Raw genomic sequence first — 57,213 nt, forward strand, 5'->3', positions numbered from 1 at the left:
ATTCACCTGTCGATGGACATTTAAGTTGTTTCCATGCCTTGGCTGTTGTGAACAGTGCTGCTGTGAACATAGGGGTGCATGTATCTTTTCGAATTATAGTTTTGTCTCGGTATATGCCCAGGAGTGGGATTGCTGGGTCAAATGGCAACTCTATTTTTAGTTTTTTGAGAAAAGGCCATACTGTTTTCCATAGTGGCTGCACCAATTAACATTCCCACCAACAGTGTAGAGGGTTCCCTTTTCCCCACACCCTCTCAGCATTCATTATTTGTAGACTTTTTAATGATGGTGTGAGGTGGTACCTCATTGCAGTGTTGATTTGCATTTCTCTAATAATTGGCAAGGATGAGCATCTTTCTGTGTGCCTATTGGCCATCTGTATATTTTCTTTGGAGAAATGTCTATTTAGGTCTTCTGCTTATTTTTCGATTGGACTGGGTTTTTTTTAAAAAAATTGAATTGTATGAGCTGTTTGTATATTTTGGGAATTAAGCCCTTGTTGGTTGCATCACTTGCAAATATTTTCTCCCAGTCTATATGTTGTCTTGTACCATGCATTTCTGATGTGAAAGAAAGGAAGTTCTTGGGGGAACTTCCAGGCAAGGAAGAATCCAAATGCACACGGTCCCCTGGGCTCTCTTTAACCTGCAGAGAGGTGGGCTTGAACCAGGCAGAGCTGGGTGCACCATGGAACTTGCATCCGTAGACTTTTCTCCTGCACTGCTTTACCTTGTTACAGGGGAGGTGAGAGGACCTCCCATTGACTGTAACAATGGGAGGTTCCTGGTGTAGGAAATGGCCTTGTTAGAGGAGCCTTTTTAAAATGAGTAACTAGGATTTACTGAGCTCGTGCTTGAAAAGTTGTTGATGGGGAAAGGGCATGAGTCTCAGAATCATCTGGATTTGTGTCTTCTCTGAGGTATAAACAAGCTAGAAATGTCTATCTTTCTTTTGAAAAAGAGTATGTGGAGGTGAGCAGACCAGGGCTGGCATGGTCACTCCAGAGTGTCTTTAGGGACACAGGCTCTTTTTATCTCTCTGATCAGCCTTCCCTTAAATGTGGGTCCCATTCTCAAGGTTGACTCATGGTCCAAGTTGGCAGCTGGCACTCCAGCTATCACATCTATGCTCCAAGTAGGAAGCATGAATTAGGCCAAAAAGGGGACATGTCATGTTTGTCCTTCTTTTAAGTTTTCCCAGAACTTTTGTCTGATGACTGCTTCTTATCACTCATTTACCTCCCCTAGCCAACGAGAAGTCAGGAAATGTGGTCTTTTAGTTGGGAACATAAATGCTCAGTATAAAATCAGAGTTCTATTACTAAGCAAGAGGGAAGAATGTACTTTGGGTAGTTAACTAGTGAGCTCTGCCCCCTACACACACACACACACACACACACACACATATATTTATACACATATGTGTGTGGAGCACAGTTTATGCTTACTTTTGTAAAGGAGATAAAATATGGACAATATCTAGGGTCTGTATGTTACATAATTCCAGGGACAATGTGATTGGTGGAGTTGTGTAATATACAACCTCTGTGACTGTACTTGGCTGCCCTGGCAATAACCATCATCTTCCCAACCTTCCATCTATAAAGACCTATCATATGAATGCCTGCTGTTTTTCAGAGCTAGTACAATATTTTGCTCAGTTGATGAATTGGTGTGTTTTCACTTCTGTTTGATTACCAGGAAACTCAGAGATAAGTTTTGTATTCAGCAGCAGTAGCTTCTCCTAACCTGGGCTCTCGGGAATAATAAATTTACATCCTCTCTCAAATGTTCAGTTCTTGCCTTATTTTTTCCCTTGAATTTTTAAAATTGTGGTGAAATACACATAGCATAAAATTTATCATCTGGGATTCCCTGGTGGCACAGTGGTTGAGAGTCCGCCTGCGATGCAGGGGACACGGGTTCGTGCCCCCGCCTGAGAAGATCCCACATGCCGCGGAGCGGCTGGGCCCGTGAGCCATGGCCGCTGAGCCTGCGCGTCCGGAGCCTGTGCTCCGCAACGGGAGAGGCCACAACGGTGAGAGGCCCGCGTACCGCAAAAAAAAACAAAAATCAAAAAAAAACACAACAACTTATCATCTTACCCATGTTTAAGTATACGGTTCAGTGGTATTAAGCACATTCATAATGTTGTACAACGGTCACCACTATCCATCTCCAGAACTTTTTCATTTGCCAAACTGAAACTCTGTCCCCACTAATCAATAACTCCCCATTCCCCCCTCCACCAGCCCCTGGTACCCACCAGCCTTCTTTCTGTCTCTATGATTTTGACTACCTCATGTAAGTCAGCCCTTGCCTTTTTTAAAAAAAAAATAAATTTATTTTATTTTTATTTATTTTTGGCTGCGTTGGGTCTTTGTTGCTGCATGCAGGCTCTCTCCAGTTGCAGCGAGCGGGCTCTAGGCGCATGGGCTTCAGTAGTTATGGCTCACAGGCTCTAGAGTGCAGGCTCAGTAGTTGTGGCGCACAGGCTTAGTTGCTCCACAGGCATGTGGGATTTTCCCGGACTGGGGCTCGAACCCATGTCCCCTGCTTTGGCAGGCAGATTCTGAACCTCTGTGCTACAAGGGAAGCCCCGCCCTTACCTTTTAATACTTGCTCTATTGGTGGACTTTTATTGCATCTTTTACTGCAAGGTGCCTCAGATCCTATTTTTTGAAGCTAGCTTGGTATAAACAAATAAAATCAGGATGGTAATAATTAGGCACAAGGGAAACACAGAGAAAGCTTAGGGCAGACTTCCTCTGCCCCTCCAGGAAATGAGTATGGCTGAGGAGGTGAAAATGTAGCTCATGAGAAATGTCACAGGAGGAATACTGAAGTCTTTCCCCCTTATTGGAAATTTAGATTCCATGAGGCTGGGCCTCCACAGAAGAAGGAGGTATCACTTCCACTGGAGTGAAAAACAATCATGACAGAGAGGGCACCTGGATTTGAACCAGGGGCCTCTTGATCTGCAGTCAAATGCTCTACCCCTGAGCTATACCCCCAGCTGCCTACATCTTTTTCACAAGACACTTGCATAGTTGCAGTCTTTCCTAAGCTGTGCTCTCACCATCCTGTGTCTCCCTGGGGAGCTTCCTGAGCAGCTTCTCTGGGCACCCACCTGCACACCTGTCAGAACTGCTCCCTTCCTCAGAGCCTGCGTACCTGTGCCCACCCAAACATCCCTCTTCCCAGAGCACGTCTCACCCCCCTCCCTCATTATTATTATTATTATTATTATTATTATTATTATTATTATTGCTGGATACAGGAGGAACTCTACCCAGCCCCTTAATATCTAAGATGCTTCATTTCTTTTTTCTTTTTCTTCATCTCCCACTCTCTGTTTTGGTTTCCTTTCCCGGGAACCAAGGCCTGGGACCTATGGGAGGCTGTCAGCGTCTTGGCTTGCCCCAGGAGAGGCACCTGGCCAAGAAAGCTGCAGCCCCAGCTTTCCAGGGGAAGAGTGGGGAGGGGTGAGCCCAGAAGTTGGCATAGCCACAGGGTCTGGCATGGGGCTTGGGCTTACTTCTTCTGGAACTCAAACAGCCCCTGCTGTACAGTCATACATTTTGTAGTATTGAGCCATCATTGCATTTCTGTCTGAGTCTTTCTTGGCTATGTTGTACCATACAATTGGATACGATTTTCTACTATTTCATTCAGATTATTCTGAAGTGAGATTGCCCTTCCCCGATAGAGGAGGGTGGTTCTTTGGTCAAGGGTATGGGAGTAGCTGTGCCCCTGCTAGATGCTCCAAACAAGCTCTCCACTTGTAGGAGAACGTAGGCCCATCAAGCTTCCAAGACTCCAGGCACATCCAGTGAGGCACTGAATGTGACAGTCTGCCTTTCTTGGGAAAAGAAGAGTTAAGAGTGTTGGCAAGTGGATGATTTTTCCCAGGATTATAGAACAACACTGGATGAACACGAACATACTTCTTGGCCCACTTCTCTAGGATTGATTCCCAAGAGTGAAGACGTAAGGCTCCGAGGGCCTGGCTGGGTGCTGCGGCTCACAGCCGCCATCAGCAGTCATCAGTCCCCTGGGGTCCTGCGCTCTGTCCTTCACTTCCCAACCCCCATGGTCCTGCCCTAGAGCCCTTACCTGGCAGCACCTCAGTGAGGCCATCAGGTATGGAGCCTGGCTCCCAGCCCTGCAGCACCAGACCCCTGACTTTGTGATGCAACCCGGTTAGACCAGGCTCTCAGGACCTCCCTAATCAGGCTCTGAGAGATGGATGCATAATAAGCCAGAATGCCCTCGAGGTTACCTGGGAAACCAAATTAGCTATCAGAAGGTTGCTTCCCGAGGCTGCAATCAGAGCAAAGGGGAACTGAATGCTCTTGAGGGTTTCTCAGGCCTCAGAAGATTATTATGCATTATTCCTGTTCCAAAGTCCCGTTCCTTCTTTAGAGGCCAGAATACTCACAGTCACACCGAACTGGGAAGCGCAGTGTGTCCTCAGGCATCCTTCCTAGATCACTGCCCCCCCTGCCATCCCGCTTCCTGAACATGCCCGTCCCCCTCCTCCATCTAGCCTCTCAGCCCTGCGACCTGCTCAGTGTGGATGGATCTTAATCCACAGATTGAGGGATAGAAGATAACTCTACAAAAGAACTGGATCTCTATTTTGTGTCCCATCCTACTGAGTGACAGAAATGTAATGAGTCAACCTCAGGACTCCCCCGACGCCCCCGCACCCTTGTCACACCTGAGTCCTGAAAGGGCTTTCCGAGTACCACAGTGCTGGGGGGTGCGGTGGACATCTGGTCCTCCATGTCGTCTTGACAACATTGTGACCTTCTGATCCCACACTGGTCCCCGCTGTGTCTCCTCCTGGGTTCCCTGGCTCTCCCGGCCACACCCATGCCGCGCCCCCCTGCTGGCACAGAGTGGGTGCTGATCTTTATTCCCCGAATCCCCCAGCACCCACACTGTTGGAATTGGAAAGCTGAGTACTGACAACATGCGTTCTACAGGGTCATCCCTTCCCTGTGTTGTTAAAGGCACAAAACCTCCCCGGCTGGATGGGGGAGGGGGGAGAGCATCCTTCAAGGGTAGGAAACCCTGGTTACCAGCTGTGTGTTAAGGCCCAGCTTCCTAACTGGTCTCTCCGTCTCCCCTCAATGACCCCATTACTCTCCATCCTTCCAAGACGGCTCTTGCAGGGGTCTTCCTAAGACAAGGTACTAAACGCTTTCTGTGAATCATCGTGTTTCATCTTCACATCAACCCTATGAGATAGATATAATTATTATCCCCGATTTACAAATAAAGAAACGAAAGCTTAGAGAAATTCAGTAACCCAGATAGTCTAACTCCAGAACTAAAACCGGTGACCATATTGCAAGAGTTCTTTCTAAAACACAGATTGAATTGGGTCTCTGCCTGGCCGCGCTAGATAAGACATCAGTCGTCCCTTACTGTTTGATTTCCTTCTAGACTATTCAGGAGGTAGGAGCTCATCACCCACTGCTTTGGGCTGATTAGGTCAGAGCTCACTTTTAGTGATACCCCAGTCTGAAGAAGTCACTCTGGAGCCCTTTCTCATGGACACGCCTCTCATGGGCAGTCCTGCTGATGGCTGGTCCCACGCACTGCCTGCTGACTCTAGTTTCCCCTTCCTGGGGTGATATTATCTTCAAGTTTCAGGGGTATCACCATCCTGAATATAAATAAAAGTGGGGCGTTCTAGAAGCTGGAGGTAAGCATTTCCCCCACTAATCTCTGGGCAAGATGAGCCATGAAGCCCGCCCCTGAGGCAGGGGCCCACCTGTCCTAACAGCAGAGGAGCTGGATGCTCTCCCAGGTGTCATACATCTGTCACCTCATCTGTGCTGCTGGCGATGCCACTGAGGCCGCTAAGGAGCCAGAAACCATAGCGACTGGTTCTGGGAGCGCGCTTCTTCATTTCACCTTGCTTGTGAGCCAAGTTCCCTTTAAAAGCGTCAGCCTGTCTCCATGGTGCTAAGAGGAAAGAGGAAAGGAAGTTCTCCCCTGCACACACCAATACACCGTTTATTAATGTAAGATACACAACCAAGTCAGAACCAGAAAATGAGAACTGTGTTTTTTATTTGGGGGGCATCGTTTCCTTCTGTTGTAGATTTTAAAATGTGTCTATGAAAAAGGAATTTTTAAAAACTTTCATTATGGTAAATCTTAAATATATACAATAGTAGTGGTATTTATCAATTTATCATCCAGTGTATTGGTCAGGGTTCTCCAGAGAAACAGAACCAAATATATATATATATACATATATATTATATATAATATATATAATTATATCTATAATATATCTATATCTGGCAGAAAGAGAGAAAGAGGGAGAGAGATTTAATTTAAGTCATTGGTTTCCATAATTACGGAGGCTGAGAAGTCCCGTGATCTGCCACCTGCAAGCTGCAGACCCAGGAAAGCTGGTGCTGTAGGTCCAGTCCTGCAAGTGGAGAGCTGATGGTACAAGTTCTAGTCTGAGGCAGGAGAAGACCGATGTTCCAGCTCAGCGGCGGGCAGAGCCAATCCTCCCTCCCGCTGCTTTTTGCTGTCTTCAGCCCTCCGTGGGTTGTATGATGCCCACCTGCACTGGGGAGGGGGATCTGCTTTACTTAGATTTTTACTGACTCAGATGCTAATCTCATCTGGAAGTACCCTCACAAACACACCCCAAAATCATGTTTAACCAAGTATCTGTACGTCCTATGACCCAGTAAGTTGACATGTGAAATTAACCATCACATTTAACACTTCAACATGCCCGATCTTGTTAGATCTAGAGGCTTGATCAGATTCACATTCCGTTTTTTTGGCAAGAAGACATCACCAGAAGTACTGTGTTCCTCCTTTGTATAGAAGGATGCTTGCTCATCATGTCTGCTTGGCTCTCTTTTTGTGAAATTAAGGTTAACTGGTGTGTTGAGGTGTTATTAACCTCATTATAAATGCCCCTGTCAAACACTCATCTCATCGTCTTGGCAGGCATTGGTGATACTGGCTTATGCCCATTTCCTCGTTAGGAGTTGCAAATGGTTTTATTCAAATTCTCCACCTTTATTAGCTTGAGCTTCTTTTACAAGGAAGACTTTTCTTTATCCACTATTTGGTTCTGTTTGGAATATAGTTCATATAGAAGATGTAGAACAAATGCTTGATTTTTTCCTTTTATTTACAAGTTTTCAGAATAATGAATTGATGCCTTAGCAACCTCTAAATTTGACAGTGAGGGCTCCGGTAGTCTTTGAGGATTTCCTCGTTTTCTTTATGGTGTGAGTGTGAACCTGTGTGTGTGTGTGTGTGTGTGTGCACGCGCGCACACAGGCAAAATGAAATTGCCAGGCTGAATGGGCTGCCCAGGAGGCGCCTTTAAATAGACGTCAAGTCCAGTTGTGGAGAGTGACTTGTAATTGTGTGCAGGGTGGATGGGGTCAAAGGCTTGATACATAGTGCAGGGAGGTGGGCCTTCCCGGAGGATGGTTGGTTGGAGCCTCCCAGGATGGGGAGGGACAGTCGGAGGAGGCTGACTCGCAACAGCACACAGAGTCTTTGGGGAGGACTCCTGCAGAAACAGGAAGGGCCCTGGCGAAGGTTCTGGGCTCGGCCCTGAGAGAGTGGGGCCCTGGGGGAGCTGCTTGCTCAAAATGGCCTGAGCAGACCTGGGCTAGGAGTGGGCCTCCGTGCCCAGCAGCAGACTGCCGAGACGCTGGATGCTGGCAAAGCACAGCAGAAGGGGGAGGACATTCAAACTACCCATGCTGGATTCCCCACCAGTCTTGGTGGGTGAGACCTCATTTAATCTGATTATTTTTAAATTTTAAATTGCATTTTAAAAAGATAGATACGGAACCCACAGAAGTCAGATGATACAATGTTCAAAAGGTACAAAAAAGTATGCAGTTGGAAGCAACCAAGAAGTCCTTCAGAAGGTGAATGGATAAATGAATCATGGTACATCAGACAATAGAATATTATTCAACACTAAAAAGAAATGAACTATCAAGCCAAGAAAAGACATGGAGGAACCTTAAATGCATATGACTAAGTAAAAGACGCCAGTGTGAAAGGCCACATACTGTATGACATTCTGGAAAAGGCCAAACTATGGAGAGAGTAAAAAGATCAGCGGTTGCCAGAGGTTTGGGGGACGGAGGGAGATATATAGGCAGAGCACAGAGGATTTTTAGGGCAGTGAAAATACTCTGTATGATGCTGTAATGATGGATACATTTGTCCAAACCCATAGAATGTAGAACACCAAGAGTGAACCCTAATGTAACAGCGGACTTTGGTGATTATGATGTGTCACTGTATGTTCATCCATTGTAGCCCATGTACCACTCTGGTGGGGGAGGTTATGCCTAGGTGGGGCAGGGGGTGTGTGGGAAATCTCTGTACCTTCCTCTCAATTTTGCTGAGAACCTGAAACTCTAAAAAAATAAAATCTTAAGAATAAATACATACATTTAAAGAATAAAATGAAGAAAAAAATATGCAGTGAAAATTCTCCCTCTCTCATCTAACAAGACTCTCTGTTAGCATCCCTGGGGAACCCGTGTTACCAGTTTCTCATGTTCTCTTCCACAGATAGTTTGCACGTGTCAGTAAGGAATACACAATCTCTCCCTGACTTTATTTATAAACACAAATGGTAACATAACATACCTATGCTACTGCATGTTGCTTTTTTCATCTAATTTAATTTTGTATAAATAATGGCATTGCTTACCTGGAAGCATTTCTCTTTATAGGATTTAAACCAGCCCCCAGTCCTATGAGGAATGCAGCCCCCAAAATAAGGGGGTTAGATCATTCCCTGGCAATAATGAGGGAAAGTTTCCACATCCTCATCCTTGCTGGTTACACAGAAGGGGGTGCAATACCAGGAGGCCCAGCAAAGAGAAATTTGAGATAATTCCCAGTAAAGGGAAGCTTGGGATAGTTACAAGGGGCACCCAGATTTGAACCAGCAACCTCTTGATTTGTAGTCAAATGCTCTAGCCCTGAGCTACACCCACTACTGGAATATCATGTCTCCTCAGAACTTCTCACTTTGGTAGTCACACCAAAGACACCTGTGATAATTTTAAGACCTGATGTTTATTGAGCACTTATGATGTGCTAGATAAACTGTTCTAAGACTTTCATATACTGTATATAATTTTAAAAATTATTGTGGTAGTGCTATGTCCACCATCACCCTCATCATGGGTGACAGTGACACAGGGGATTGAAGCAAATTGCCCTAAATCACAGAGCCAAAGTGACAGAATCAAGAGTTAAAGGACCACCACTTTATCTTGCCTCGACCCAGCTTCCCTTGAGGGTGGGTCTCAGGGCTTTGCTGCCTCAGGGCCAAGCCTTCACCCCGCCCTGTGACCCCAGCAGTCCTTCTCCCCCACCTCCCTGCAAACTCTCCCCCTTTTCTAATGGGTTTGTTAGGGAGGGGACCTAACCCAGCGCCTTGAGAGGACCCGCCAGAGGCTTCTGGGAGTCAGATTGCTTGAACTGAAATTTCCTAAATTTCTGAATGAATTAGGTATTTTGCGAGTAATGCTTTCATATGGCACAGAATTGAAAATGTACGAAACAGCAACCAGAGAAAAATCAAGACTCCATTCCATCTCTGTCTCTCAGACACCACATAACGACTTTACTGGTTTCTTGTGTGTACGCCTTTGAAAGGGAACATTTTTTTCTTAGTGCCCCAGGGCTAACTTAATTTTAGTTTATTGTACTGCTTATATCTGTATACAAATGTGTACACAAAATTAGATGTAAATGCTTCACACTCACAGTTTTATACACTATTAAGACAAAACAATTTTAGAAATCAATGCAAACAAAATCACATACCCAATAACATTCAACTTAATAGCAATTCAGATGAAATCATTTTGCTGGAAGAGGCTCTTTGCAATGTGCTTGTGAAGCTGCTCATGCCTGGAGACCCAGCTGTCCCCCAACTCCCCTGCTAACTGTCTCTGCTAACACACCCAGTGACGGCCTCTCTCGGCCCAGATCCATCTCTCATAGGCTGAAGTTGTCACCAAACTCAGGGTTGGCTACTCGCTGCTCAAAAGCCAATAATCAAGAGGCAAGTGTCTGTAGAAACGAAAAACGCTTTAATCAGAAAACCCGGCAATCTGGGGAGAAGGTGAACTCATGTCCCAAGACCAACTCCAAAGATTCTGCTCAGCCATGACAGTTTTTAAAGGGAAAAATGGGGAAGAATTTCATCGAAACATCGAGGCAGGAGGTTGGGTTCTGCATCCTTCTCCATTGCTTGCAGGCTGGCTGCCTCTCTCTCCAGACGTTATCTTGCTCGTGTGATCTGCCTGCAGGATTGCTAAGGGGGCTGTTGCGGGTAGAGAGCTGGTCATTCCTTTACTACTTAATTCTTCCTTCTTACTTCTTTTAATCTAGGAAAAGACTCAACAGGTTACACAAGGTGTGGTGTGCACTCAGGAGAGCTCAAGTCAGGAGTTAGGTTAAATTGCCTTGTCATCTCGTTCCTATAATTAGGTTCTTTCAAGGTTGGAGGGGCACAGAAATGGACAAACAGGAAAGGGGCAAAAGAGCTGCTTGCAAAGTCTGCCTCTGTTCTTCTGTCATCACAGTGTTACAGCACGGTGTGGTGACAATGTGTCATAAACCCGGGCACACGCCAGCACTGGGCTCTAGGTTATAAGATGGCCCTGCAAACCAGCCACAGTGTCCCTATATCGAAACGGTTAAGATTGTTATTAAAGTATGAATAGATTCCTAGGCAAACTCAAGAACCACTGAGAAGCACTGATCTGCTGTCCCTTTCATGCCTGGGCACATTCGGGCTGCCCACAAGGGTCAGGAGCAGGCCTCAAAGGTTTTGATTTCTGCTCCAGAATCTAAATCTCAGGCCTCCCCAGGAGCACAGCCGCCCTCCCTTCATTTTCTCCTCCCCTCTGCCCAACCTCTCCACCAGCCAGCGAGAGGAGCCTTTCTGAGGAAGCACCCCCATCCCGGGGAACACACGTTATTGGTAAGCTGAGTAACTACAAAGTCTTGTTAGGTAGGGTCACCTAAGTCTGTCCCTGGGGATGGTCCTGGGGATGGTCCTGCTTTCAGGTCTGTAGTCCCAGCATCCAGTTCATGGAATCAAAGTGAAGCTTTGGAAGTTCATTTTTTTTTTTTTTAGAAGATGTTGGGGGTAGGAGTTTATTAATTAACTTATTTATTTTTGCTGCGTTGGGTCTTCGTTTCTGCGCAAGGGCTTTCTCCAGTTGCGGCAAGCGGGTGCCGCTCTTCATCGCGGTGCGCGGGCCTCTCACTATCGCGGCCTCTCTTGTTGCGGAGCACAGGCTCCAGACGCGCAGGCTCAGCAGTTGTGGCTCACGGGCCCAGTTGCTCTGCAGCACGTGGGATCCTCCCAGACCAGGGCTCGAACCCGTGTCCCCTGCATTAGCAGGCAGACTCTCAACCACTGCGCCACCAGGGAGGCCCTGGAAGTTCATTTTGTCCAAGATGAAACACCTGACTTATTGCAAAGGCTGTTATAAACTCCATTTAAGACTTCAATAGAAGATAGAACTCTTTGTTTTTGCAGTAATAATACAAGAATGAAATTTTTGGAGCACAGCATTGTAATATAACAGTGTTCTTAGCAAGGAAGCCATCAGTAAGTTCTAAGCAAATTAAGCAGAAATGTCACTGGCACTGTGGTGCACACATAATTCACAAGTGCATCCAAACAGGCTGTGGTATTCTACCAATTCCTATAAAAGCTGAATTGGTATTTTTTTTTAAGTTTTTAAAAAACTAAATTACTTCTGTGACACAGCTGATTTAATACAAGAAAATATTTCATGATGGCAGTATGTATATAAGAAAGTACAAATAGCTACTGAATAGAATTATTTTATAGGTCCACCAATGTAATCAGTCTCTTAAACACATCTGTCCCCAATACCACTAAGATTTTAGAAATGTTTAAACCTTTGAAGAACTACTTTGTGAATTAACCTAAGTGTCCTGCAATGGCATTGGTATTAAACTTTTCTTTTTGTAAAAATGTGCACCAAAAATTGTTGTTGTGTTTTGCATAAACCTGTTGGAAGTCTTTTTTTTTTTTTTTTTTTTTTTTTGCGGTACGCTAACCTGTCACTGTTGTGGTCTCTCCCGTTACGGAGCACAGGCTCCGGACATGCACAGGCTCAGTAGCCATGGCTCACGGGCCCAGCCGCTCTGCGGTATGTGGGATCTTTCCAGACCGGGGCACGAACCCACGTCCCCTACATCTGCCGGCAGACTCTCAACCACTGCGCCACCAGGGAAACCCCTGTTGGAAATCTTTAATCAAAGTTTTCAACAAATGGTGTGCCCCAAAACTTCAGCTTTTGAAAACTTTAGAGTTGCAATAAATGAAAACAAAATTTGCAAACAGGAAGATATTGAAATGTATTCTTGCAAAAGCAAGAGAGAAACTGAACAAATTAAACAATGAAATTTCACATGGTATACAAGATTTAATTCTGAATTTCTAAAATTGAATTTGCGAAATCTCTAAGGAGTCTTTGGCTGAAGCTCCTCATTTAAATTGGATAATTTACATTCTGTACCTGAAGGGAATGAAATTTTCAAAGGTTATGATTTTGCAGCATCTAAATTTGGTGAAATATTCAAAAGAATCATACTCATTTCAAGAGCTTTGTCTTATAAATATTTTTGTGGAAGAAACGTACTTTGAACGGAAGCAAAAAGAGAATGTGAAAATTTTGTGCCTAAAATGTTTACATATTGCAATACAAAAAAATTACAACTGAGAATACTTTTTTTAAATGCTTTTTGGTTGTTTAAAACTTTTTCTTTTGTTTCATGGCCACACCACACAATATGCAGCATCTTAGTCCCTTAATCAGGGATCAAACCCATGCCCCCTGCAGGGTAACTACAGTGTCCCAACCACTAGGCCACCAGGGAAATCCCACAAGGTGCCCTTCAATTAGCACACTTTAAGCTTACCAGTTACTTTAGCACCTGGATCAGAGGTATTTTCATTAAACATATTTTGGTCTACAGAAAAAAGTCACTTGAAAGTGGTTGCCCAGGGACTGGAAATCTGTGGGTCTCCTACGCCTCCCCAGAGCCGTCCGCAGACCCCAGTCTTGCTTCTTTCCTATGCAGAGCAGCCCTCATTGCTCCTGGCTGACACCCCTTGTGCTGATGAGAAAGGTGGGGTGATGGCGGTGCTGGGACCAGAACCCCGACTTCTTACTCCCTGGGGCTCCTTCCATCTACCACACCCTGACGAGCAGCAGGACCCTCCTGGGGCCCTGACAGCATCCCGCTCCCCCCATTTCCTTGAAAACTGCAAGAAGCCAGTGAGACTTCCCACACTGTGGACCTCTCCACAATCCATAGGTGGCTGTTCCGGGTGGGCAGGTGCCTTAAGAGGAAACTGCAACCCGATTCAAAGGCTTAGCCCCCAAACCCCACAAAATGTAAATATCTCATTTATAAATTTTTATATCGATCACATGTTGAAATGAAAATGTTTTGGATACACTGGGTTTAAAAATATGGAAATTGGTTTCACTGATATCTTTTTACTTTATTTTTATTAAAACATTTTTCCAGTTTTAATGAGATATAATTGACATAATACTGCATTAAATGTGTACAACATAATGATTTGATATATGTGTGTTTGGAGAAATGATCACTGCAGGAAGTCTAGTTAACATCCATCACCTCACATAGTTACATTTTCCCCCTTTTAAGATCTACTCTCTCAGCAACTTTCAAATATACAATAAAATATTGTTAACTAGAGTCACCGTGGTGTACATCACATCCCAGGACTTATTTATCTTATAACTGGAAGTTTGTACCTTTTGACCCCCTTCACCCATCTCCCCCTTTTTACTTTAAATATTTAATGTGGCTACTAGCAAGTGTAAATTCAGACTTGTAGCTTGCATTCTGTTTCTGGGGGGAGTGCTGGTGTAGGCCTTGACCTTAGCAAGGCCAACCTGGCTGGTGGGGCAGAGAGGTTGCCTGTGTCCCCAGAGTGGGGACAATCAACGAAAATCCTGATCTTGCAGGCCTCCTTTGAGGATGAAATAACAATGCCAAGACAGGAAGGAATCTCTCTCCAGATGGGAGAGAGTCAGTGGGTGTTGTTCTCAGTGTAGAGGGGTGCTGGAGCTACAGGGACCCAAGAAAGGAAGACCTTGGGCCTCAGGCTTGCTGAAGCCTGGAAATTCCAAAACACTATGTGAGCAGGGGGCACCCGGATTCGAACCGGGGACCTCTTGATCTGCAGTCAAATGCTCTACCCCTGAGCTATACCCCCTGACACGTGTGAGTGCTCTCAACTCACACCTTTATAGCCGTGCAGCCACACCCAGGCCCTGCCGACTGTCTGTCGTAGCCTCTGCTTTGGGTTTCGCTGCCTAAGGCCGCTCCAGACGGGCTTTCCTGCTCAGAACTCCAACCGGTTTTCCTCCCCAGGTTCGGTGGGACGATTGATTTGGTCACAGTCTCCTGCCCACAGCCGGAGGTGGCAGAGGTTCAGGACCCCTCTTGTTGCCTGGAGAAAACCCAGGCCGCCGGACGGAGGCCTCTCAGCGCGCCAAGCTCCGGTCTGAGCCCGGGCCAACTCGTTGCTTCTGCTCTATCTGCCCTTTTCCGGCCTTTGGTCGCGTCCTCCTCCTCCTCGTCTTCGCCGCCTCTCCCTCCCCTTCCACCGCTCTGATGCCTCTCGGGGCTCTCCTCCCCTAACCGCGCAGACCTCGGCTAGTCCGCCAGCTGCATCAAGCAGTGTCCTTTTCAAGCTCCTTCCTTGAGAGGTAAACGGAAGACCAGGCCTAGTAAATAAAAGGTGAACCATTTATTTCCAAAAATGAAATAGGTGACGGTAGCTAAGAAAACTGCGAAAGTAACAGAAGCGACACTGGAGGACTTTTCCATTGTAAATATTAGAACATGTACTAAAACAGCGCAAGGCAGCCAGACCCGGGAAAACACCATAGTATATGTACCCACGTAATAAGAGATCATCACGAGTGCCTCCCGAGCGGTGAGGACGTCCACAACCCTCCGAGAGGGGCTGTGATTGCTACCCCAGGGGCACAGCGGAGGAACCCGAGGGGGCAGGATGCGAAATAAGCTGTCGGGGCTTACTTAACCACACACTTAACCACGGCGTTTTACTGCTCCAAGGTAGAGCAGTCAGGAATTCAGACGGGAAAGGAAAGGTTATTTACATAAATCAAGCTAGGAGAGTTTAATTGGCCATTTGGGAAAAATAATTAAAGTAGCAACTAAACTTCTTTTTGTATATCAAAATACAGTCCAAGTGGATTAAAGCACTGTGTATAACAATACAGAACATTAAGTATAAGAGAATATAAATGGATATCTAACTAATTTCTGAACAGCAGGGAAGGCATGGAAGAAATCCGAACAGAAAATGTCAGTAGTTATTTAAACATTAAGAGTTTAGGAATATGAACAAAATTGAAAGGTTAATAGCAAGTTGGGATTATAGCAAATTTCCATCATTTACGACAGACAATATGCTACAAATAAATATCCTTTAATACGTAAAGAGTCCACTTAGGCCATCAAGGATGTGCTCAATCTCAGTAAATCAGGGTAAATTTTAGGAAGACCAAAGAAATGCAAATTAAAACATAACATTTTTCACCTACCAAATTAGGAAAAAAATTAAAACAGTAATTATCATATTAGTACTGTAAATTGGGACTGTAAATTGGTACAATCTTTCTTGAGGGGAAGGGCAGTGTAAAACCAGAGATTATTTTAAATAATTAATTCCCTTTGACTTGGTAGTAATTCCATTTCTTGGAATCCGTCCTTAGAAAATGTCTGAAATATGAACAAATGTTGGCTCAGAGATATGTTAAGTCCTCTTACTTACTTACATGTAAGTCCTCTTAAGTGTTATTTAAAATATTTAAACATGCCTAATACTAGAGAGGTAGTTAAGGGAAGTATGCTAGATCTCCAGTGATCAAAAACTACTGGGACTTCCCTGGCAGTCCAGTGATTAGGACTCCTTGGCTTCCACTGCAGGGGGTGTGGGTTCGATCCCTGGTGGGGGAAATAAGGTCCTGCAAGCTATTTAAATGTTTCGTATAATTCACAAGAAAATGTGAATTACATGCTAAGTCACGGTTCTCAGTCCTGATCTTATTAGAACCTCCTAGGGAGGTTTAAAAAGGTTTAAAAAACCCTAATGCAGGGAGGAGGGGGGCAGCTAGTTGAGTGACAAGGACACTGGTGTCTTTTAAAACCAGGTGATTCTGTGTTAAATGACAGAGAGCATTACTTCAAATGTAAAGATAAAAATTTCCAGTAATGTATTATTTTCATAAACTACTTGAAATGTAAAAAAAAAAAAAATTTAAGGGCCTGGTAAAAGCACCTCTGAATCCAAATCGGGACCTCTTAATTTACAGTCAAATGCTCTCCTCGGGCCACACCCTCAAAAGACCAGTCCCTTCTTGTGGGCCTCCTTCTCCTCCGAGCCACTCCCAAGACTCCATCAAGCCAGGACTCCCCTTTCCCTGGCCTTTCAGGAAGCAGACCTACCTGCTAGGATGCCCAAGTCGCTGGACCTGCTGACATCACTGTTCCTCTTGCCAATGCATTTAAATTTGTATTGTTTGCTCCATGGCATAAAGAGGAGGACTAAAAACGGGGGGATTGGGGGGATTTTAAAACCTTCTTCTTCAAACTTTCTATATCCTCCAAATTTTCTGTAATGTATTACTTTCAAAATCAGAAAAAACAATAAATATTACAAATTTAAGCATATTCCCTTCTAGTAATTGCAAGCAATACCATTTCCTATGATATAATTAATAAATAATTGCTTTAAGACAAAAAGAACCAGTGGAATAGTCATTTGGGAAATATGCATTATAATTTACATATAACCCACTTAAGCTTTTATAAGGAATAATTATTTCCATTTTGCAGGTGAGGACGCAGCTTCAGAAAGTTTCTAAGACACTCGGTTTCAAGACCACTTGGTCCAAGTTCAGGGCTGTTACAATACCACACTTCTTCCATCCTTTTGTGGTAAAGGTTGGGTAACTGAAAGAACGTGAGGGTTGAATCACCCTCTGTAATCCCCTCTGGGGATCTGTAAGAGTTACCACCACATCTGCCACATCCCCTCCATGTTAAGCTGGGTGTCAACCTAAGATACTGATAATGGCTCCAATATGTTGAGTGTTTACTACTTTGGAGGCATTTCATGTACCTCCTCTCATTTAATCTTCCCTTTGAGGTAGGTACAATTATTATCTCCTATGAAGTAGCTCAGATTATCCCCATTTTGTAGATGAAGAAACAGAGCTTGGAAGGGTTAACTTTCATTCAGTCATTCAACAAACACTCAGGAAGCACCCACTGTGTTCCAGGTTCTAGCCTGGCCCTGAGGGCTCAGCAGTGAACAGGCAAACAAGGTCCTTGCTTTCACGGAGCTTATATTCTGAGAGGTTAGGGGGACAGACAGGAAAACAAACAAGTGAACAAGATCATCACAGACACTGAAAATACTGTAGGAAAATAAAGCAGGTTGATGTGATGGAAGACGACGGGGGTGAGATGGGGTCGTCAGGGAAGTGACAATCGGAGCTGAAGTCTGAATGGTAAGAAGCCAGTGTGTAAAAATTTGGATGCAGAGCATTCTGGGCTGTGGGTAGAGACCGCCAAGGCCCTAAGGAGGGAGCTGGCTTGGCAGGATGGATGCAGGAGCGTGAACAGTGCAAAGGGACAGCACAGGACAGAGACGTGAGCAGAGGTCAGTGAGGTGGGGCAGGGGCACCTATAGAGGGCCTTGAAAGTCATGGTCGGGGGAGGGGTGGAGCCTGCACTGACCGCAGGTCTGTCTCCCCCGTGTCCCAGGGCCACCGCTTTGGAGGCCTTCCTGGCGGGCCCTGCAGTGGGCTTGGTACAGAGCCTGTCCCCTCTGGCCTGTCCTACTGAGACAGGCTTCCGCAGCCAGTCTATAAGCCTCTGTGCCCACGTGTTTAGGTTTGTTATTGCTCACCCAGGCGGCCTGATTCCGGCCCTCACGGGGGTGACCTTCCAGAGGAGGCACACGTGAGACTGACACTGTGACTCAGGCACTTCCTCAGATACCATTGCGATGGGTGTCATGAGCCTGTTAAACAAGGCGGGGTGACCCTCATCTGCGGGGTTCGGGAGGGCTTCTCGGAGGCAGTGACATTTCCACAACACCTTGCAGGAGGAGGGGATGGGAGGTGGAGATGCATGGCCCAGGAGGACAGGGTGGGGGGTGGAGGCTGAGCCAGGGGAGTGGAGAGAAGGCTAGGGCCCCCGAGTCAGGGGAGACAGCCTCTTGTGGGCTGGACAGCGTCCGCTCAAATCCACGTCCTTTCAGGAACCTCCAATGTGGCATGATCTGGAAGTAGGGTCACTGCAGATAGTTAAGTTAGGATGAGGTGGTTCAGAATTAGGGTGCGTCCTTCATCTAATATGACTATTGTCCTTAGAGGAAGAGAAGAGACATAGAGATAGAGACACAAGGGAAACACCACATGAGGATGGAGGCAGACACTGGAGTGGTGCGTCCACAAGTGAAGGGACACAGAGGATCGCAGGCAAGAGCGAGGCATGCAACAGTGTCTCCAGTAAGAGCCAACCTTAACGCCGCCTTGATTGTGGACTTTTTTTTTTTTTTTTTTTTTTTTGGCTATGTTGGGTCTTCATTTCTGTGCGAGGGCTTTCTCTAGTTGCGGAGAGCAGGGGCCACTCTTCATCGTGGTGCGTGGGCCTCTCACTATCGCGGCCTCTCTTGTTGTGGAGCACAGGCTCCAGACGCGCAGGCTCAGTAGCTGTGGCTCACGGGCCCAGTTGCTCCGCCGCATGTGGGATCTTCCCAGACCAGGGCTCGAACCCGTCTCCCTTGCATTGGCAGGCAGATTCTCAACCACTGCGCCACCAGGGAAGCCCGATTGTGGGCTTTTATAGCCAATAAACTTCTGTTATGTGAAGCCACCCAGTTTCTGGTATTTCGTTACGCAGCCCTAGGAAACCAATACGCTGCCCAAGATAGGGCTGGAGAGGCAGGCAGGGCGCGGTGGGCCCTGATGCGATTTTGGAGTTTACCCAAAGAGCAAAAGAGGACCCGCATTTTCAAAGGATCCCTCTGGCTGCCCAATGTTCCGGAAGCGTTGACATCCACTGAAGAGTCAGTCCCACAGTATGACCCGGGGCACCGTCGCAAAGCCACTGCCTGCCTGGGCATCCCTCACCTGGAACCCCATGTTGCCCCTTAAATGCCGGGCGATTCTCAACCCCTCCCCCTCCCCACAAGAGACCACCTTCCCAGTTGGCAGCTCTGCCTGCCGGTACCCTACCTACGTCCCACAGAGAACAAGGTGGCCCTTCTGGAAAATGGTTTAGCAATAGGCATCAAAAAGCCTTAAAAAAAAAAAAAAAAAAAAAAGGCCCATACCCTTTGACAGGGCAATTCCAACTCTTGGAAATAACTAGACATATTTGAAAATGTATCAAGAAACAAACAATAGGTCGAGGCCATCGTCAGGGCGCTTCTCAAGATCCGCCTCCGCGTGGTGTAAGTACATCTGCCACTAGCTTAACCGACTCGAGCAGGAGAAAAGTGGGTGAAATGAAGTGCCCCGCGGGAAACGGTTTGCATCCCTAAAGCTCGGGTCAATTCCAGTGGCCACCCCTTCCTTCTCGGTCCCCGCGGCTCGCTGGGATTTCCCTTTTACTCTTCTCCTCGGAGCGGCTTTGGGCCGTAGGGGTGGGGCACGTCTCGGCGCTCCCGCTCTCCGCAGAGCCCCGAGGTCGGCTCTGCACCCACGGGTTCCCAGCACCAGGATCTGCACAAAGAACGCGCCCGCGACGGGTCGAGGGACGGGGCCGGCCAGGCGTGCGAGAAAACAAGAAAACCAGAGCGGCTTCGGCCCCAGAGGGATGGTTTCGGGGCGTGCAAGGACGGCGCCGGGCCGCCCTCTCGGCAGAGAGGCCTGGCGCGCCTTGCAGAAGCGCCCGCGCCGCAAAACCCCGGCTTCGGGCACAGCCCCTTCCTGGGCGCGCGACGACTGGCCCCCGCCACCACCGAGAGGCCCCGCGTTCCTAGAGCGGCCGCGGGCGGCCAGGTGCGGCGCGGCGGCGGCCTCCGGGCCTCCCGGCTCCGGCCGCCAGGGGGCAGCACGGCCCGGCCGCGGCCCCACGTGGCGCGGGCGCTCGAGCGAGGCCCAGGACCCGGCGTCCGGCCAGCGCGCGCTCAGCTGGTTCGGCCGCTTGGTGAGTGGAGGCTCGGCTGAGGAATTTGAAAACATTCAGCTCGCTATAAATTAAATTTACAAAACGACATACAGTTATTTAAAACGTAAATATATAAATCTATAGAAATACAATTTTTAATTTAAAAAAAGAAAGGTTTTTTATTAAGGCCTAGCTCCATCATCCTGCAGCACCGCTTACAGAGCGCCTGGGAGACAGACGCTGTCTGTCCCCATTTCACAGGTGCTGACTTGGGGCCCCGATATTTGAGGGAGTCGATGAAGTCTCAAGAAGAGATGAAGCTGGGGTTCGGCGAGGGAGGCTGAGGACGGGCATGGCAGTTCCCTGGGAGCCGGGAAGGGCTCTAAGGATCCCCAAGGAAGTCTTCAAGGGGGTGGAGGCCTGGGGTTGGGAGAGGACTCTACCCAGGGGGTCCATGTGCCGCCGCTGTAGAGGGCAGGAGGGCACAGGGGACCAAGGCCATCTAAAATGAGAGGAAGCCAAGAGTCGCTGCTGTCCTGTGAAAACAGAGGAGTGACAATCTGACAGCTCCGCCAGCCAGGGAAGGGTGGGAGGGCTCGTTGGATGCAGGGGAGATGCCAACTGCTCCATTCCCCTGCAGTCTAGCTCTGCTGCCTGCCTACCCTTGGACTCCATATCTGGGAGCTGGGTGACCGTCCTTCAAAGGGCAGGGCAGCCCAGAAGGATTTCTGTCATCACCCCAGCCACCCAGCAAATGTGGTTAAGAGGATCTGGCAGTGACCTGGGGATTCTACCTATTATTTGGGCTGAGATATCGGAGGGAGTGATAAAATACGTTTTCTATGCCATCTTTTAAAGGTTTGGATTAGCTTTAATGAGGAAAATCATCTGCAACCCAAATGGACAGAGATTTGGGGTTTTACTTGTTTCTCTTTCCTGCACATTTTCATCTGTGTCTGATTCCCCTGTTCATTTAAGGTAGTGCCCCACCTGGGCCAGACCCGGGTACCAGATGCTGGAGCTAGCACAGAGATGACCTGAAGCCTGCCCTTGAGAAGGTCAAGCACACATGCTGTCAAGGGCCCACGCCAGGCACGCACGGAGCCCAGGACAGCCTGGAGGAGGGAGACCTTCAAAGCATCTCACAGCTGCGATGTGTGGCCAAGGGTCCTGGGAGCTGTAACTTGGCCTGATGATCCCTTGTCTCCACAGTGTAAGTGTTTGCTGTAAAAATAACTTCTGTAATCCTGGCAGCTTCTGACAGGGCCTTTCTGGACATCTGTGCTGCTATTTCCTTCTGCCTTCCAGGGATTCTTGGTGGGTGTCAGCTCTCTAGACTTCACTGGTGAAGTCACAGGGACTCGCCATATAACCTGATATGAACATCTGCCTGGTAATGTAGAGGTTATAGAGAATAGAGATGCATGTACACCCTAAAAGGAAGAAATAAACTTAAACCCTGTGCCCTATCAAAGGTGTAAGCATGGAATGTGTCACTGGATAAATTAAACCCACAGAGTTTGGATTGAGACTGGGAAACATTGAAGCAAGGGAGAAGGGTGGGCAGGACTTGCCCAGGGCAGGGGGTGGGGTTTGAAGCAGCTTCCTCTTCAGAAACCCCTCAGGGCCGGGGAGGGCTGAGCAGGTGGATTTAGCAGCTACCCCTCCCACTCCAACCCCAGCCCCTCTGCCTCTGATTATTTTACATATTTAGCTTCTGAAAATGGTTTTATTTAAACAAGGGATTCTGGGGCTAAAAACAAAATCTTGAAAACACTGACAGATGAAGTGCAGAAAACTTGGCTGATCATTATAAATTTGATGAAGATTTTGTGTCCTGACTCTGAAAGAGATTCTAAAATATAGTACTATAGATTTAGTTTCTACAGAGAGGTGATGAACTCTTCCAAACAACCCACTTAATTTCACAGGTATGGAGATGGTTAAAAGTCCCCATACTGGGTGGCAAATGAATTTCTTCTGGTACATTTACAGATGAGACTTAATACTTTCTCTTGGAGAAATAACGGGCTCATTCAATTCTGAGATAAGTTCTTATTCTTTGGAATTCAGAAGTTCCCTTTACAGTAAGAAAAAACAACAGTGCTATTTTCATATTGGGGGAAAGGGTTTTAAATTAAATTCTGAAATTCAGTTATATGACAATAACATACTAATGCGAGTTAATCCTTTTGGTAAAATGAACACCCAAGCATGTTTGTATGCAGTTTAGTTTATGCTTGTTCCAAGACTCTGAAGGGCTGGCACAGATTTGGGCAAGAAAAATGTGTCTATTTCTTCTCAGTCTGTCTACCATTTGAATTAAATATACTAGGGGCTGGCGTTATTTGGATGTTGACTTGCTTTTTTAGTAGTGCTCTGAAACATTTGAGGGTTTTTTTTTCCAAACTTATTTCAAGATGTATCACAAACCTTTGGCTTGGTAAGGCATTGATTAATTCAGGATAAGCTAAAGTGGGAAATGAATAATAATTTTAGTTGGACATTTATTATTATTAAATTGTTTAGGGGGTTGCTTTGCAAACCAACTTACTGCCTTTACTTTTGGACAAAATTAATGTGGCCATTTTCAGTGATGAGGATCAACCCACAGAAGATAACACACACCTAAAGTTTTTATCTTAGATTTTAGAATCTGTATAATTGACCTGCAGAAAATTTGGTCATGGAACTGTATGGTCCTTGGATCATACCTTCAGTGGAAGAATGGCAAATGTCATGCTTCATAACCTGTTTAATTTTCTTAATTGAATTGAGCTTAAATCCAATCAATTTCAATCCTTTGAGGGCGTGTCTTTAGTATTTGTGTATCTGTAAACAAAGAATTGATTGAATGTAGTTCTTTAAAATCTTTTATGCTTATTAGTCTATACTGATTCTAAAAGGAAACAATTTGTTGTCCCAATATTCGTTATTTAAATAAGATTGCTAGTGAGGCTAGAAATTTTCATTGGTACATTTTGTCATTAAAATTCAACTTTTCATTACCCTAGTTAATGGTCAGTAGTGATGCTCCTATCTTAACATCCTTGAGTTATTTTGAGAACTTGTTTGTTATTTCTTAAAGAGAAGCAGTGAGTTTCATTCATTGGTTGTGGTGGAAGGAATGGTGAGAACCCAAGAGGTAGCACAGCCTAAAAGCTTTGAGTCAGGGCGTGAGTGCTGTTTTATCGGGGAGCAGGTGCATTGTCCTCATGAAAATCTTCACCCCATTCCTTCTCTGACTGTTCAACAAATGGCTTCTTAGGTCCCAACATAGAAACAAACGCAGAAAGGGAGCCCCTCGCCTTAACACATAAGCCTCTTCCCAAAGTCCCCACGGAAGAGAGGGGCTCGGTCTAAGATGGGGGCTGGCTTGATGCCCAGCCACCAGGGCGCGCAGCATCTATTCTCCCCGGTTAGGAGAGCCGGATGCTGTCCCAGGGTTGCCAGGCTGAGCTGGTCTGTCTGCCAGGTCCAGAACTTACACGCTGTGTCCACGGGAGAGTCAGAGCTGCAATTCGAGAAAAAGCACTGTTTTGCCTTCTTTATTAAGGATCCACGTAGAAGAAATTGGGAGGCAGTCTCCAACAGCAGTGAACAGCACGCACTTGACGGTTAAATTCTGGCCGTGTGACCTTGGGCTAATCGCTTAACCTCTCCAAACTTCATTGTAAAAGGGTATATATGGGCTTCCCTGGTGGTGCAGTGGTTCAGAGTCCGCCTGTCGATGCGGGGGCCGTGGGTTCGTGCCCTGGTCCGGGAGGATCCCGCGTGCCTCGGGGCGGCTGGGCCCGTGTCTGGAGCCTGTGCTCCGCAACGGGAGAGGCCACAACAGTGAGAGGCCCACGTACCGCAAAAAAAAAAAAAAAAAAAAAAAAAGGATATATAATACCGATTTCACAGGTTGTCAAAAGAGAAAATGAAATGAAAGCGTTTACTTAGCACAGTGCCTGGAACATGGTAAGACTCAGTGAATCATAGCGGTAATTATTATTATCCCTAATAAACTCAGGGCTAGGTCTGACTTCTGACCGGAAGTTTTCACATAAGGCCACTCACTATCGGTAGTACTCGGTTTAACTTAGTTTTTTTTCTTTTTCCCTTCCTTCCTTCTTTCCTTCTTCCCTCCCTCTCTCCCTTCCTTTCTTTTCTTGCTTAGAAAACTTATTTTAGCCTGGAGTTACCTTTGGTCGAAAATAGAAATACAAGGGTTAGGTTCTATTATGCTTTAACTAAAAATACCCGTTTCAAAGAACCCAACTAGAATTGGTCAGTGCAGAACTGATTTATCAAAAATTTAAATCTAGAAGTCCCCACTATGCCTGGGAAGCAGTAAGAGGCTTCAGCAGCTGCAATGCTTTCCAGAAAGCTGGAGGAGAGGCCTTGGCCTGACTCACTGTTGCCCTGGCAACAGTAGGGCCTGGAGGCCTCCGTCCCTGATCCCTTAATCTGAGAAGCTGCCACAACATGGCCTCAGGGAAGGTCCCCACAGACACCTGGCTAAAGCTACCCTGTCTGAAAGGAGGGTCAGAGAAGAGATGGTGGCGTGATGGCTCTTCCTGCCCAGACAGTGGCCTGAAGGTCTCCGTCGCTTTCCAGACCCCAAAGCTTCAGTCTGGAGAATTAGGCCGCAGTCTCCACCGGATTTTAAGTGCTGTCAAGGCAGCGGAGGGTTTCCTAATCCTTTTGTGTTTCTCCATGGAGCCCAGTACAACGCTTTGCACACGAGGGGTGCCTAATAGATACGGGCGTCTGTGTGGCAGCGAGCGCCCTCTGAGGTGCCAGCCCCACGGCTCGCTCCTGTCGCTGCCCCTGCCCGGGTGAGCGAGCCCAGCACCGACCACGCACTCCTCCCCGTCTTCTTTTCTCCAGCTGCAAACACGGGCTCCACGACGCTACGGCCAAGGCCTCTAAAATTCTGTTTTACTATGTTCACGATTTTGGCAAATGTATGGCACAGAGCATGTTCTCCTCGGTATATTGGTTCCCCTAATTGTGTCTTAATTTTTAAAATCTGAGGGTAAAATGGAATAATTTGAAAGAGGCTCTGACTTCTCTTTTGTCAGTAACCATTTGGGTTATTTGGTTATGTGGCCAAACACATGGGCTTTGGAGTCAAGACGACTTCAGATCTTGGCTCTGCAGTGTGGTTGCTGTGTGACTCTGGGCCAACTTACCCTCTCTGGGCCTCAAGCTCTTCACCTATAAAATGAGCGTGCAGTGCACACATCCGAGCTATGAAGCCTGCGAAGGTACGTAAAGCCTTCAAAAGAAAGAAGCCTTCAATAAATGGCAATTATTCTCTTTGGCACACAACTCCATGGTGCCAATGGCAACTGACAGTTCAGGAGTTTGAAAGTCTGGCTTTCTAATTAAGGGCCCCCGGGGAAAGCGCCATGAGGGTACGGGATAAGCAGGAAGGCGGGTACTACCCACTGCAGATGCTGGCATGTGGCTGAGACGTGAGTTTTAACCCCTGTCTGCTCCGACTTCAAGACCAAGGGGTAGTTGTCTGTGTGATTTGACTTGAACGTCCTCACACCACAGTAATTTTCTGCTTCTGGCTGGTGGGGAAATTGCCTTCTCAGAGCTTCATTCTTTTGGGACACAACACTAGCCCACTACCTGCCTGAACTTCTGCTTTTACCAAGTTAAGCTGTCATTAGCCATAAGCTAATCTGAAACTAGCAAACTTTTATTCAGACCTTAGGATGTGCCCAAGTCTTTGCTGCATATTTACTGCATTGTTATTAAGCCTCAGAACAATGGCTCATTGTCCCCAGTTAACGAATGAGGACATGGTCTGTTAATTAGCTTGTTCAAGGCCACACGACCATCATGTTTAAATCCACATCTGTTCGACTCCAGGGTCTGTCTACGCTGTAGTGAGCCCCCTGTTTGATGTTGGTCCATGACCACTGGCAGAGATTACGGCAGATGGAGAGCGAGAATCACGACGGTGTTTGGGAGTCGGGAAAAGGGAGAGATGACGTGGAGCCCAGGGAGCTGGGCCGCGAGGAGGAAAGGGCACGAAGTGGGGGTTCAAGCCAAGGGAGGTCGGGGCACAGAGGAGCCCTGACAGCCCATAAGACGTACCAGTCTTTGACTATATTGAATCCTTTATAAACCAGATTTCCTAGGAAAAGAAAGGCTCACGGGCACGGTTCCCACAGACCCCACAGTTCTCTGAGGATGCCCTGGTACCAAAGGAAGTTACTCTCTGAGTTTCCGCCTTGGATTTCACCGGAAACTACCACGGTCTCCCACTCAGGTCTGATCGCCCCCAGCACTCTCCGGTTCTCACATTCCAGGACTAGTAAAAATTCTGAGCAGCTGTGGCCTTCCACCAACTATCTCCAAAATACCTCTGCTCACATCTCTTCGAGGCTTCACACATCCTGGTGTTCAAAAGAGCCATCTCCTCTGTCACGTCTCCAACCTCCAGCACCAGAGGCATCGTCCTGGGACCCGTCCACTGACCACGGCTAGTTCCCCCCCTACGTTTGACTACAGACTGTCCCCATCCCCACTGGCTGCAGCCTCCTGATACCCACGTGCACCCGTCTCTCTCCTGCTCGGCGATTGGCAATGGCATCTCCTACACGATCAAAATTCAAACTCCACACTCTCCAGTCTCAGATCCGAGACTCCCCTGCACCCACGTCTACTCCCAGCCAGCTTGTTTTCTCTCCACAGGGCCTTTCTCCAGCTCAGTGGGTTTAATCAGTCACTGATCCCTGATTCAGTTGGGCCCACTTTCCACACTTCCGCCTTCGAGAATACCCACAGCTGGAAGGCCTTCCTCATTCCTCTCACCTGTGAAATCCTCCAGCTCGGATCCCACCTCTGCACAGAAGCTACGCTGTGTCCATGCCGCATCCTCCCGCGGTCGGCAGTGCATTTATCACGCGCTTGGCACTTAGGTGTTTCCTATAGGCAAACCTACCGACTTGCTCCTAGATCTGAATCTACTCTCCAGCCGGTTCCGCAGGTCAGGACCCAGAATGGCCTCCTCTCCAGCCCTTCACATCAGCCCGGCCCCCTAACCCTCCCTCTGGCTGCCGGCCCTGGTGTCCTACCATCCTTTTAAAAAATTTCAGTGTAAACCAACAAATCACATCCTTTCCAATAGGAGATCCTGGGCCATCGCTTCCCCTCTCCGTGCCTGACTTTATGCATCTTTATAAAGGAGGGCGCTGATGACCTACCTCTACAGCCCCTTCAAGGTCAGTAATGTAGCACCTGTGCCCCCTGAATTCCTAACCCCCTTTAAATATCTGTCCTCCCCTCTCCGCCCCCAGACTCACTACCTTCAGCAGCTCTTGGCTCTCAGGTGCTCTTCCTTCAGTTAGACGTCTGGCCTCCCCAGCTCACATGGCTGAGCCGGGCACTCCGCTAGCCTCCACGAACCGTCCCTTCAAACTGCCTGAATTCTCTCTGGGTCACTGTCAAGCCCAGGACAACAAGAGCAGATCGCTCTGTGGGCAACGTAATTTGCCCCCAGTTTCTTTTTCTGTGCCCCACTGGAGGGTGATTGGAAATGAATGAATACCTAGCAAAATGAGGGTGCGTTGATGCATTTAACAAGTCGAAGGAGAGTAATTTGGGTGCAACATGCAAATAAAAAGTGTTCTGACTGGTGCCTTTCCCAAAGACTGGCACCAGGTTGCCTCTGCATCCCTTCCCTACGCCTCCCTGCACCGCGGGCACGCCACCCCATCACCAGCTGCTTTTCAAGCCAGGCGGGAGGGCTTCCTGGGCCTGTGGGAGGCGCCCAGTTTCTGCTGCCGGTCTTTCCAGCAACTTCCAAACCTGTCACTCTCCCTCCTCCCTCCTGAACCCCCCTGTCCTCCCGACACCAGGGCGCAGGGACGGTCTGCGCCGGGAGCTCCACCCTCCCGCGGGCTCATTCACCTGTCAGGCTGCTCAGGTCTGCCTCTCCTTTTCGGCTTTATAACGGCGGGATCTGCGCCCCTTCACCCCCCAACACGGGGGATGAGCACAGAAAAAGGACTCAACAGAACCTGTCCACTGACACGAGGCACACGTCCCTCGGCCACCTTCTCAAACCCTCCCCTTCAAAACCAAACAAAAACGGCAAACAGGAAACGCTCGTCTTTTAAAAATTACTCTATTATTATCAAATAGAACCACAGTATCCAAAATGTAATTATAAAGTTCTATCCCCTACTAAGTGACCCCGCCCCGCCCCTCCGAGTGGCCGGCGGCCAAATCACGCCCCCCGTGCTGATTGGTTTCATCCATTTTATTGTCAAGGAAATTAACAGCCCGAAGGGGTTCCCCAGGTCCGCGCTCCCCCCCTGGGGCCCCGGGGAAACGCGGCAGCCAGCGACCTGGTCTCACTACCCCGCGTCCTTGGGGGGGAGGGGCGAAGGGAGAGGGGGGCTCACAGCAAAGGGGCTCGGAGGCGCCCCGTCCCCGCCCGCCGGGCTCGGGCCGGGCGACGGGGCGGCCCGCGCTCACTCGCCCGTGTGGGTCCGCAGGTGGTACTTGAGCGACTGCTTGTAGCGGAAGCACTTGGCGCAGTGCGTGCAGGGGTAGGGCCGCTCGCCGGTGTGCGCGCGCTGGTGCTCCAGCAGGTGGTGCTTCTGCGTGAAGCGCTTGCCGCACTCGGCGCAGTGGTAGGGCCGCTCGCCCGTGTGGATGCGCCGGTGCTCCAGCAGGTGGTGCTTGCGGATGAAGCTCTTGCCGCACTCGGGGCAGGCGTGCGGCCGCTCGCGCGAGTGCACGCGGCAGTGGTTGGTGAGCTTGGACTTCTCGCTGAAGCTCTTCTCGCACTCGGGGCACTTGAAGGGCCGCTCGCCCGTGTGAGTCCGCTGGTGGCGCAGCAGGTGCGACGGGCGGCTGAAGCTCTTGCCGCACAGGCTGCAGATGAAGGAGACCTCGTGCTTGCCCGCGTGCACGCGCTGGTGGATGACCAGGCTGATGTGCAGGCGGAAGCTCTTCTTGCACTCGGGGCACGTGTAGGGCCGCTCGCCCGTGTGCGTGATCTGGTGCTTGGTGAGGCTGGACTTGTGGCTGAAGCTGCTGTCGCACTCGGGACACTTGTAGGGCTTGGGGCCGCCGCCGCCGCTGCCCGAGCTGGGCGACTTGGGGCGCGGCTTGAGCGCGTGCTTGGGGGCGAAGCCGGGCCCGCGCTCGGGCGAGGCGTAGCCGCCGCGGACGCGGTGGATGCGCTGGTGCAGCGTGAGCTGCTGCTTGTGCCGGAAGCTGACCTCGCACTCGGCGCACTCGTACGGCCCCTCCTTGATGTGGTTGCGCTGGTGGATGATGAGGTTGATCTTCAGTCGGAAGCTCTTGCCGCACTCCATGCACGTGAAGGGCCGCTCGCCGCGGCGGTTCCGCTGCTGCTGGCTGGCCGCGCCCCGGTTCTCACCCGGGTGCCGCTCGCCGTGCGACGGGGGCGCCAGCCTCTTCACCGCCGGGTTCCCCAGCTGCAGCGGCGGGGGGCTCTCCTCGCCCTCGGGGGACAGCTCCCCGGGCAGGGGCGGCGGGTACATGCCGGCCTCGTACCTCCCGGACAGCTGCCCGAGGGGCTGCAGGCGCTGCGGCAGCTCGTCCTCCTCGTCCTCGTCCTCCTCGTCCTCCTGCTCCTCCGTCTTGATCACGATCCCCTCTGCTCCGGGGACGCGCGGCGGGGGGAGAGAGAGACAAGATGCCGTTAGGTGTTGCCTGACGCCCCTAACCGGGAGGAGGTAAGCCCCGCTTCGCCCTCGCCCGCGGCACTGCGTGGGCATCGTCCGCCCCACGGCCTGCTTTCGGGAAAACGCAGCTTCCCGCTCCCGCAGCCCAGGGAAGCCGGGCCGGCCGCGGAGCCTGGCTCAGGAAGGAGCCCAGGCCTAAAATGGGCCAGTCGGAGGCCTGCCGTGGAATTTTATGCGGAGGAAGCAGGGACGACGGCGTCCTCGTGGTGGGACGCGGGCGCTGCGTGTGCCCATCGCCCGACGCCGCCGGCGGGCAGGGACCGGCAGGAGAGAAGGCAGCGAGAGGCAGAGCCCCCCGGAGAGGCCGCGGCCCAGGGCGCCCGAGGCCGGCACGCTCGAGGGCCTCCCAGCTCTCCACGCCGATAAACACCCCTTTCTTACTTAAGCCACTTGAGGACTGGCTTTCTACCGCCGGAGTCCAAAGGGTCTTGACTCCTCAGGTTCCCAGCCTCGTCCCCCTCTGCGGCCTCGTCTCCCTGAACTCTGCTCAGCCTCGCTGGTCTCCTTTCCTGACTCCCCTGGAGAGTTCTCCTCAGGTGCCTTTACTGACCCGCCTCCCGTGTCTCCAAATCGTGCCCATTACTTAACACCCCGCTCCAATCCTGTCTCCTCCTGAAAACCTTGCCTGACCATCCCGACCTGCACCCCTCAAGCCCCCCTGAGCCGCTAACACGTGCGGGGGCGCCTCCCCGAGACTTCAGAACCCCGCCTCCTGACGGGGCACCTCACCTGCACAGGTGGATGACTCACCTGCACAGACTCTACCAGCCCTGACCCTGAAGCTGGGGGGGGGGGGCGGTTTCCTCTGCCTTTGCCACAAGCTCGGGTGTGCAATGCCCCACACGCGGTGAGTGTTCCGCGAACACCCCAAATGGTGGATGTCCTCCGCCGCCGCCGGCCCTCCGCCCTCTAGCCTGGCCCTTTAGGACCTAAGATGTTGGCTGTTCTACAGGGCCCCTGGAGAATGTAAGTCCGAGAGAAAAGGAGAGGCCTCCAGCACCTATTTGAATTATCTCAGGTGCCTTGAACTTACCTGGCCCTCCCTAAACACTTAATTGGGGAGCCCTATTTTTAGTCGCCGACTTTGTGTGACATGAGAAAGTCATTCACTTTTGAGTCCACCTGTGAGATGGAAGATGCACTACTGTAATAGTCTGCATCTGCAGAATTCTCAAAAGCAAACAAATGAGAACTTTTCAAAGCACCTCACACCTATGCTCTCATGTTCACAGTATCTTATGGGAGACGTCAAGCAACAATTATCCCCATTTCACAGACTTGGGGCATCCGAGCTTGGCACTATCAAGTAATGTCTCCAAATAAATAAAGTCAGACCTTTCCAGAGCTTGCAATTTAAGGACCAGCTAGTCTGTCCCCTCGACTGATAAGGAAACTGAAGCTGGCAGTGTTCGTGACCTGGCCACGGTCTTCAAGTCTGTCAGTGACCGCTAGGCCACAGCACTTCCAGCCACTCCTCTGCGCCCAGTTAAGTGGCAGTGTTCAAATCAGAACACAGGTGTGCCAAGTCCCAGCTCAGGCCTCCCGTCCTAAGACAATGCTGCCTCGGTCCTGTCAGGACTCTCAGCAGGAAGTGACCCAGAACATCCCTGGAACACGATGCTTAAAAGATCAGGAAGGAGGAAGTAGCTTCAGAGGTTGGTAACTCATTGCCCTGGTGTTTATCCTGAAAATAGGGTTGTTTATGAAAGGCAGAGGGGGAAATACGGGCCTTGGAAGATTTAAACTCTCCTTGAGTTTCCAAGTTGTTTTTTCTTAATGAAATAAGAATGAAACAGTTGGCCCTAAAATTCAGGTCTCGAAATCCCACAAAAAGCTTACAGTATTACTAAATGGTACTAACAGAATTAATGGGAGTGTTCAAAGGGCAATCTGGAATTGCTCTTATGAAGCTCCCATTCAACGAATTCTCACAACTTGCCTTGTGTCTTTCACTATTCTCTAATGAAAGACAACATGGTATATTAAGAAGATTTCTCGAATATCATGCAATTATTTAAATATAAGGAGTTAGATACACATCTTTTGACCAAGAACAATGTCCATATTTTATGTGCAAAAAGGCACACTGCAAGGGATTAAAATAAAATGGAAAAAAAATTTAAATCATCAATACTTCTAAAAACCTAAATAAAATGGATGTGGATACATTTCTAAGTATAAATAATACAGTAATTGATATGATGGCTAATGACTCTTTTGCACATAAACAAAACATACAGACAAAAACCAAAACCCAAGTGGGTTCTACCAAATTTTCAAGGAGCACACGGAATTCCTATCTTACACATTATTTTTAGGATACAGAAAAAAAGAGCAAAAGCTTCCCAGTTCCTCTGATAAGTCTAGTATAATCTTAACGATGATTCCAGAAAAGTTCAGGTTCACTTCATTTATGAACAGAGTTGTAAAATTCCTGAATAAAATAGCGGCTAAGTCTAGTAGTGTATTTAAAAAAATACATCACGATAATCAGACAGGGCTTTTCTCAGGCCTGCGAGGACAGTTTAGCATCAGAAAACTGACCACAAAAGATGTCCTGGCCGTGCTGCTGCAAGCCCGCTTCCTCACTGTTTCCCTGTCCTCACAGGGAGTAAGAATGTGCAGAATGGTGACCCTGAGGTTTTGTGATTAAACAAAAATGATGCCTAGATTCTACCAGAAAAAAGCGGCCTCGGCCATTTACAAAGATGTGCTCTTCAGGGGTGGAAATCTTCAAGCCAGTTGAGGCTGCCAGTGTGACAAGGGAGTGACCAAGGACACGTCGGGAGATGGAAGTTCTAGCGCTGCCGCTAGTGTGGGACCTTCTCTGCCTGTAGAGGGAGGGGGGGCCGGAGAGATGATCTCCGCCAGCCCCTGAGGTCCTCATCTGACCCGGTCTTCGGCTGTTAGCACCCTCTCTCCTTGCGGGGAGATGGATGCGTTTAAATCCCGAGGCAGGGAAGCTGTACCTGAGGCCACGCTTGGTCCTGTCACACCTGCTGTGCCCTCAGTGTCATAGCACCTCTCTAAAGGAGACCATGGCTTCCCCACAGGCACCAGTCCCCCACTCACCCGCGCAGTTTCTCTGCTGTGCCAGCATCTGCTTGAGCTCACTGAACTCGCCTGAGCTCTCCGTGGAGGCCTCCAGCGGGTTTTCCGGCTCCTGCATGTCCAGGTCTGGCTGCTCGCCGCACGGGTCCCCCAGCTCCGAGTCCTGGAAGCCGTGCTCCTCCACCTGGCCCATCAGGGGCTCCGGCGTCTCCAGACTCTCGGAGCCCTCGTCGTTGGTCTGCACCTCGATCTTAATCACAATCCCGTCGTGAGCTGAGGAGGTGGGGGTGGGGTGGGGGGAGGGCAAAAGAATCCAGAACATGTTCATTCCACCTGCCCAGGGTTTTGTGGCCCTAGAATTTATATTTCCCAAATTCTTATTTTAGACACCTTGAAGAAATATTCTGAGTTGGCAGTGAGTAGGCATGGGCACTGTGTAGCCTTGAATATGAACTGGAGTCAAGTTAAAATAGATGCCCAGTTTGTTTCCTTGACCCCCTATAATTTGAAAATAAGGGTTTCTTTTAGAAAGAGATCCTAATTCCCTTTCCCAGGTTAGGTCAGCCAAAGGCAACAGTTTCTCTCCCCCTCAACCAAGCTGAATAAAGAAAAGGCTAGTCGTCTGGTCTCCCCGCACACCTTTTCAACACTTCCCCACCAGGTGTCCTACAGACCAGAGGCCCCCAGCCCCTTCCTGGCCCCCGTTTACAGGTACAAGAGGGGCTGCGGGGTTAGTTTTTCGTTAAGCAGCATCTGATTACACATATGGCCCTGACATTTTTTTTTAATCTGCCTATACATCTGTAGGTTAATTTCAAGTGTCGTTACACGCGTAGGCATCACACTTTCAATAAACAGGATTCCAGCTCACATTTTTGTTCTTTAGTGCAGTATTTTTTCCCCTTTTAACTTGCCTCCCCTTCTCCTCACTCCCCACTCGACAGGTACGACCTTCCCAGGTAATTCCCATAACTGCCCTCACACTTTTCTCTATGCTTATGTAGTGATTTATCACAGCACGTTTACATTTATGTTTTTCTTTTCTGGCCATTACTGGTTTAAAAACAATAAAACTGCCTTATACATAACCCTCTATGTTCCTTTTCTCCCCCAAATATCTTGTAGAAATCCCTTCACACCGACTTCTGTAGGCTAACGCATTCCTTTTCAAAGCTGTGTATATTCCACAGTGAGGATGATACAGCAACGCGTTCCACCATTTCCTTATTGACAACATTCACTTTCTGCTGCCAGGCTTTTGCCATGGTGAACAACACTGTCATAAACGTGTTTATATCTCTAACCATAAAATAGTGCTTTTATTTTTATGAGAGTCCCAGGAGTGGGACTGCAGGGTCAAAATATTTTAGATTCTGATAGATGTCATCAGACTGCTTTTCCACAGGCTGTGACTATTCACATTTCTACCAGCCCTTTTCCCCACGTGCCTGCCAGCAAGACACCACTGCTCTTTTTAATCTTCCTCAGTCTGATGGGTATAAAGTGACAACTTACTGATACTTTAATTCTACTTCCCTGACGAGGGTAATCTGAATATCATTTCTTTTATTTATTGGCCTTTTAGACTTGATTCTATGTGAACTGTGTTCTGTCAATTGGTCAGAGTCCTTTGATTCCTGTATTAAAGATAACCCATTTTCTCTTACGGGCATTTCAAATATTTCCCCCAAATCTATCATTTGTCTTTGACTTTGTGTTACCTTTTATCATATAACTTTCCTAAAGTTTTCATCTTGTCAAATATGTCCCTCTTTCTTACAGCTCCTGGGTTTTCTGTCTTAGTTAACAGGGTCTCCTGTGGTCCTAGATGGTTCATCTGATCTCCTAGATTTTATTCCCAGGTTTTTTATTGTTTTCTTTTTTATATTTAGCTCTTTATTCCACCTGAAATTTCTTTTTATCTTGTGTATAGTGTGAGGTAGGGGTTCAACTTTATTTTCTTGCATATGGGCAGAGCTGTGCTAGCATAAAGCCCCTTAAAGGTTGAAAATCACTGTTAATTAAGGAAATTATATACACATAATGCATGAACATATTCATTCATCCTTTGAATGTTTATTCAATAGCTATTTATTGAGCACCACCTAAGTGCCACGCATGTTCTAATGGTGGGGCACATCAGTGAACAAAACATAGCTCCCTGCTCTCCTACATCTCACATAAGGCAGTAAACATAATTAATAAATTATATGGTATGTTAGAAGGTGATTAAGCTCTGTGGAAGAAAGAAAAGGCACCAGGAACCCAGTGAACAAAGCCCCTCACTGTCCTTCGCCGTGTCCACGTGTCCCGCCCACACTAAAATGAACCACGTTGCCCAGAAAGCAGACCGCCCAGTCATGCTAGCAACTGATGGCACATGACCTAAAGCTGGGTTCTTTTGGATCCTTGGCAATCCTTTAATTCCTCTCTGATCAGCCAAGTAATCAATTCCCAACAGCTGGGGAGTGGACCACACAGAAAGCAGCCCTAATGTCCCAGGTTGCACTCCCCACAGCCTTCCACGCAGACCGTGCCTACCTTCCCTCCAAGTTGACTCTCCATCCTATTCTCTGTCTTACAGAAAACATAAAGTCATCCACACTCACATCCTGGGCTTCCTCCTGCTCCAGCTCGACGTCATCCCCCTGCATCCCCTTCCTCCCGCGCCCCTCCTCTGGCCTCCTCTCTTCCGGGCTCTGCATGACATCCGCAACTATGACTCCAGCATCGGAAAGATACCTTCCCTGACTTCAGAACTCCCGAAGATATTTTGCTTGCCTCCTCCCTAAGGTAAGTTTTTAAAACCATGTACCCGTTTGCACCTTTTTGAATAAATATACAAAATGCTTCAATCACTGCTAAGGATGTCATTTCTGGAGTATTGTAAATATTGATGTTTTAAAATAAACTCTTCCATTGCCATTTAATGTTGCCAATGGAATCTAAGAACCCTAGCAATTTAAAACCCACCATTATTCCCTTAAAAAATACATGAACAAGTTCTTCTTTGATACTTGAAGTTTTAATATCATCCCTTTTCACCATGGACTTCTATTTCCATTCCCACTTTACCCACAGGATTTTAGCCTAATAGAACATATTTTTATGCTTAGGTGCCTTCCTGATCACCTCATCTACTGCACAGAAATGTGTATGTAAACGGAAAGATGAATTTTGCTTTCATTTCCAATAACCACAGGGTTCTACGTGTGACTTGTCTGCCTGGCTTAAGTCATCCCTAGTTATTATTATTGTGGAATGAAAAATAATTATTCAAGATAGGAAACCAAAAACCTGTAGGAAATGTATCTCTTCCAAGGATGGATGGGGACTTTTTCCCCAATTAGTTCATTTATCTGAGAATGAATATTCTTATTGCTTGAATGAGACAGCGTTCAGAATAAAATCTGCTCCTATTTTCATTTTTATAAATATAACCATTGGGAGAGCTCATTTACATAGATCTGTAGCTGGGCTGGCGGGAGCTTTGTTATGGAATCATCACTCCATTCTTTGAACTTCTGAATTATAAATACTGCAAAAGCACATGGTTAACATATCATCAAAAATTGTTTTTAATGACCTATTAGCCGACAACTTAATTAGGTTCTCTTTCAATTTTGTCGAAAGCTAAGCATTCCAAATGATCGAACTTCCAAAAGAATTCGCCATCCAGGCCCCAGAGCCACCAATGTACTTCTGGTCCTGTCCCCCAACATTCTGGCTTGTCTCTTTGTTTCGTGAGCCAGAGGGCTTTTTATACATCAGAGAAACACTCCATAATAAGGCAGGATGGGCAGGAGGTGCCTCCTCTTTTTTTTTCAATGGTAGGAGACATGGGAGATGAGGACCTGCACTAGAGGGGCCGCCGGTGTCCAGTGCCCTCACTGATACGTGTTAGGAAGGAGAACAGATGGACAAAGACTTGGAAGCCGAACCCGCAAAGCCCTCTGTGTTGTGCCTTCTTGGAAAGGCTCTTGTACCCCGGGGCATGGGTACTGCAGCCCGAAGACCACTGCCTTCCCATCCTTACCTCTCCTTCAAGACCCCCACTCCACCAGACGACCCAGGCCGCTCTTAGCCCATCGTGAGTGTGCTCTTCTCTGACCCCCCAAGCACTCGTCTGCCCCTCTCTATGGCATCTAATTCTTTTTCCCTTGAAATGTGCATCGGTTACACATTTTCGTGCCTCTCCCCCGCCTGTTAGACAGCAGGGAAACCAGTGTTTCCCGCCAGAGAGGTCTCTCTGCCCCAAACAACTTCTGAAAGAGTTCTGACAACCAGACTGCATTCATAAGCAGTAATCTGTTCTCCCATTAAAAAAATTAATCAAAGACACATACACTGTGGGAATATAGTTTATGACCAAAGGTAGCATTTCAAACCAGTGGGAAAAGGTTTAGGTAAATGAAGTGGAGACAGCTGGCTTCCTGACTAGAAGGAAAAAACCAAAAAAACCATCTTCACATATCTCACCTCAAAATAAATTATGGATGAATCAAAACTTTAGACATAAATAATGAAATCATACTAGTATTAGAGAAAAGCACAGCTCTTTCCCCTCCCTCCTTCCTTCCTTCCTTTCTTTAGTTTCTTTTTTTCTAAACAGCGTTGAGCTGAGGAACAGGCTACCCTGAGACCCTCTGGGACTTCAGAGATTCCTTCTGGAAGCTGTCTGGTCAGTCACACCAAACATATTAAATGTGCACAACACATATCAAGTATAATCTTTTGGTGTAAATTTTGGGGAAAAAATTTTTTGTAGCTTTGCCTTGACATTGTTTGGTGATAAGAAACATTTAATTTGTGATTGGTTGTTAATCTCTGTAATCACACTTCTTCACAAGAACTCTTCTGAGATGGGAAAAATCTCTGCTACAAATTGTTTTCAAATGTATTAAATGTTTGTGGACACTAAATTTAATAATTAATGAAGCTGGTATAATGTTATATTGGGAGACACAGTTAAACATTTAATTATTTATATTTTGTAATTTTCTTTTTGTTTTCTGGAGCAAAAAATATCTTAGTTCAGCTTTCAAATATTTTTATAGATTTTTGAAAAGCTCATAGGTCCCAGGCCTGTGATCATAATGTTTACTGAATAAAACAGGCCAAGTAAGTATCTCTACACTTGGTATGAAGCCCACCCACCATAAAGAAAATTTCTGGTAAATCTGAATACATAGGAACTTAAAATTAATAAATTGGAACACAAAAATTTTAAACAGCTATATCACAGATACACACAAAGGTAAACCATAAATTTGGAAACATATTTGCATACGTAAGACAGACTACAGCTAATATCCTTAATTTTTAAAAAGCTTTTATAAATCAATAATAAAAAGATGAATAATCCAAAAGAACAATGGGCAAAGGATAATTCATAAATAAGACATACTGGTGACCAATAAATACGTGAAAATATGCCCAACATCACTCTTACAGAGTTCATGAAAACATCAAAATATTGTCTTTTCTACCCATCACTCCGGCAAATAATAAAAAGATAATACCACCTGTTGGCATGGGTGTGGGGAAACAGGTTTTCTCATGCATAGATGAGGGTGTGTAAAGTGGCACAATTGTTTTGAAGGGCATTTGCTAATATCTATTAAAATTTTAAATGGGTATATCCTTTGACCCAGAAAGTCTATTTCTAAATAAGTTTCAGATGAGTGCATGAAGATTTACTTATAAAGGATCTTTAATGAAGCACTGAAACTTGTAAAGACTCTAAATGTATATCAATGGGAGTTTATTTAAAGTATGAAATCAATACACAGAATACTACAGTCTGCTATTTAAAAAACAGGGACTTACATGTTTTGACATGTAAAGATGTCAAAGATATATTTTTGGAAAAAGCAAGTTGCTAAACAATGTACTTCTATATTGTTTGAAGAAAATTTTTTAACAATGAGAAAGTATTATATAATTAAGGCTGTGTGTGTGTGTGTGTGTGTGTGTGTGTGTGTGAGTGAGTGACTATGTGCACATAAATTGGAAGGAATAAGCTGTTGACTCTTCTCTCTCTCTCTTTTTTTTTTTTTTTGGCTGCACCATGCAGCCTGTGGGATCTTAGTTCCCCGACCGGGGATTGAACCGGGCCCTGGGCAGTGAAAGCGTGGAGTCCTAACTACTGGACTGCCAGGGAAGCCCCGAGCTGTTGATTCTTGAGGGAGAATTATATGGGACTTTCACTCTCTCTGCATTTTTTCTTTTTGAATTACACTGACGCAACTTCAGAGTTTCATTGGTAAGTGAAAAAAAGCGTGGCCACATTAACTTTCTCCACCAGCTCAAAGCACAGAAATGATGGCTGCCACGGGCTTTCCAACCTTTTCATGGCTACACTTTCTGTTAGATTTTTTTAAACCTCGGTATATTAATTTTCTAAATCTTCTTTAAAAAGTTATATGTACACATAGGCCAGAGGGATAAAGGGTTCTTCAAACCTCATTTTTAAGAAGCTCCCCTCTACCCCCCAACCTGCTCCCCAGAGGCAATCACTTTCAATTCTTCTAGCTGATTCTTTTGTCACTGATATTCATAACTCTACATAACACAATGGCATTGCTACTCCTTGAGTTTTCAATTTTAAGCATAATCTACTGACTTCCAAGAGCTGGAGGTGAGGACCACCTCTTCCCCAACCATCCACACCTCTTCCAAATCCCTGATTTTTCCCAGCCTGTAATTCTGGTTGAATTAATGTTGGGTGTTTACATTATTGGATTATGTAAATGCTATTTAAAATTGAACCATGTAGCATACTATAAGTACTCTTCTATGCCTGTAAACCTTTTGGCTTCCCCTGGAGCTAGTTTTCTTTTCTTTTGCTTAGCTTACTATCAATTACCAGAGTCAGCTCCAGTGTCTCCCCCCACCCTGCTCTACAACCCTCCTCTCAGAACATCCAAACATAATGGGGATTCTCAGTTTTACCTACTTGAAGAAAACTTTTCTGGAACCTCTGGTATGCTCCAGTGTGGACTGGTACCTCCAGATCCACAGCTGTCTTTTGGGGATCCCCTTCGGCAGCACCCCAGGGATTCCTTCCCCTCTCTTGTGCTGGAGCTCCTTACACCTCTTTCTTGGTTTACTTCCTCATTTGGCAAAGTACCTGCCCCAGCTTGAGAAAGGGCATGTGGCAGACCTTGAACATCTCAGTGTCTCGATTTCACTCTCATATTTAATTAGATTAGTCTGTCTAGATATCAAATTCTAGAATGTTGGGAAGTATTTTCCAATTTTAAAATTTAAAGAATTTTAAAGGAATTATTCTACGGTCTTGTAGCTTCCAATACTGTTGAAAAGTCCAATGCCATTCTAATTCCTGTTCCTTTGTATGAACCTGGTCTTTCTCCCAGAAGTTTGTCAGATCTCCTGGGTCCTCAGTTGCTCTGAAATTTCTTGCTGAAGTATTTAAGGCTGGGTCAATTTTCATCCGCTGTTCTGGACCGTTGGTGGGGCCTTCAATCTGGAAAGCCGTCTTTAAGCGCTGGGAATTTTTCCTGAAGTCTTTCATCTCTAATTCCCTTCTCCCTGTTTTTGCTATTTTTTATCCTGATATTTCTATTATCTGGACATTAGACTTCCATCCTTTACTTTTCTTATTCTCTCCCTATTTTCTTTTTGGTCTTTTTGCTCTATTTTCTGGGCTGTGTATTCAACTTTATTTTCTAACACTGCTACTGAGTTTTTAATTTGCATTATTATATTTTTAATTTCTAAGAGTTCCTTTCTATTTTTTTTAGATAAGCATTATACTTTTGTCATGGATACATTCACTTCTTTTATCTCTCTAAGATTATGAAAAAATGTATATTTTAAATGTATAACTATATATAAGTATTTAAACATACTCCCCCCCACCCCATATGGTCTCTGTTTCCTTGAAATTTATTTTTTCTGCTTTTTTTCCCCTTTGTATATTAGAGGCTCTTCCCAAATGTCTTGTGGTTCTTGGTTGTCCATTTATATTAAAAGTTGAATATTCAAAAGAGAATTGCAAGTTTGGTGCATTCAGGTAGGGCTTGGTTTCCCAGCAGGGTTGTTTAGCTAGATCATTTCCCTGGGAAATCTCTTGGGCTGGCCCCAAGCATCTCCAGATAAGACTCTTCCAGTATCCTGCCCTGAGGGTTTAATCTTGGATGTGAGCATCATTTTGGGATTCAGGTTAGGGAAGAAGGCTAGTGAGCTCAACATCTCTGTCAAGCTTCACTCATTCCCTTGTTTTCAACATGGCACCCACCCCAATTGTGCCTGGTGTCCACATCCAGAAACCCTGTTGTTCACCATCTCCAGAGAATAAGCCTTGGTCACCTACCAGGGTCGGTGAAGCAATGGAGGGGAATGGCAGTGTTTTAAGGCCTCTTAAGATGTTTGACCAATGCTCTGTTTTTAGCCTCACCTTTACCCCCATTTCCAAAGACACCTGGAACCTCTGGTACCGCTAGTTCCCAAGTCTTGAGCAGGGATGGGGGTGGAGTGCAAACTGGGTTTCTTCCCTAACACCAATTTTGGATTCTGCTTTCTCAATCAGTGATCACCCAGCCATCTGCTCTCAGCCTTCCAAAACTTAGCTGCCATTGTCTCCTTGTCCGTTCCTTTTAAAAAAAGTCCCTTTGCTCTCGTTTTAGAAGGACTTGGGGAGGTGGGAGTAAACACACGGTCAACCTGCCACCTTTAACTTGGAGTCTTTCTTCATGCGTTGTTTTTTAAAAAACTTATTTTTACTGAATAAGAAGTAATATACGCTCACTTCAGAAAATTCTAAAAAACATAGAGAAATATGATTTGGGTATGTTTCCATCCCATTTTTTCCCTAGTTTTGTTAACATTGTTGACTTCCTATTGCATTTACATTATCCACTTCTTTTTTTTTTGGCTATGTCACGTGGCTTGAGGGATCTTAGTTCCCCAACCAGGGATCGAACCTGGGCCCTTGGCAGTGAGAGCGCAGAGTCCTAACTGCTGGACCGCCAGGGAAGTCCCTACATTATCCACTTCTATACCATTAACTTCCCCTATCGACTGGCTCATTCCTGTCAACATGTCGAACAGGCTTTGGCAACCCCCATCTTAAGCAAACAAGAGTCCCTACGCTGCCCGGCCGGCCAGCGTTTCTCTTCCCCACCCTCAGCTACACTGGAATGATCTCCACTTCCTCGCCTCCCATCCACTCCTCAACCCACTCGCAGGCTTCCACCTCAACCATGCCGCCAACGTTTCTCTTTCTTGCTAAGGTCACTGATGCTGCCAATCTGCAAATCCAATGGACACTTTGCCTAACTAAACCACACTGCAGAATTCAACACTGTTAACCACGCTCCCTCCTTCCGGAAACACTTCTCTTGAAATACCCAACAATGTACTACCCTAATTTCTTGCTACCTTTCTGGCCACTCCTGTTTCCTTTGATTCTTCTGGTTCCTCCTCCTTTTTCCAAATCCTACAGCAGTGGTTTTCAACCCTGGCTGCACATGAGAATCACCTTGGAAGCTTAAAAACAAACAAACAAAACTAACACCTGGGCTCCACCCAGACCCATATTATTCCAACTCTCCAAATCTACTCTAACAGTCAGGGCCCCAAGCCAAGGGCACAGGCTGTGCTCTTTCTCTTCTCCCATCCAGGCAGGGAAAGCTGATCCCGTCCACGCTACCAAGGCCCACACGTCTGTCTCTAGCTCAGGGCTCTTCTGTGAGCTCCAGGCTCCTTTACTCAGCTGCTTTCTCAACACCACCTCCTTGACGTGTCCTGGGACCTCACACCTAATGCGTTCCTATCGTTCCTCTGGGTTGGAACCTCTTGTTGTCCCCCACCTACCCCCTCACTCACGTCAGGACCTGGACTCACCCGCGGGACCCCCTCTCCTCACATTCGACATCCGCCAGCCACCGGCGCCAAAATACACCTCGCAAATACCCACTGTGCTCCCTGGGCTATGCCAGGCCTCCTACCTGGGCTACAAAGAGAGCCCCCTCGCTTCCAGCCTTTCCTCCTGCTGAGGAGTTCTCCTCTGAGTAACGGGAACTCCCACTCGGGCTTCCAAGAAAAATCCCACCTCCTCCGAGGCCTTTGCTGAGCGCCTGGTCTCAGTAAGGCCTTTGCTGCTTTGTGTCCCAGAGCCCTGGATGCCTGTCTCCACAGCACTGTCACAGTGGCTGGTTGTATTTTTACATATGTGGGGTGTTTAGTTTGTTAACATCAGTCTCTTGACATAGGACCTGGTACAAAAAATATTAGATGAACTTAATAATAAACATACAAGTGAAAATATGGTGTAAAAACTCTTCACGTGTGATTTTAGTGGCTGTATAACCATCTATCATAATGTAATATAATATTTGTACATCTTAATCCATATTTTTGGATTCTTTTCTAGGCTATAGACTCTCAGAAAGGAAATTATTAGGTTAAGTAAATGAACATTTTAAATATTTAAAACATATTTGAAGACCAGAAAATATCAAATTGCTTTTTAAAAAGACTGAAACTATGTACACCGTATGAGAACTTGGATTCCAGCCATGGCTTCTGGCTTGTTTGTTTTATTCTGCTAATTTGTAAGGTGACAATGGTCCCTGGCTTCCCCAGGCCTCCTATTCACCCTTAAAGAGTCAGGAATGGGAGCCCCGGCCTGGAGGATTTTGAGAGCAGGGTCGCTACCTGAGTCGCCTTCAGGTCTCCTTGCCCTTAGGGATCCCAAGCATAAATGCTAGTTTATTGAATGCATTTACTCAGCCAGTTCACAAAATTATCAGGTTTGGTGTATTTGGAACCACGAAAATTCTCAGTTGGTTTCACCCTTTGGGTCTGGCTCAGGGCTGGCCTTGTGGCCACTCTTCTAAGGGGGAGGACACACGAATGACAGGTGACCACTGGCTCTGATAACTGCACTCACAGGACAACCGTGCTACCCTGAGGCCAGGGCCTTGCACACACGCAGAAGTGCAAGTTTACAGCTGGCCCACGGGGCGGTGGTTCCCGCTCCTCGCCTATCCTCCCTCCAGTCAGGCTCCTAGTGGCTGAGACGGTGAGTGGAACAAATGGCACATTCCAGCCACACAAGGCAGCCTCTGTGAGGCCGCCGCTGCCCACAGAAGCTCCGGCCTTAGACGCGCCTGTGCCAGAACGAACCCCGCCTGGGGCCGAGGGGGTTAAGAGTGATTTGCTCTCAATTCTGGCCCCACTTTGTGGGAGGCCCACCTGTGATGAGAGTGTGAACAAGCAGACAGGGGAAGAGGTCCACGTTCCCATCCCAGCCCTTCTAAGAAGATGCTACAAAAGCAGTACCTGGACCACAAAACCCTATGGGGACATCAGATGGGTTCTAGGATTTTTACCACAAACCACCTCTCCCCTTTCTCATTCTTTGCCTCCCAAGCCCTCTTTCTGATTTCTTCTCCTTTGAATCTCTCTGTTCCCACTGACACCTGTTTTTGGATGCGGCCACTCAAACCTTTCACATACAGACTTGTTTTCCTCCAAACAAAAGATCACTCTGCCCCGTGCCACACCCTGTCCCCCGACACCCACTCTCACCTCATCTACTTTTAGTATTGCTTTTTTTTTTTTTTTTTTTTTTTTGCGGTACACGGGCCTTTCACTGTTGTGGCCTCTCCCGTTGCGGAGCACAGGCTCCGGACACGCAGGCTCAGCAGCCATGGCTCACGGGCCCAGCCGCTCTGCGGCATGTGGGATCTTCCTGGACCGGGGCACGAACCCGTGTCCCCTGCATTGGCAGGCAGACTCTCAACCACTGCGCCACCAGGGAAGCCCTCATCTACTTTTAAATCCATCTTTTTTTTCTGCCAGATGAATTCAGGATCCGCCTCTTCCCTCCATTTAAATCTCCAGACAAATCTCTAGAGAGTAATGACGGTTTAGGGTTTCTCTGAAACACGTCAGCACTTATTCTTCCTCAGGGTCCTGCCTCTTCTGGAAGCTACCTCTGCTCTCGCTCCATGGGGCCCACATGACTGCACGTGATTCTGGACCTCCTCCTGGTGCCAGAGCCGATGACATTGCTTCATACAAGACCTGGCTGTTGGCCCCAGTGAGTTCTCCTGCTAGATTATCCTCCTTTTTCAAAAGACAGGATCATGCATGACACCTGGCTACAAAGGACAAGGATCTCCTCCCACGGAAGACCTTCAAAGGAAGTGAAGCAAGGCCAAGGGCAATTCCAAACAACGAATCACACCCCGAAAGCACTGCCGTGCAAGTGTGAGGGCTGCTGAGCGGCCGCTGGGGAAGGGACGGCTCCCCACGCAGACGGACACAGCAGCTGGCGTGTCCTGGGCCACTGGAACCTGCTGGTCAGCACGCCAGGCCCTGGCTATCAGTACCAGTCCTGTTTCATGGATGAGAAAGCGGGCCTCCAAAAGGCCGAGTAACAAAAACCACAGGGCGAGGACGCAGAGAAGCCGGGGTTCAAGCGCCGGCAGCCCGACGCTGGCGTCTGCACCCGAGCCCACGGCCAGGCGGGCCTGGGCTTCTCCACCGCCTCACCTCACTGCCTCATCTGGACCCCGCCCCACACACTGGAGGATGCTTCAGGTAAAGTCCGTGTCTGTCCCTGTCCTTCCACTCACTGGCCACAGGACCAGGGACGTGGCCCTCTGGGAGCTCGAGGCTCACCAGCACCAGCATCCCGACAAGGGAACGCCTTTCTGCCAGTTTTGGTTCTGTTTCCCGCAGAGTGAGGTGATGCTCGGTCACGTCAAAAGCTCCCCGAGACAATGACCGCAACGGCATTCCTAGCTCAGCTGCTAGGGCCACTGGTGATCAAGGAGGCCCCAGGCAGGTCCCAGCACCTGCAGGCTTCCCTGAGGCACTCAGCCTGCTAACACAGCCCGCCAGGGCCTACTGTGGGTTGTAACAGCCCGCGCGGGGGCCCCTGGGTGCTGGAGGCCTGGGCCGCCTGGCAGCCACTCACCGGCACTGGGGTCTGCAGGCGCCTCGCCCTCTTCTGAGTCCTCCTGCTCCTGCATGGCCGGCCTCTCCCCGCGCTCCATCTGAGACATGAGGTCTGGTTTGGAAATTGCATAGTCTGTGCAGGAGGAAGCAAAGAAGATATCCTATGGGGTGAGTTCGCACTGGATGCTACAAAGATGTCACCTGTATGAGTGGGACATCGGGAGCAGCTGCCCTACCCAAGGCCGGCAATGCTGCAGAAGGAAGGGCCAAGTTTCCAGCCCTTCTCCTCGGGGCCACAGAGTGTGTGTGCGTGCGCGCGTGTACGTGTGTTAACCGCATCCCGGGTCCTCCCAGCGGCACCAGCAGTGGGGCACCACTTGCCCACTGATGGAAACTGGTCATCTGTGGCTCACAGGTGGCCAATGCCAGCTCAGGTTTTCATGACAAAGGGAGAAGATATTTGAAATTTTATAGATTAAAAAACTGATCTTGATAAAATATAGAAGCCATGAAACAAAACACTGATAGGTTTTTTTTTACATTACAAAAAGTTTAAAGTTCTTTGGAAATAAATTTAAAAGATAAAGAAACTTGGAGGAAATAGTATCACACACACACATTTGTAAAAAATAAGGCAAAGGATTAATGTCCGTATTATATATAAAGAGCCTCTACAGTTAGTAAAACAAAAAATCAAAGATATGAATGGCTAATTCGTAGAAAATATGCAAATGGCCAATAAACATATTAAAAGATGCACAAGCTCCCTAATCATCAAAGACATACATGTTACAATAATGCAGCGTTACTTTTCACCATCAGAAAAGACAAATCTTTACAATAGGAGAACCTCAGTTCCGGCCAGGGTGTGGAGATGGCGTCATCACACTCTGTTACGTGAACATACACAGCCCTGGGTAGGGCCCGTGGAAGTGCCCGTGACACTGTAAGCGAGCACCCTCTTTCCTCGGCAAGCCCACCTCCCGGAATCCATCCCACTGAAATATTCACGGAAGAGCACAAATGCAGAGATGCTGAATGCAACCCTCTGTGGAGGTGAGAAGAGGGACTCAGGCAGCTGCCCATCCATAGTTCTGTATCAACAGCCCGACGGTTCATCGGGAACACTGCACTGTCTTTCGAGCAGGCCTCCGCGCTGACACGGAAAGCTGGCTCTGACTACTGTTAGGTAAACTAAGTGAAGGATCCCGTTTGTGCAAACCACAAACCGCATGTACACAAGTGCAGCAAAATGATGAGAGACAATATCGGCCCAAGGGTTCGTGGTGGTTACCTCTGGGGAGCGGTGCTGGCTGCGGGTGGGGACTGCTCTTTATTATACAAATCTAAATTGTTGCATTTTCACAATCATGTATATACTTTAAAAAGAACAGAAAAAAATAAAAAGTTACCCCATGGAGAGGTATAGATGTATAAAATTAACAATTCCAGCAGGGATCGGATTTTCTATACAACAGCGTATTTAATGTTTTTCTAATTTCTTTTGTGCCCAAAGAGTTCCCCATATCAGAGAAAAGGAAACATAAAACTAAAGCCTATTTTCCCAGGTCTTCATCCTCAAATACTCTCGTTAGCGAAAACAAGAATCCACCGACTGCGGGGTATGAGAGATCCCAGTGAAATCGCAACTTCCTGGTAGGGACCTAGGACGACCGTTTACTCCCCGGGTCATACCTCGTCTCTGCGCGAGCGGGACGAGAACCTGAGGGACGTAAGCTCTCAATCGAGGGCAGTGTTCAGCCACCTAGGCGGTCTATCAGGAGGGCTGACACCTGTCCTGGCTCCCACACGGGCAAGGTGTGAGGATTAAATGTCATTCTCATAAAGCACCTCACACTCTGCTTAATAATAGTTTGCTGGACAAACTAATTTCAAGAGAGAGAGAGAGAGAGATATGTATATATACGTATATAGGGGCCATGGGGAAAATAATATAAAGGTGAGAGACTGCTGACGTCTGAGTCTGTCCCCCGGCCCCCGCGGGTAGAGGGGAGTCTCTGCTTACGAGCTGTGCTGATCTGTGCTGCGCTGAGGTATGTGGGTATGTGGGTGTCTGCTCTCATTTGCTGTGCCCTTGAAAATTGTCTCTGGGAGTTCAGAGCTCCCGGGGCTCCTAAGGAACCCCCAGCTAGCAGGCGGGAAGCCACGGGCAGCGAAGCCGTGTCCTTACCCATGGAAACCAGAGACTCGTAGTTGCCCCGCATCACGTTCTTGTACAGCTCCTTCTGCCACTCGGACAGGTTCCCCCACTCCTGCTCCGAGAAATGGACGGCCACGTCGTCAAACGTCACAGGGACCTGAAACCACACAACAAGCTCAGCTCGGACCAACTGGAAGGCATCACGGGCCCTCAGCTGCCAGATCCCAAGGTTGCCAATGGCTCTGGCCCCCTGGGCCTGTTTCAAAACTCTTAGGAGTGGAGTGGGAAAGGCCCAGAGCCCCAGCTGTGGGTTTTCACCAAGGACTTCTCTAGAAATCAGGAGGCTTCAGCCACTGTCCTGGCCCGAGAGAGTCGGGGCCCCGTGATGTCTGGTACTTTTCCTCTCTAACAGGACAGTCCTTGCTGCTGCAAAGTGTGGTCTGCAGACCAGCAGCAATGGCACCACTGGGGAACTTGCTAGAAATGCAGACTCGCAGGCCCCACTCGAGACTCACTAATTTAGACTCTGCGTTTAGTAAGATCCCCAGGTGATTCGTGTACACAATACAATCTGCAAAGTGCTGGCCTAGGCAACACGGGCCACACGTTTTCCCTCCATGAGGCTGTGAAAAGGGGCAGTGGCATAAAAGAACAGAAAGAAAACCAGTTCACGTTTAAGTGCTTTCCTCTGGGAAATACTACTAAAATCTAACCATCCTCTGGTTTTTTAGGATACCTCTGGAAATCATATTTTTACTGGCATTAACGTGATTTATGAGTTTACTGATAAAAATGTCGAGCAGGACACTGCCCTGTAACATTTCACCAAGTCCGCCCTCCACCTCCATGGGGAACCACACAGGTTCACGCTTGTCCACAGCTTGACCACTTGGCCTTCAATTTGCCTTTCATGATCAGACATCACAGACTGAACGCCTTCTACACTGACAGCCCCCATCACTAGGTCATCTCTCTGATCTATAGCCTATGCTTTTATCAACAGGAGAAATCATCTGGTTTTGCTGCGTCCTGTTCTCAGCGATGTGAAGTTGGTGACTAGGTATCATCATATTGTTTTCCTTCTTAACCATGGCTTTCCCTTTCTTTGATATTAAATTCCTAAAACACATTCCAGTCCTGGTCACTCCTTGGGAAGCCCTGGCTGGGATAAAGTTACCTTGGGAACTTCTCCATTGCTGCCTGGGGGCAGCCGCAGGATCCAGAAGTTTCTGTTCTTCAGCAGGTTCTCCATGTTCTCCAGCCGCCTCTGCAACAGCCCGTACTCCTGCAGCAGGGTCCCCAGCACAACCCATTTGCTCTCCAGGTGGTTTGCAAACTCCACGGCCGTCTTTTCGCAGTCGGCTATCTTTTTCTCATTTGTCCCAGTCCTGCCCTCCAGGGTCAGGAGCCGCATGGCTTGGGCCTCCAGTTTCCTCTCCACCGCTTGGACGGCAGCCCACACGGCCAAGCGGGTGATCTCCGCCGTTGGGAGTGGTGTGTCCTTCTGGGCCGCAGAAGAGATCTGGAAGGGGGTGTCCTTTTGGGAAACCGGGCTCTGGAGCAGGGGGTCCATGTCAGTCTCGGGAACTGTGGGGGAAAGGGTCAAGGGGTCTCTCTCGGGAACTTCGGGGGAGTGGAGTGGGGCTTCTTGATGATGGGTGGAGTGGGAGAGAAGCGAGATCTCTGGTTCAGCAGCAGCTGGGGGTAGATACGGGGCCTCTTCTTGGGAAGTCAGGGGGCCCTGGATCTGAGTCTCTTGCTCGGAAGCGGCAGGATACAGGAGTGAGGGTCCCTTCTGGAGCACATGCGGCATTCGGCCAGAAGTCTGTTGCTTGGGAGCGCTGGGAGTCTGGGGCAGGGAGCCTTGCCGGGGAATGGCGGGAGACAAAGAAGGAATTTCTTTGGGGGGAAGAACGTGGGATTGGAACAGAGTTTCTCGAGAGAGTCCAGCAGGGGCCTGACGCGGGGTTTCCTCTTGTACAACGTTGGGGAATGACAGAGGTGAAGAGCGTTGGGTCTCCATGTCCAGCTGCTGGACCTGTGTTCCAGAAAGAAAGGACAGGATTGAAGGCCAGAGTCTCCAGCTGGCAAATAAATCCCCAACATAAGCACCTACATTAAAAGGGCTTCAGGCTTCGTAGCAATAAGATATGTTCCATGGACATGAATCTCTTCCTGAGACCCTAGCATTGATCTACACATCAATGGCAACTGCTCATAACAACAAATAAAAGATGGTTATGTCACCTTCTGCTTCTATAGAGCCATCTCCTTTTTCACAACATACACTGCACAGGTGTCATCTCGTGAGTAGTGGTGTGGAGAGGAGAAAGGCTACTGGCCTGGAATTAGAACACTTGGCTTTCAGTCCTGTCTGCACCAATGCTGCCCGGGTTGCCCTGGCCCAGTTGTTCAACTCCTCTGTTCTCAGGGTCCTCATCCATCAAATAAGGGTCACAATACCTGACACAGCTGCTGCTTCACTGAGTTCCGCGAGCACTGAGCGTTAAATAGAATAAAACTTTGAAAAACAATAGAGCAGAATTTTGTCAATGCCAGGCTAGCCTATGACTGCCAGCAAGCTGGGGCTGGTTCTGTCAAGGTCCTTACCCCGAAGGTGAACTTGACATCCGGCCCCACCGCTTCTACTTGTATTATCAGGCAGTCGTGGTGCCCATGTTTCTTCCCCCACTTTGTCCAACAGCGATGACACACAAGTACCTTCAGCTTCCCAGACTCCTTGATAAAATCTGCATTGTTGACTTAATAACATTTCTCAAAGGGTTGATATGGTAGAGGTTTGCCTTTGAGGCACGTTCAATGGACCCAGCCCCTGCTGGAGAGGCTGAACGTGCATTCAGGCTGGCTCCTGCTACACACAGAGAAGAAGACAGACACTGAGACAGGTGTGGGAGTGGCCATTCAGACTCTCCTGAGGGAGCCAAGGTTCCTGGGGCTGATGGTCCCCGGCAGGTAGGTGGACCCTGGCCATCCGGAGTCCCCCCCCATGGTTCGTGAGGTGGGGAAAGAGGAGGAAAGGAGGCCTGGAAGGACCAGAAGCAAAGCGGAAGTCAACCAGTTCTGTGAGCTGGGTCAAGGCTGGTGGGGACTAGGAGCAAAATAAAGACCGGTTCCTTCAATTACTTGAAGGGGGTTTCAATTATTCACACTCTCCCCATTCCCCACCTTGTCATGTCCACGTTCAGGGAATGCTTGTGTCATCACAGAAGTGAAGCCAAGGTCTTCTGAGTGACCAGCTCTGTATCTATCTATCCAGAATGTCAATATGTTTATTGGAACTGAATAGAATTTCTTTTATATCACCGTTTGTCCATTCCCTCATACTCTTCCTTCAATGAATCTGCTGAATGGCCAATTACTGTGTGCTATATAGAAGTGAGCTTTAAAGTAACTGAAATTTCCCTTTTCTTCTTTTGAAAATTAGCATATTCCTGGTGTCCACTCTGAAATACAGTGTGTGCCCAACAAGCGTCTGGTGGATGAATAGTATAAATGACTGGGTTACAAAGAAATTATTAGAGTCAATCATGAAGTTCCTTGAGTCATCTCTCAAAGACTCATCTAAACCTATTTATACCTCTATTGCTTGCTTTCTTTCATTTGTTCATTCATTCACTTATGTGTAGCTTAACTGAGACAGCCTCGCGCTTTTAAGACAAGGATTGAAGATTTAAGGCCTTGTTCAGGCAAAAGGTTTCTGAGGTCGTGCGATCCAAGAGCTTTGCAGGGAACCAGGTGTGAGGGCTAATGAGTCAGCCCTGACAACTATCTGGCATTTGTGCCATGAGCTGTGTTTTAAAGGTTATCTAATTTACTCTTCACAAAACCTTATAGACAGGGACCACTAGAATTCTTATCCACACTTAGCACAGGAAGTTGTGGAGGCTTGGAGAGGCCAAGTAACTGGCCCAAGGTCACACAGCAGTCTGGCTCCAGAGCCTGGGCTTCCGCCTACACTGTAGGTCGCCTCTAGGCCTCATCTGTCAGATGAGACAGCTGGTCAGTATGTGCTCTGAATCCTCTTTACCTCTAAGATTCGGAGGCTTGGAGATTAAACAAAGACGTGTGGGAAGGCCCTGCCCGTAGACGTTTCCATCTAATGCTGGGGTCAGGGACCCTTTTGAAAAGCTGATGCAAACTATGGATTCTCCCCCTCCAAAAACACACATGGGCACATACACCAAATCCTGCGAGCACTCTCAAGGGAATCACAGAGCCCTGAAACTGAAGGCTTGTCGACAACTAAGCCACCTCTCAACTCTTCACAGGCGAGGGCAAGGCTGGACGACCCTCTGGGATAGGAGCCTCAGACACAGGGAAAGTGATGAGCATAAGGCAACACAATAGGCACATGTATGGCCCTGTCCTCACAGGGGGATTAGGGTATTTGCCTACAACTAGTAGGAGGAAGGGGAAATCCCCAGGGGCCAAGTTAGTCCCCTTAGTAATACAGGGGCTTAACTGAAAAAATGAAGAGAAGCTTCAGGACAGTAAATTAAGCCATTAGCACAAGACATCTTTACTAACTAGTCTACTCAGAGCTCAAAGGAAAATACCAGTTCTTTGCTCTCTATGATTAGACTGTCTCTGTCCATTTCCAGGTTTGGAGGACTGCAGAGCAATGAGGGGCCACAGGAGCACATCCCCTCCACCAACCCCAAATAAAAGCCCCTTGCTGTCATTTCACCAGTCCCAGTAAACCTGTGGCTTGATACCACCCTAAGAAAGAAATGGCCAAAAAGAGGAATGGAGCTGTAAATATAAAATGTGAGATTAATAAGCTTGCATTCGCAAACTCTTGGGGGCAGGGGGAGAATTCTTCTGGTTCTCATATCACAGGATTTAACCCACCTTCCCTACCCCATGTATCCTAAGAGGATGGGGTCTCCAGGATTCATTCATTCGCAGAAAAATACATAATCACACCTGACTTATAAAGAAAGCCGTGCCATTGTCTTGTATGACCCAGTGTGGTTCACCCAGAATTATATACCATTCAAGAGTCCTGGAGATCTAAGCATTTAAAAATCATTTTATTTTATTTTCCCAAGAGTTTTATTATTAATATTATCATTATCATTCTTATTATTATGATCATTTTTTGTAAGACCTGAGAGGCTCTTTAGAAAGCTCTATATCCCGACCCCTTCCTGCACACAACAGGAAACTGAGGCTCAGGGCACTGCCCCCCATGCAGCAATCCTCCTCACAACACGGCTACTGCATCTCAAAGAGCAGGTCTGCGGGGAGACTTTGAGACTGATTTTTAAGAATGGTCCACTGAAGAGGCAAACCAGCCCCCAAACCCTTAGTAGCTTGCTCCCCAGACCCCAGCCGTCCGGACACCCAGAATTCGACCGAGTCCCCCAGACGCAGAGACTGGAGGCCGAGGCGCCCGAGCCCGAGGGTCACCTGCTCCTCACGCCGGGGACGCTCGGCTGGGCGCTGCCCAGCCTCCCACACGGCCGTCACCTCCCCCCCGACGGGCCGCGTCGCCCGAGCGCCGGCCCCGGCCCCCACCCCAGGGGAGGCCGCCGCCAGGGCCGCCCCCTCCCCGTCCAGGCCCGCGGCCCGGAGGCAGGCATTTCTGAGGACGCGGGCGCCGAGCCACGGATGACTCGCTACGTGACCTTGGGGCAGGCAGGGCCCGTCGCCGCCAGGTGTCCGTGCCTCAGTGTCCCCGCTCTGCGAAATGGGGAGAGCCGCGTCAGCGCCGCGCTCCGGCCGCGGGAGTCTCGGCGGGGCCGAGCTCTGCGGAAAACGTGCGGCGGCAACCCCGACGGACGCGGCGCCGGCTCCGCAGAGAACGAGGCGCGCCGCCCGAGAGCCCGCCTCCGGGCCCGCGTGCGTGCCAGGCCCCTGGCGTCCCCGCAGCCGCGCCCGGACGGCGGCGGGCTCCCCGCGCGTAGCCCCCGCCCCCACCGAGCAGGGGCGCGCGAGCCCTCCGGGTCCCCCGCCCCCACGTCGCGGCGTTTCCGTCCCTTACCGAGACCCCAGGCCGGGCCGCCGAGCCCGGGACGCGCAGGCCGTCCCCAGGGCCCCGAGTCCGCGCGTCCGTGCGCGCGCGGGCCGCCCTCACAGGAGCCGGGGCCGCCTCGGCCATGGCCCTGTGCTGTCCGGCCCGGGCCGGAGTCGCCGCCGCCGCCGCCGCCGCCGCGCGGCCCCACGCAGGCCGGCCCCTGGGCTCTCCACAGGCGGCGCCGGCCCGGCCCGGCCTTCCCCGCCCGGGCTCTCGCGGCCGTCGGGCCCGGCCTGCGCGGGGCGGGCGGGGACGGAGCGGCCGAGCCCGGCGGCGGCGTCGGAGCGGGTCGCGCGGCGGTGCGGGCGGCCCGGCGGGCTGCGCCCCGGCCGCGAGCTGGGCCCCGGCCCTCAGCACCGGCCCCTCTGCGGCCGCGGCTGCGACCCCGGCTCCGGCCCCGGCCCCGGCTGCGAGCTGCGCTGCCGTCCCGGCGCCTCTTCAGCAGGGGAGCTGCACAGCAGCTGCCATGTTGATACAAACTGCATCCTGGGAGGCATGTCCCTCTCAGGCCGTTTAAAGAGAAACACTCCGAGGCTCGTCGGAGGCTGCAGGAACCCAGACAGCTCCATCTACAGCCGGTAGGAGCGAACAGTGTCGAGCGAGCAGCCAGGCGGCGACGGACACGCCCTGAGCCCCGGGCCAGCCCGTCGTGCCGCCCGGGCCGAACCGCTCGGGCCTCCCACCCCCCCGGGGCCCCCGGCCTCTCACCTGGGGTCCTCGCCTCCCCGGGCACCCTAGGGCGAGACCCGGAGGCGGGAGAATGGAGGAGAAATAACAGCGCGCGGCCGAGGCGACGTGCTGGGGTCTGGAGGCGGCTTGATTGGCTCCGACAGCCTTCCTACCGCCGGATCCCCCCGCTCCTCTCAAACCCAGAACCCGGGTCGTTCCCTTTCAAAACCTGCGCTCACAAAGGGATCTAAAAAACCCGTCACACTAAAGAAAGCCTGGAGTTCATGTGACCGGCTCCGTGCAGCCCGGGTTCCAGGGGAGCAAGGGGGTTGGGTGCTTTTGTGAAACGCCCGAGTGTTGTTTTCGACCTGAAAGGACAGAATGCCGAGAATCAGAGAGAGAGCTGGGGCTGGAGGGGGCAGACCCAGCGTCTGGGAGGAAACTGAGGCCGGGGGCGGGGGTGGGGGGAGTGACTTGTTTACCCCAACTTGCTCTTTCGGTCCCTTGTAGGAATGCTCTTTCTAACCAGCAGAGCGATCCCAAAAGGAATGGGCGAGCCTGGAGCTGGCGACTCCCTTTCCTGGACAGGTTCACTTATACACATTTTTAGGGAGTACGTACAAGGTGGCATGAACGGGTAATGACCTGAAAAAGAAAGTGTAAGCAGGCCTCCTGGTTACAAGTGATGAAAACCCAACTGGAACTAACTTAAGGAGAGACAAAAGTAGACTGTATTTGTTCACCTAAAGGCACCCGGGGGGTGGGGTGGGGGTGGTCCCGGCCAGGGCACTTGCCCTGGGAGGCAACAGGAGCAAGACTTAGTCTGCTGTCGGCTCAGATCTCTTTAAAAATGGAAAGTAACGGGTAGAGAGAAGGCCGGGGCCACCCAATCCTTTCCCTTCCCTTCCCGGTGCTTCTCCTACCACGTGTCAGTAAACAGTGCATACCACTGGTTTTGGTATTTTAAATTTTTATGTGAGTGATGTACTTCAGTCCATATCCTGTTGGAACTTGCTTTTTTTCGTACATCATTATGTTTTTGAGATAGAGTCATGTTTAAACAAGCGTATCTGGCTCATTCGTTTTAACCACTGTATAGTATTTCATTGAATAAATAAACTCCAGTTCACTTTCCATTCCCCAGAGGGGAATCTGCCTAAATGTCTCTTTGCCCACCGTGCAGAGCTGCTCTCAGAGGGACACCGAGACACAGAGACACTCAGTACTGGGGACAGGAGTGCTCTCATCTTCCCTGGGCTCCCCAAAGTGCTCACTAAAGAGAGGGGGCCCAGTGGCACTCCCACCAGCGGTGCCTAGGTCCTGTTTTCACATCTTCGCCAACACTTACTGATAATGGACTTAAAACCTTTGCCAGCAGGATGAGTGTGAAATGGCAGTTCATTATTTTACTTTGTATTTGTATTTCCCTGATTATTAAGGAAGTTGAACATCTTTTCATATTTACGAGAGATTTGGTTTCTTCCTCTGTGAATTTTCTCTTCATATCCTTTGCCAGTATTTCTGTTGTGAAGCCTTTTTCTTATTGGTTTATAGGTGTTTAAAATCATATTCCAGACATTAATTCTATCACCAGACACTTAAGGTGATTGCTGATAGGATTGCATTTAAGTCTCCCATCTTACCATAGTTGCTTTCTGTGTTCCAGACATTCAATGATACTTTTTTTCTTTTGCCTGCTTTTGGATTGAGTATTTTTTTCGTTTTAGTAATTCTGTTTTCATCACTCACTTATTTGTTATACATCGTTTTTAATGGTTGCTCTACATTTTACAATATACATCTTTAGTTTTCAACAGCCTGCTTCACGTAAATTATACTACTCCACCTGTGGCCCTTTAACCTCACAGGAATTTATCCACCCTCCTTCGTGCTGTTGTAAGTATACATTTTATGTTTCTAGATGTTACCATCTGCACAATACATTGTTGGTTGTGCACATGGCAAATATCTTCTCCCAGTCTGTCTCTTGTCTTAACATTTTTCATGGTAATATATGTTGCACAAACATTTATTTTTAAATATAATCAAATTTAGTACTTTTATTTTTAGGGTTTACACTTTTATTTTTTGTTTGTTTTCTTCCCTACCCAATGCCTTAAGGATATGCCTCAATTTTTTATTCTAAGATGTTTACAGTTTAGCTTTTACACAGATCTTTAATCTAGAATTGATTCTTTTAGCTTTTAATACAAGTTGCATCTTTACTGAGATATAATTCACATAGCATTAAATCCATCCATTTAAAGTGTACAATTCAGTGGTTTATTATGTTCACAGAGTTATGCAACCATCACTATGACCTAAGTTTAGGATATTTTCATCACT

General features: G+C 48.3%; 1 protein-coding gene across 1 annotated transcript; it reads right to left on the reverse strand.

Annotated features, from left to right (window-relative positions):
* Positions 1 to 28,400: 28,400 nt before the first annotated feature.
* ZNF777 (zinc finger protein 777) lies at positions 28,401 to 54,297 on the reverse strand. The gene is made up of 6 exons (XM_082631984.1): positions 54,166 to 54,297; positions 49,336 to 50,196; positions 48,189 to 48,315; positions 46,017 to 46,130; positions 33,083 to 33,334; positions 28,401 to 29,922 (listed from the first exon to the last, which is right to left on the reverse strand). Exons 1-6 carry the CDS (start codon positions 54,280 to 54,282, stop codon positions 28,766 to 28,768), a joined length of 2,628 nt encoding a protein of 875 aa, XP_082488110.1. The 5' UTR covers positions 54,283 to 54,297; the 3' UTR covers positions 28,401 to 28,765.
* Between the last annotated feature and the right edge of the window lie 2,916 nt (positions 54,298 to 57,213).

The sequence above is a fragment of the Mesoplodon mirus genome (genome assembly GCF_964341445.2).
Source record: "Mesoplodon mirus genome assembly, chromosome: 9".
NCBI lineage: Eukaryota > Metazoa > Chordata > Mammalia > Artiodactyla > Ziphiidae > Mesoplodon > Mesoplodon mirus.

Coding starts and splice junctions, on each gene's coding strand:
- ZNF777 (XM_082631984.1), bottom strand. CDS start 54,282: ATGGCCGAGGCGGCCCCGGCTCCTGTGAGGGCGGCCCGCGCGCGCACG. Junction 48,316..49,335: donor GCAATGGAGAAGTTCCCAAG/GTAACTTTATCC, acceptor GTGTGGTTTCAG/GTCCCTGTGACGTTTGACGA. Junction 29,923..33,082: donor ACAGCAGAGAAACTGCGCGG/GTGAGTGGGGGA, acceptor TCCCCGGAGCAG/AGGGGATCGTGATCAAGACG.